At 37.6% G+C, this 72,089-nt stretch overlaps 1 protein-coding gene across 3 annotated transcripts; it reads left to right on the top strand.

Annotated features, from left to right (window-relative positions):
* Positions 1 to 36,828: 36,828 nt before the first annotated feature.
* Positions 36,829 to 58,450, top strand: PTGFR (prostaglandin F receptor). Of its 3 annotated transcripts, none has more exons than XM_033000619.2 (3): positions 36,829 to 36,880; positions 37,979 to 38,826; positions 56,197 to 58,450. In XM_033000619.2, exons 2-3 carry the CDS (start codon positions 38,038 to 38,040, stop codon positions 56,500 to 56,502), a joined length of 1,095 nt encoding a protein of 364 aa, XP_032856510.1. In that variant the 5' UTR covers positions 36,829 to 36,880; positions 37,979 to 38,037; the 3' UTR covers positions 56,503 to 58,450. The 3 variants fall into 3 exon arrangements, with proteins under 3 accessions (XP_032856510.1, XP_042663361.1, XP_032856511.1); XM_042807427.1 differs by lacking the exon at positions 36,829 to 36,880 and adding an exon at positions 37,269 to 37,369 and having other exon boundaries at positions 37,979 to 38,505; XM_033000620.2 differs by lacking the exon at positions 36,829 to 36,880 and adding an exon at positions 37,269 to 37,369.
* The last annotated feature ends 13,639 nt before the right edge of the window (positions 58,451 to 72,089 follow it).

Genomic DNA, 72,089 nt, shown 5'->3' with positions numbered 1-72,089 from the left:
AATTTTTCACAGTTATTCGGTGTGCAAACTATGTGATTTGAGTTAGTGTTTGCAGACAGTTGGTATTATATTTCTGTACACTATGTTCCTTGAAGACTTTTGTAATTCTGCAAGATAATGCACACTTCCTTAACTGACTGTTGGCAGTATTTATGGAAATCTGCATAGCAAGTCTCCTCGTCAAAATATATGTTCTGTGCTGGTTGGTTGATCCAATCTACTGATCTGTGTAAATAAAGGCAGCCTCTCCAAAAAAAGTTATGTTAATTTTTCAGTCAAGATTTATAGAAAGTGGCTACTACAGACATTAGATATCCATGCCTGTTGATTTTTTGGGAATATATGAGAACCTTCTTGGTTTGGTAATAGTTACTAGTGAGTGACTTTCTAATTTAAATTTATTTGGATTTTCTTTTCCATTGATTCTAATTGTTCAGTTATGAAGTTAGTTGGTATATCACATATCTACAGTTGGACTCCATTTGCACTTTGACAGACCACAACAGCATCACTAGTCCTTCTGGATTCTTGATGCATCATGGCATTGCATTTAAAGATTTGCGGAAACAGTGTATCTGGAAGAAAATGACATATCATCCGTGTCTTTTTTATTCTGCCTCCAGGGAAAGTGATGAAGAAACGGTTGTATCTCATGGAGAATGAGAGAAGTTTTGCAGAAAATGGCTGGAGAAAGGTCAAATTTGTGACTATTGTATGTTGTGAAATGTACATTGTGAAACTAATGAAAAACTTATGAAATTGGTTTCTACTGAGTAGAGGAAAGGCAGAATCTGGCCCATAGGGAGAAGCAATAAGTATGGAATAGGAACAGTACAATAGTTTTATTTACATAAAGACTTAGTAAAACAAGCTGTGTTATTTTAGCTGAGTCTGCCCGATTTACTATCCAAACACAATACTTAATGATACATAATTGGCATCTGATCAGTACCACGTAAGTGGAATGTTGTTGTGCAATGCTCTGTCTTTGGAGCAGTTTCCTTTCTCGGTGCATTACTGGTAAGATCTGCTACACAGTGCTGAGAGAGTGTGCATGAGGGAGCTGTAGCCCCAAATGTGCTTTTGGAAGATGTGGGATAATCCTTTGCTATAACAATAAAATCATGGTGTTTCTGACTGTCTGTATGCTGCTCCAGAGGCTGCTGCAGCCTTTGTTCTGAGTAGATGAAGGCTCACCCTGGGATTGCTCAGAGGCCTTGAATTCTTGTAGTGCAGGATGCTTGGTCAGCTCCTGTGATCCTCCCTTTGCCTTCTGCTGTGTCATGTTCCCATCCAAAATACCGAACAGCTCCAAGGAACCCAGCTGTAGCAGATGCATTGCAGTTCTGCAGGCACTGCTGGGAAAGAGAACAGAAGACCTTGCTTTTCTCAGAAGCAAGTGGAAATGAACATGATATACCAACACAAAATGCTTAATCCTCTGACAGTAATTTTCTTCCATGTTCCTTTATTGTTTGTTTTGCAGTTTTATTTCTTCATTTTCATTCTTTTCCTTTACTCTTGTAGTGTTGTATTAATGGCATCCTTTAGATACGGTGGCATTCTCTGTGATATTTTGAATTTGTCAGTATAGTTTGCTTACAGGATTACATTTAAAAAACCCTCTCTTTTGCTCAAGTTGATTCAAGAAACAACTCTGTCTGTGAAAGGGCTGCATGCTGTGCTCACCTAGCACTCTTAGGGCTTCCTTCCTATTTTTTCTGACATAACTGGTTTCCAGAGTTTGGCAAGCCCTCATCTTCTAAAGGATGGAGGATTGAAAAAGAGAGAATTGCTTGGTGGAGGTAGCTCTAATTCAGCTCACAGCTGCAATTCTGCTCTTTATAGCTAGTCAACAATATCGTAGAATTAGCAAGCTCAGAACTAATTAGGTCATGACTGAGATATCTTTATGAAGCAGCTATCTTCCTAGCTTTCCACCTAGGATGTGCTAGGAAAGCAATGATAGATAAGACACATCGCTCCAAATCACTGTGGACATGGTGCACAGGGTGAAGGTGTAGATGACTACTTATGGTCCATTTCCTGTAATTTTTCTATTAATTGAGACCAGACATATATTTCAGGAGGATGTAGAACTGAGGTTTTTTGATACTTTCAACAGTTAAAGATGTTTTGGTGTTCCTTCCACTCCTTATATTTGGAGGTGTTTACTTCAATGTCAGACAAAATTAACAGTTATTTCTTACACATTTCTGTAAGTACAGATGCATAACACTGCTGTCACCAGGAAGAAATGTGGTCTTTCACTTGTGGTCACAAAGAACTCTGAACTCTGTATAATAATTTTTGTTCCTAGACAATTCTTTGTTCCTAGACCGTTGGATATAACTGATTTCATAGCATGGCACAGATAACTTTGCTGATGCTTGTAGTTTACTCTCAGTAAATCAGCAGAAGAAAGTGTCTCATATAGGAAAAAGTTTCCACAAAAACTAAGTACTCTGAGGGACATACGTGTAGTAATTTCCATTTTCCTTTTTATTCTTGGCCACCAACCAACTTGAGCAGTTTTGCACTGCAGCTGTACGCTGTTGCAAGTTGGGTTTGGTTCTGAAGCTGCTTCTTATTTGTCTCAGGTCAAAGGGAAAGGGTAAAATGGAAAGAAACCATCTCCAGTATCCAAACTCAAAGAGTCAAACCCTACTCTTATTTTGAACTTCCTTTATCTAAGAAGAGAGTTTCTACCAAGAACGCAAACTTCAAATGCCCTTTCCAAGAGTTCCAAGAGTTCCCAAGGTTCAAATGCCCTTTCCAAGAGATCTTCTCATATAAAATACATATAATTGATGCACACTTGTATTTGCTCTGTTAGAAATGCAGGCAAATGAACCAAAATCTTCAAGGGCATCTGTGAATTCAAGATGCAGGGGGTGGAAAGTAGGTGGACAAGAAGATGAACTAGTGTTTATGTGCCAGTTAAGCAGATTATATTACATGAGTCACCAGCCAGAAACCCATGAGCAGTTTGTCTACCTTCAGCAGTGTATGTGTGTCTATATCTGTATCTTTGGTCAAGCTGATATCAGTATGGGAGATATTGAGAAGGATAATGTCATATATTTGTATGTTTTCCTTTGCTTTTGTTTGTTTTATAAAGTCCTGAGATGTGCTTGGAAGCCTCAGTTAGTTCTTTTGCACCACTGATGTCTGGAAAGTTGACAGGTCCTCTCAGCTAGGGTAATAGTTAGTTAACATAATAGTAACAAAAATAGTTTGCCCTAAACCATGTTTTTCCTCATCTCAGTCTGGGGCTGGTGGGTAAGGAAGATGAATGTGGCCACTACTTTAAATCAGGCTGTAGACCATATTAAAGATTTGAGAGCTGCAAATGGTTCTTTTGTTTTCCCCATTATATCCTAAGCTGTGTTCAGCATTTCCTGCAGCTGTGCATCTGGGAGGATTTTTTTTCTCAGCAGAATGCCAGTTCATCAATGTCAGCTGTGGTTACTTGAAACAAAGTGGTTAAGCCTGCCATGTTTGGGGATGTGCCACAAAGACATTTTGTTTTGTCGGCTCAGTGACTGGTTATAGATCTATGGAGAAGAGATGTTGTAGGCAACACTTGAACAGTCTGAAGTAGTGTAAATTCCATTATGAACTGCCTAGTTTCTACTACTCAACATACATCAAGCTCATTTCCACGCTGAAGGCAGAGTCCGTTGCATCAGTTGTGACCAGCGTGAGCCTTGCAGGCGTGCACTGTGAGGAAATCCACAATACAATCTAGTAAATTCACACACACTCTTATATTAAAGCAAATGTAATCTCTGCAGTGCTGGCTGGGTAATACTTTAAATTAAATAATATGTTCAGTTAAGGGCCACTTTGATATCAAAAGGCCTCTTCTGTTTTCTATGAAAATTCATAGAAGTCTTTCCCAGAACCTTGAAGTTAAAGAGGAAAATCATCATTAAAGCATTCATTCCTTATTAAGAGAAATTCAACTTGTCCTTCTTTAAGTTTGAAATTAATAGCAAGTCTGCTTTCTTCTCTTTGAATGTGGTGCTCTGTAATAACATATCACAGTGTGACAGCTAGTGCAGACTGATTATTCCTTTGTAGAATGACAAGCTGCTATATCAAAATTCCGTTCTTTCACTGGTAGAAGTCTTTTCAACTATATAAAGCAGAGTTATACCCTGAGATGTGACACTGAAAACTTCACTGCAAATATCTTTATTTCACGTCCTTCATTGTTATACAACATGTTTTACCCAGTTCAGAAGGGTAACAATGTCATTTTCTAACAGCTAGTGTCTCTACTGGGCATGAACATCTGGGTCTGAAGTTCTCTCCTGTTTGTGTGTCATCAACAACCACCTTGGTCTGCCAGGGACATGTTGCATGTATGCTTGGTGCAGACATCAAATGGGTCAGGCAGATTATGTATTTTAAATATATGAGTTTATATACACTGAAATAAGTAGATATAACATATTATAAGACTGTAATATATATTGCAAATATTTCCAATCTGTGTTTTCCTAAAGATATGCTGGCATTTTCTGTGCAACACCTATCTGAATGAGTTCTGTATCTCCACGCAGGTTGGGATAGGCAGTGCTTTGTATCTAGTGCCATATGTAAAAGCCTGCTTCCTACTGAATTTTTGGGATATTTAAAGATCTGTATTTAACTTTATAACTATGAAATTTATTACCTGAGAAACTAATTATCTAGAAAGAAACATATTTTCTGAGCCTTGAAATGAAATGTCAATTTTGGGAAAGCTTCCAGATAGATGGAAGAGAATTAATTGGTGATGGAGAAGACTCTGTATGTTCTCACAAAATACTCCCCTGCTTCTTATGCTAATTCTTCCCGGTCATTCTCTGTACCTTTGATTCTGTCCTGGTTTCAACTGGGGCTGAGTTAATTTTCTCCCTAGTATCTGGTACAGTGCCGTGTTTTGGATTTAGTTTGAGAATAATGTTGCTACCAGACTAATATTTCAGTTGTTGCTGAGTAGCATTTATTGTAAGTCAAGTATTTTTCAGTTTCCCATGCTCTGTAAGGGAGCAGGTGCACAAGAAGCTGGGAGAGAGTGTGGCCAAGACAGCTGACCTGAACTAGCCAAAGGGATATTCCATACCACAGAACGTCATGCCCAGTATATACACTGGGGGGGACGTGGTTGGGAGGGGCTGATTGCTGCTCAGGCTTCAGTCAGTTAGTGATGAGCAATTGCATTGTGCATCACTTGTCTTTTCTTGAGTCTTATTTCTCCCTCCATTATATTATTATTATTATTACTACTACTATTATTATTATCATCTTATTATTGTTTTTATTCTTATAATTTATTTTATTTATTAAACTGTTCTTATCTCAACCCACAAGTCTTTCTTTTTTTCCAATTCTCCTTCCCATCCGACTGGGAGAAGGGAGGAGTGAGCAAGGGGATGCGTTGTGCTTAGTTGCTGCCAGGGGTTAAACCATGACAGCTCCTTTTGGCATCTAGAGGCTCCTCCACAGCTATGGCTATTTTATTTGTGCTTGTGTACCATCGACTGTAGCACTGTTTGTCATTTCTGGCCTGTGTGTCACAGATTCCCCATCAGTGACATGAGGGGTTAGGTAATATACTGCATTTTATAGATTCATGAATGAAATAAAAATGTCCTGATAAAATGGACTGTAAGCCTGGCAGGATATAAGTAATGTGTGTTTATGCACTACCAAACACAAGCATCTCCACTACTGATTAATTAGTACCTTTGGGCACTAACTTAACATATATATTTAACAACACCAATAAAACAAATTCCATTATATTCCAGGTACACTAAAAAAGGTAGCTTTGAAATGCTTTTGGCATTGCACGGTTCTTTTGAACCGCCCAATAATGATAATAGATGGTTTTATGCACTGAATTATGTTAACATACTTGTCCTCCTGCTGATTTTGGGTACAAGAGATGTATCAGGTGACCAAATGTGCTTACATTTAACTAGGATCAATACTATCTTAGCTAGCTAACTAGGGTATAGGTACCCATACACATATCTTCTTAGGTGAATCAGAGCTACCTGCTGGGTGCATGGTGGACTATATATTGTTAAAAGCTAAGTAGAAAATATTCTGCACCTTGAACAAGAAAAGACATGTTCTATCTCTATATTGTGAGATTCCAGCTGCAGATAGTGTGGACTAGAGGAATTATCACGGAATCTCAAGAAAACACAGCTTTGTTGCAGTAATTTATCTTTTTTAATGTCTTTTGCTGTTTATCAAAGGACAGCCAGGAAGTAGGACGCTCTCATCTTGATTTCTCACTGAAATTAAGAGTAGTTTTGTGTATGTCTTACTGAACAGTTTCTGAAATACTCCAGCTGGCATGATAATCTGTGGGCTATGCTCATCCAGCTGCTAAACTGTTTGTAAACTGTATTCCTTGCATTGATTGTGTTCTGGACTCCTAAATGAAACAGCTGTGGATGTATTTACAATCTGAGAAATCTGGACCAGTGATAGAAGCTTGCAGTTTTAGTCATTGCTCATCGGCTGACGTAAGAGCAAAACCAATGGGGAGCATGTGCTTACTCTATAGTCTCTAATTCTGCCCACGTGGAGACATTTAGCTTGGATGCATCAGAGAAATCAGGATTCAAGGCTTCTGATAATTCAGGTCTGTGGGGACATATTAAGTCCCAAATGTCACAAGGACAGATGGATGAAGACTTCTGAAAATACAGCTATATATTCATGGAAGTGGAGAAATGTAAAATAGTTTTACAAAGTGAAGAATGAAATGTAAAAACAGGTTACCTAGTGATGAATCTGTAATTAAAAAAATCTGAAATCTACTGTTTGTTTTCAAGTGTCCTGAAATTCTGTTGCCTCAAACAAGCCTTCCTACAGATTCTTGTACAAATACACTAAAGTTCCGGCTGAAACTTTAGCGACTACAGAGAAAATGTTCCTGGATTTATATTTATTTAGAGAATCCCCTTTATTACAACAAACTCATAAATGTCTTGAGAATACTTTATTCCTGTGTTTGGTTTAGAAAACAACCTCTAATTGATGGTAATTATCATAGAGTGTAACCAAAAGATGGCAGCAGTCCAATATTTTTTTTCTACCAAGTAGACAAGAGACTGAGTTTATTTACTGTTTAAGAGCTCTACTGTGTTATTGGAAAGAAAAAAATGCTATGGATGCTATTTCCTATTAGAAAGGAAGTGATTAAAGCAATTTGAGAGGTAAAAAACGCTTCGCAGTTTTTGTATAAACATAACTGCAAACTTACTTTTATTAAATTGCTATTAATTGGACACTACCTCTAGGATGTGGCAAGCAGAGAATAAACCACATTGAGAGAAAGCACTTGTCAGACCAAGTAGAAGTGTGTTTGTTTAAACACACTAATGCTGGACAATTCTCAGATGGGACTTTGCCCTGTAGTGACAAAAAGACCCAACCCAACCCCCGAAAAAGAATTAGCTTCCCAAAACATGAGGATATGGAGAGGGGACCAGAAAGACTGACAGAGACATGTTTCCTTAACCCTTTAACAGTGAACTTGTAATTATTTCTAGTGTGTGATCTTAATATCTGTGTGCTTCAACTTTCCTGGTGATGTTGACAAGGGAAATTATTAGATTAATGAAATGATCTTCACAGGCCTTCCCAAAGCCCCGTAAAGTCAGTGAAAAGGTCCCCAGTGACTTAATTTGTTTATGAATCAGCTGCAGTCTGGTGGCATCCCAAAAGTGCCTGAGATCGTGCAATGTACAAATATGCACCTTATGCTGAGTTTTGGATTATCAGTGCAGTCCGGGAGGCCATAACAGAACAGAAGCTACCTCTCTTTGGGGAAAAAAAAAAAAAAAAAAAAAAAAGAAAAGGAAGGAAATAATTGTTTACTGGGCTTACAGTGCAGGAAAATTCCCAAACAACAAACCCAAAATAACCAAGCTCTCAAACAAAAAAGCCTTTACCCCCACCCCCAACCATTTTCAAGTTCAAACACCTCACAAATAAAAGCACATAACATCTTCCAAAACATAGAAAATCCCTTAGGAAAAGGTTTCTCATAATCACAAATTTCCTTACTGGAGATTGCTCAACAACTCTTAAGCAACATTTCCATGATGTACAAAGCAAAACCAAAAGTTTGTAGTGTTCCAGCATGCATTCACTTTCTGCTGTAACTGAGTCTGTTCTTCATCTACTGTACTCTCAGCTCCTTTGTAAGGTGAATATTAATTAGGAACATAATCCTGGTAACTGATCTTCACATTTGTGAAGTAGTGTTATCACTTTGTTAATGTTTTTCATATATTTCAGCAGGACTAATGCCCGATATTCAACAGATGTGATACATCACTGAAGAAACACTTTGGGTAGTTGAAGACTGTTCTGATCAGGAACCATTTATTAATTTATTTTAAATGACAAAAATCCCAGTAGCATTTTCTCTGACTTAGTATTTATTTTTGGTAGCTCAAGATTCCATGCTGAAGATAGTCATGGGGAATAAATAAAAGAAACAAGTACAATGTGCAATTCTCATACTTTTGGCTTCAGAGCAGAAACAGTTTGTCCAAAGGAAGCAGGCTGAGTAGGACTTGCTTTTTCCTACACAAGGTTTTAAGAGAAAAGCTACAGGAGAAAAGGGTCACAAAGACTCTGATAGGTGAAATGTGACAAAAAGTTTGCCAGCCTTTTTTACAACTGTCACTTTTTTTGTGCCCTTTGATTTACCTTGATATTGGACAATTCTAATTATACCACTCTGAATTGCTACTGAATTGTCCTTCAGAAAGAGAAAAATTAATTTATTCTTTGTACCAGCAAAAGAATGTTTAACCTCCTGCAGGTTATTCTAGTTCTTTCATTCATCTCCCTGCTGTTATTTTTTTGGCAACTGCTATCTGAGGATGTGAAGGCACACCTTATTTTATTCACAGGCCTGCAGCCTCACAGTCCTCCTCTCAATTAGTGCAGTGCAGTTAGTGTCAAGCCAAGTTTACAAGCCAGGAGAGCTTGACATCAGCGGGAGTAGTCTCAGAAAGGAGCATATGATGTGACTCCAGAAGAGGCACATGAACTCCTCAAGATCTTTGTTAAATAAACAAAATGTTGATATTTGTGGTGAGTTAAACATCTGCATTTCACTTTGAGTATTAAGCGAACTTTGAAAATGCAATTTCCCCTGTTTTTATTAAATTCAACTGTTTCACTAAACTTGGCTGTCAGAAGTACTTCTAAAAGGAAAGAACAATAAAAAATAGTGTATTTTATTGTATTGAAAAAACAGCTATACTAAGCTTTTTCTTTTTTTTTGGTGGCTCACACATGTACAATTCATGTGAATAGAGGTTCCATTACTGGTCTTACTGTGTTTACTTTTTGTCTATATGGTCATTGATTTATATGTTAAAATTCAAGGCTTTTCTTCTCACAAAAAGGTTGCATAGGAAGAGGAAAAAAGAGGATCAGTCTCACAGTTATACCTAAACTTAAGTATTGGTTTACTTTATTTTTTCAGGAGGAGTTTCAACATGATCATCCAAATTTTTTTCAAAAAAAACAAAAGCATGAAATTATTTAGAAGTTTAAATATCTTCTGAAAAACATTTGAGAAAACCTGGACTATCACATTAGTTTATATTAAACCCAGCAGAATTAAAGATGTGGGTGATTTTTTTTTTTAATAACTTTGACTAACTTTAGGGTTTTTTTTTTGTGAACAATTTACTTCTCAAAATGTGCTATTTCAGACAATAGAAGAGGAAGAAAAATATGCCCCAGGAAGCTATTGTAATATTTCCTAAAACCGTTTGATATCTGAATTAATGGAAAGATTTGGATGCCATTCATAAAACTGAAGTCTGCTGAACAGAGTTTGGTCTCAATATGTCCTGGTCTGCTGCTCTGGTCTACTCATGGGATGAAGACCTAGAGTGAAATTGCTTCTTGGTATGGACAGGTCAGTATTAATATTCAAGTAACCCATATGTTAGATGATTTTCCAACAGAAAAAGCTGAAACTTGTGAGCAATTTTCTTTATTTCATATAATCAAGGAGCAAAACACTGTAATTCAAAAGCTGAGGAGAGGAAACTCTGAAAGAAGTTCACAGGCAGGAGCTGATGACAGATCCCTGAGGCTGAATATGTCACGTATCACAGATCCAGGTGAACTGTGTTGGCCACAGCTGGTTCCTTTCTTCTCCTAGAAAAGGGTTCAGAGGACGTGGCCAGCACATTCCTGCAGAAGCTGGCCCTGCTCCCTCACGTACCCAGGCCTGGCGTGGGAGCGGTCCCTGGGCCTCCTGGGAGTCGTCTGCCATCCAAGAGCAACAGGATCACCACCTTTGGTATTGCAAGGTCAGAAACATTAAGTGTTTTTCTTTTTTTTTTTTTTCTTGATTGCTTTCTGATTCTGGTTTGCTGGCATTATTAAGTATGTCAGATTAATTTCTGCTTGAATGAAATGTTTTGTTTAATCTCATCTGATCTGTCTTAATTGGCTGAGAGTGTGGAAAAATTTCAGTTTGGGATGAATCCAAAAAAATAACCACTAACTTTTTTTTTTTTTTTCTGTTGGCTACCAAACCAAAAAAAATTCAATTATTTACATAGTTTCTGTTTTAACATCAGCTGCAGAGGAACTTGGTAGGATTATGCCTTTGCTTGTACCTGAAAATCAACGTGAAATGTAAAGCTATGGATCAAAATCAAAGCAAGCTCAGAGAAGAAACCAGGATAGAGAAGAGAGGGTAGTTTGCTGTTTTAGACATATTTCTTTCTTTCTGATACACTTGAATTCAATCTGAATTAATATTGGAGCCTCTTAAAAGTTGATACTATTTGGGATTTGGGGTTTACTTGTGTATAGAAATAGAACTAGAAGGTCAGTTTTGGATATCAAACTCAGTCTGTTTTATGTGAGGCATGTATTCTGATTCAGCATAATGCTCACTTGTCATTAAACAATGTGAGCAGCAGGTTTAGGTCAGAACATTATGACAGGTTTTAAACTTCTTAAAAGTCAGCAGTTTTTTGGACCATGGCGTTGTAATTTAAGTCAGCATCAGAGTTGCAACTTTCATCCAGTGTGAGCTTTGGTGTATTTAAGTGGGATTTCCAGCTCAGGTACATATCTAGTGAAAGTAAAATGTAACGTGAAGAAGGAGACAGGATGAAAGACAGACAAATAATTTTTCATCCTTGTCTTACAATAATGTAGTAGCAAATAGGAACTGAAACAGTGTTGTTAGAAACTATCCAACACAAATAAGATTTAGGGAGATGAATGAGAGCATTGGCTGTATCTTGTTGCAGAAAGGAGTCAGATGCATGACAGAAGACTCATGTTGCCACTCCCATAGAGCCAAGCAGAGGCTGTGGTTTCTTCTGCCCCTTATGGTGTATTTAATTTTGAAGTGGTTGATTCTCAGATGGAAAATAGGAATTTAAAAAATTAATTCTTCTTTGTCCAAGCACAAATTAAATAACTGCAATTTGCTTTATCTGCTGGGGCATTGGAAAGATGGAAATAGCTTGCTTAGGTGCTGGTTATGGATGGACTCACCCCTGCTTCTTTCTCCTCTTCTTTAAGCCCTCAATTATCTCAAGCTGTCACTTGATATGTTGGCAACTGAATTAAATGCATACAAATACTGTTATTTTGCACTGTAGTCGCAGGAACAATGTTAAAGTGGTTACCTGGTAAATTCAGCTTAGATTAAGTGGAACATATCTGCTAAGACTAGCTCGTATGAAGAATGCAGTAAAGAATATGAAGTAAAGTAAGAAGGTAATGTTTTGGGTACTCTAGATATGTCATTAGGGTCAGTCCAGGGGTCATTTTTGATAAATGATCAATTTTTTTTTTTTTTTTTAAGTATACAGGAATTACAGCCAAACGTCATAACTGGATGCTGCATATCTTTGAAAAGGCTACAATGAAAATTTTAACAGTCTGAATTACACTTCTGAAGCACTGCAAAATATAATATAGATTTCCCAACAGATCCACTTATGTCTGTCTCCAAGTTCAGAGTGTCAGAACACGTTCAGGTTTTCTTAACAGCAAGGAGGGTTTGGAATGTGATTGGAAGAAAACAAAACCTGATGCACAAGTTCTGTGGAAAACAGTGAGTGAGTCAGTAGCCACACTTTCTGGGAAACCTTTCATAAAAAAAAAAAAAAAAAAAAGAGGAGAAATTAGTAAATTAGTCAGCTAAGAGAATCTTATACTGTAGAGAAATTAAATTTCTCTAAACAAGTGGGTCTTTGTGTTGCTGATTTGATGACAATATTGAATTGTTTGAGGGTCCTGCTAGTGGCCAATATTCACTCCCAGTGCTGGACTATGTCCTAATGGCCTGCACTGGCTGTGCGGATGGATTTGCTGATCTGGCTACAGAGCTGAAACTCTTTAGCAAACACTGGTTTCGCAGCATTAACTCCAGCTTTGTATATACTTCTTAGTCTGTAAGATATGAGGTCCTGACACAGCATTATCCACTTCTCATCTGCCTTCCCATTCCCACAATTTTGCTACAAAGCGGTGCTGCAACAATTATACCAGACACACAGGGAGAAGAAACCGCAACTTTTTTCTCTTCTGAAACTTCCTGCAAACTAATCCCCGCTTAAGTTTTATACTGCAAGCTACTTACGACAGAGAAAAGGTTGTCTTAAGGGCTTGAGTTGATAATTTTTCTCTAAGTTTTTCTGTTAGCCTCTCCTGTGAAAATATTTTATTAGAAAAAAAAGAAAAAAAAGAAAGGTTAGCTCACCAAATGTCACATACCTCACTCTACATGTATTATACAGATTATTTTATCTAGTTCTTGGTAGACTAGATATCATTATGTAAGGAGAATCAACGAAAATAAATGGTTGGGAAAACATCGGGTCAATTATTTGTGAAATTGTGGAGTTTTTCCCTCCTGTTAATAGTTAAATTGATTATACAATGTTGATGCCAACAAAAGTTGGGATATGAGTGTAACATAATGGCCTTCATTTGATTATTGTACTCTGGTTTTCAGCTGCCAATAATCTTCACTAGTATTAGTTGTACCTAACATCTTTATTGTTATTTTTACACAAGACAGCAAGGATTAGACAGAGCTCCCTTTTCTACAGGTGATCAGATCAGGATTAGAATACATTGGCAGGGCAATGTGGTAATACCAACTCATCATCTTTTACTTGGTTATGATTTACTCAATCCTAATTCCCAAAGTTTCTACCCTCAAAGTGAATGACATGATTGGTTTATAATTTTTTTTTTTTCTACAGACATGCTACTGTAACTCAATGAGGACTATCAGTCTGCTTTATTTCCTATTTTCACTGTTAAACAAAAGTGAAATCATGACTAGGAGGCCAAACATGATGCAGTGGGAATAAATATATGGGACTTTTTATTCAGTATATTTGCAGTATCTTTTCTTTAATTGCTCCAGTATTATTTTTCACAAAAAGTAAAGAGAATAATTTGACTATTCTATCATAACTTTTCCATCTTGTGAGTGGATTTTATTCTTAGTTCATAGATCAGAAACCAAAGTAAACGTCTAGCTTCACAGTTTGTCTAATTACCTGTTGTCTAAAATATGTAATATCTTAAAGGACAAGCAACATAAATAATTGCCTAATACTTTTAATGGAATTCGGATAGTTTGATTTAAAAACTTTTCCTCCTGCAGCAAACTTTTAATCTTATACTAAAGTAGAAACTGAGTATAAATGTTGCTTTGAGTAGAATAATGTGGAATCAAATATAAGCCTCCTGCCTAGTACAGTGAGTTATGCAAAATATGCACAGCAGGATTTCAGTCAGGAAACTGAGAAATTAAGAATATTATTTATGTCTTTTTGCAGAGGGAATAATCAGAGACTTCTTTGTGTGACACTCCAGATAAGGCAGCTGAAGTTGTACTTTTCCATATTGATTCAGCAATACATCTTGATTTAGGATCTTAGTTTTTTTTGGATGGCATTGCATGCTGAATCACACCTACCAAAAAGGGGTAAGTGATGATGTCCAATAAATTAATACCTAAAACTTCAAAATGGAAATACAGAATTATTACATGATACTCTTATGGAATATGTAGGATGAAAACTCAATGTTACCTTACATACGTTGCAGGCAAATAAGAATACTATAACAGACTCTTGGTAAACTACTTTTATTTTTATTCACACCTCTAAATGTGTCTGTTGAAACTCTGGAAAACGTTGTCCTTACACTTTCCCTGGAATTTTCCCATTGAGAATATACTGTAAACATAATGTTATAATCTTGAGACAAAGAGTTGGAATATATTAATCCACTATGATAGGATTGTTAGAAATATTAACCATTGGTCTGAGTCATCACTTTCCACTATAATTCTGAACTCCATTGGCAGTAATTATATGTACAGTCTTTGTTACATACTTGGCTAACAGATGTAACAGATACAATGATTTTGAAGCTGGGATTAGGAATGTAAAAAACACCCCAAAACCTAGTCATATATGGACATGGATCAAGGTCTAGAATAGAATAAAATACGTATTTCTTGAGTCTGGATTTCCATTTGTTCGTTACAAAATAAGTTTTGGAGAATCTGTTTTATTTCCCTAGTAACCTCAGAATGAAAGTAGTCGGGTTTATAAAGAGTAACCTTACATTTGGTTACTATATATATATATATATATATATTTTAAATTGTCTGGTTTTCAGTAGTTAGAATTATCAAGGCTCCTTTGATTTCTCTCAAAGAATACTTTTGAAAGTGCTAATTATTCTGCATTCCTCTTTCATCTTCTCTCAGTGTTCACACTATAGATGTATTCTTTTTATGTTATATTATAAAAATAACCTATAATTATTAATAGCATATATATGGTTAATAGTGTTTAAAATAAATTGTTCTAAAGTGCAAAAGTTCTGTGGTTTACATTTTATCATGGCACATTGTGAGCTGCAGATTTCTAAGTACTCTCTCCAGGTCTGTCTCTGAAAGAACATCCTGGTCCAAGCATTCAGGATGAAATGTGTGTTAGGTTAGGTAGAATTTGTGAGAGTGTTTTAAAGGGTTTAATTTTGTCTTATATATGTTATAGTTTCCAGAATCTTATGAAGAAGAACAGAGTGAATAATTTGCCTTTATTAGAATATAAAATTATCTGGTTTTGTTCATGGAAACAGGTGTCAATGATGGGTGCTAGTTCAGGGATGAAAGAAGACACGTGCAACAGGCAGGGATAAGGCCGTCAAGGATGTATAGAGAATAGAGGAAAGACAGGAAAAGATTACTGAGGTGAAAAAAGGTCAGGAAAGGCTTTTGCTAAATGGTTAAAGGTCTGTTCATACAAGAAAACTGTAGACAGAAATAAGATGGCAGCATGAGTAAATCCACAATTTGAATAAGAACATATCAACAGGGCTGACAGATATTAAGCTCTTTTCTTTTCAGCTGTGTTTCGTTTTCCTTCATCTGTTAACCTGGAAACAGGTATTATTTAATTTTACACATGGGCATCAGATGCAGAGAGAGATTTATTTGAGGTCATTCAGGAAGTCTACAGCAGAACAGGGAACTAAACCAGGAATTTCTGAGTTCCAGACTAGTATACTAACTATGGGACAGCTCATTTCCTCTCAAGGAGAGTTTCTGCTGCCAAATTGCATTAGATGAGAACAAGTCCCTCTTGTTTATATTATGTTAAAACAAACCTTCATTAGGACTGGATTCAATACATCACAAATACATTACCAAACTTACTATGAAATGTTTAATAAATTTCCAAATCCTAATGATAAGATTGGCTGGTGATGTAAATGAAAATGAGATCACAAGATTCAGGAAAAAAGCAAGTAAATGTTATCTGAGGAGAAAAGCAAGGATATTTTCTGATGCAAGGAAAAATAATTGAAAAAACTCTGAGATGTTTTTATGAATTGGGAAAAAACTTGTTTGTATCATTGAATATGCCAGAATAATTTAAAAGCTAATTTATTATGAAGTAAAATCTGCTTGTTTGAATACTGTGTCTCAACAAATCCCCTGAGGCTGTTTATATAAAGGAAAACAATCTGCCAATCTTAAAAATTTACTCATTTCCCACTTCTTTCTTAAGGAAAAAAAAAAAAAAGAAGAAAAAAAGAAAAAGGAAAAAGAAGAAAACCTTCTGCGCAATGCTCTTAAACTTTCAGAGATCATACTGTTGCAAGAGCCAACTACCGCCTAGCTGGTGTCCTCCATAAAGGATGTTGCTCAAGTCATTAATGGAAAAAAACTGTCTTAAAAACAAAGAAGAGATAATTGTTTATGCTGAGCATTATCGACCCTTACTAGATTATAAGTATCTCTTAACACCTTGATTTCACTGTAGTGATGCTTTTCGTTTTTAGAGAGACAGTAGATTCTGCACCTCAGCTCCAGGACAAACAGCTCTGTGTTTATGTGTCTGTTACTGTTCCTGTGCATATGGTTTCAATATGGTAACTGTACAGACACACTCAATCTGTCTTCTATCTTCTTTTTTTTCCTAGGTACTTATTACTCCAGTTATCGTCATGTCCCTTTCAAAATGTTTTCTGCCTTTTTCCTTGTTTTTTAATGAAAGTTTTTCTGGCTACAGTAAATATAGGTCTACATATTGCCAGCATTATTCTGTCCATGGCTATTGCTCTAATGACAGACATGCAGTCTGGTCTATATTTTGACTGTGAGTGATCAGCCATTCATTTTTTTGGCTGAGTGCAGTCCTGGCCTTGCTGAAGTCTACTGGGTTCTGTCTTTGACTTCCATGAGGTTTGACTTTCAGCCTGTGCCTCAGATGAGTGTCAGAAAGTTCCCAGTGACAGCAGCTAAAGCCTAGGGATTTGACTAAATGTGTTTGCAAAGCTGGCATCACCAGTAATACAGTCAGCTCCGCTTATATGATGAGACATGTGAATATGTCTTGTGGATGTCCAATGATTGTCACATATACATGTGTCCAAATATGGGATTTGTTCAAAAATTGACTACAGTGGAAGGTAATACTCTTCATGTAAACATTTTACAAATTTTCTTGTTCAGTTTTTTGTATTATTTAGGTCTAATATTCAGCTGCCAAAATCTAGGTATAGAGAAATGGATGAAAGTATTTCACCTTGACCTTTTTTGCTATCTTGTAGTCATGTCTTCTGTAAATTAAATGTCTGAATTTCTCTTGCTTCCCTCGCAAAATTAGATGTTTATTTAATGTCTATCAGGAAAATAAAGATATAAAACTTCTTTTACACATGCACACATTCCTTTCTACCCAACACTGGAACTTATCTTTCCATCGTAAGTCTATATTAGGAAGGGGAGATATGGTGCTTGTAAGCATCTTTAGGGCTAGGGAGCTTGAGTAATGAAGAGTGAAGCTGTAGTAAAGAACCCACAATTGTTTGCTTTACCGCTTCCCCCTCCCCAAGCCAGGACCACCCTAATGGTGGTTTGCTGGTCTCTGTACTAACCAGACCGTTTTTGGCTTCCCAGCTGCTCTGTAGGCATATTGTTTTTCAGAGTTTATTTGAAGCTTTCTATCTGCTTCCAGTTGCTCAGTAACTCATACAAAGTTATTAGTGTAAATATATGTTAATTCTCTTGTCTTCTCATTAGCCCTGTTGTTTCTAATGGATTTTGTTTTGCAGCACCATGGTCTGATATCTGGATTTCCTGAAGAAGCAATTTGCTTTCCTTAGCTTTTCCCCTCATAGCATATGGTATATTAACTGTGCTGTTTGATTACTGTCTTTATGCTCCTCTCACCACAGTATTTCTGTATGCTTCTGAGTCTCTGTTACTCTTCAATTAAATACCACATGCTTGCCTCCTATCCTATTAGTACATCCACTTGTTCTTTTCTTAACTTTCTCTTCTGTTTTGTTTGGTAATGATTTGCTTTTCTTTTCCAGGCTTTTGTCTCCATTTTTTTTTTTTTTTTTTTTTTTTTTTTGGGTATTCCAACAGCACATATTGCAGGGGAACAGTATCTTAAAACTGTTCTCACAAATCCTTTGGGGGAAAGCAGGATGATGTATTGGGCCAAGTAATACACTTTTTTGTCTTCTGGCAGGTACGTGGTGATTATTCTAGTCTTGCTGTTTTCCCTGTTTCCAAGTTTGCTACTTACACAATTTCTCTCTCTCAGCCCTTCAACAAAGAATACGAATTCTGGACATGCGTCATCAATCTCCAGAACTAAAATAGGCTCCAATACCAGAACATTATTTCTCAATTTTATGCATCATCTTGTTTCATTTTGATCTTCCCATTAATTTATAATGCTGCTGCATCTGTCAAGATGAGTCTTCTGCTGTGTTTAAAGGTGATAATTCTGAGTGTGCCTTTGTCAGTGGAAAAAAAAAATCAAAACCCCAAACCAAGCCTAGACTCAATCCTTCTTCACATATCAGATCTTTCTTGGTATTGTTGTTAAGGGTAAAACTGGTGCTCATTACAAAGATTAATTATCAACCAAGACGCTGATGTTGTAATGCATAGTCTGTTTTCAGTTGTGGTAGGAAACCTCAGCTCATACAAGAGTTCTGCTATACAGCAGGAAAACCTGTAAATCAATGCTGGCTGCAAACAGGTTGGGCTGGAACTAGAAAGCTGCAATTTTTGTTGGATAGCAAAATATCTTTTCACCAGTAATCTCCCTTGTGTTCTTTAGCTCAGTGGGTTCCCATATGATGTATTGCAATTTGACTTCTCAGAATTGGAAATAGGGAGAATATGGGCACATATTGCAAACTATGTTTCAATAAATAGATATGATTGAACTTCCTAGAATGGGGCTGGTAAAATAGTAGCTATTTTTCAAATGATCATTTTTTAAATTATCTCACTTTTTTTTTTACTTTATTGCTATCAATTATTACGAAAGTCAGGTCTTTGGTTTACCTTACCACTTTTGAAAATGAGCCTGTTTCTGATTTTTTTGGTAAGACTGGTTTGGAGATTTTGTGTCTTTTCCTTGATCCTATGATGCTGATGGAGAAATGGATTGTCTGCTCAGGTATAATAAAAGTTATGTTGAGCTCATGGCTAATCTTTCAGAATCTTCTCATGTACAGGTTTCAGGTAGATAGTGAATGGTCAGTTTGGATTATTTCCTCCTGGAAGAACTATGTTAATACATCAGGAACCTACCAATGATTGCCAAAGAAACTCCACACCACAAGACAGGCAGTTTGAAGGTGATCTCTTAGTAGCTGTGTATATGTTTGGACTTTAAAGAACCTTAATGGGAAAAGAAGCTCCACTGGATCCGTTATTAAAGGTTTTATTCTCTTCTCCTCCTTTTTTTTTTTTAAAAAAAAGAACTTTTCCTGATCAGAAATAATTTCACAGAGGATAAACTTCTTATGAAATCTTAGCAGAATTAGGTTACCACTTACGGAGACAAAAGTTAATGGCAGAATTAACTAAATTCTAAGAAAGGCTACAGTAGATCTTATACTGTACAATTTCTCTGATCATCCAAGAAACTATATAGGTTTCATTAAAAAGAAGAACACTTTTAGATTTGGAGGAGCAATCAATTAGAGACATCCATTATTTTAAAGCAATAATTTAATTTCCGTAAGATTCAACCAGCCATTCTAGATCTAGTGGTGCCACTGATTATTTCAGTAAGCAGGTGATGATGAGAACCATTTAATATCCATTGAAATAATCATTGAGGTGAAATTGGAAGTCCTTTCATGCCTCAACATTTGATTGTTACTTCTATTCAGGAGAGAAAATTTTAAAGAAAAAAAATAAAATGGGTAGAGATGGATACAGTGCCTAGTACTAGGCTGTAACAAATAAATAATAAAAATAAAAGAATTTAGTAAATGGGAAGCACATATTTATTTAGAGGCTATCTCAATGAATGTCTGAAGTTATCACAAGGAGGCAATCTGGAGATTTATACACAGAAAAAATGGCTAACATGAGTCAGATGATCCGTGAAAACTGTTTGCATTCCATTAGTCTGCAGCCAAGACAAAGCATTTGAGATAAATTCTTTCCTTGCAGAAGGGACAGAACCAGACAGCAGTTTTTGATCCAGAGGACCTGCAGTTCCTTTGGTAGAAGGTTCAGAAACAGCACACGAGCGCCGTTGATACTTATTGATGAAAGGTGCTGACCCAGGTTTGAAGAAGCCCAAAGGCAAGTACTGAGCATCTTTAACTTCTCTACTTACAGGAACCAACTCTTTCACACTTCTGAGATAAATTTATGCTTGGACTATGCTTAGTTAAAACTTTGAGACTGAACACAACAGTGTCATTTTTGCATTTAGGTTTTTTGTGAAGGGGACCTAAATCTGTCACATACCTGAAAAAATCAAACATTTACAACACAGTGCTGCAGAAATGTCAGTTACTCACATGGCAGGCCTTTAGTTTTTTTTTTTTTAAAAAAATGTAATTCTGGCTGTGTTCATGTGTTACGATGAAGTAGTTGAGGCAATAAAGCTACAGCCATCTAAGTTGTGAACCCCCATAAAGGTTAACTTTATGATCAATACAGAACACCAAAGATTGTGCACTTTATGACAAAATTTAATCAAAATTTAGGGAAATAAGATAAGGTGTAGACAATTCCTGCTCAAACCTGTTGGAATTACTTTTTCCCAAATTCATTAATGACTCTCTGCTGAACACCTGATTCACAACATACTGAATATGATTCAAATGTTTAGGTTCTTTGCAGTCTATGGATGAGGTTTTGTGTGAAGTATGAGAAAACAAGGAACGTGAAATATGAATGTCAGCTGTAACAGTGGCTGGTTGCAACAATATTAAGACTGTTAGAATTTTAATTCCTTCCTTCCTGAGTGAATTACCCAGTAAAATTCAGGCCCACTGGAAAAAAATACAGAAATTCAATTTCTGTTGCAGATATGATCCCATCAACATTATACACATGGGACAAATATGTAGTAGCATGAATCTGAGCTTGAGTTAACTATATTTCAGCATAACTGCAAATATTATGAGCTGATTTAGGTATAATAATTCGTGAAGAATTGCTACTTACAGTTTACTAAAGCAGGTAATATATCTTCTCCCCTATTTTTTAGTTCAATTTCTAGTTCAGGGGAGGGTTTTTGGTGTATTGCTTGGTATAAGTGATTTTTAATTTTTTTTTCTTCTGATCTTCAAGCCAGTACTCTCTTACAAAATGGAAAACAAATTGATTCTTAGTATTTTAATTGTCCCCAGATTTGGCAGCTTGCTCTTCCACCTTGTCTAACGGGTCACCGGGAGAACGTCAACAATGGCATAAGTGGTATTTAAGAGTGCATGACTTTAAGAACTACAGGAACAGAGGTAGTTCTGGTTTATAGTTAAATGTAACCTAGACGATCTATACATTGATTCTGCACAGAAACCTCTTTCTCTGCAGGCAGTCAAATCAAGCAGCAAGGTATGGTTCCCATGCTTTTATCACTCCTGCACTTTCCTGCCTTAAAGAATATTTCTAAGTATTCTTATGCAGCAAAGCAGGTAAAGGAGTTTTGTTTTTTTGATCCTAAAAGCATGCATTTAACAAATGCTCTCATTAATAAATGAGAGTTAGAATGAGTCTTGGAACTGGTGGTGTTCAATTAGGACCGTCCAAAATAGTGAGTGGAACCTCCCTGATGCTGGGAGACACAGTGGCTGAGACGAGATGTAAGCCAAGAGAAGGTTCATCTGAACTGCACAGCTGGAGCATTATTCTTGGGGAAACCCTGGCCCTAAATCTAGCCAAAAAATTATATGCTGCGGTCCTGTAGTTTATCAGGGCACTGCAATATAGTCACCTCATTGTGGTTCTCCATGAAAGTGTGAAAAACTGTCACCAAGTATTTGTTCTGCTACAAAACTGTTTTCATTAGCCAAAATCCATTAGCTTGGAGTAGGGTTTTTCTAGAGGATAGCTGATTAAGTTCTTAAACCTTTCACAGAAATATGCCAAGCAATTGTTTTCTTCAAAAATAAAGTGGAATGGAATTTTTAAATGAGAAATTAGGAGCATGTAGATTAATTTTATATAAACCATAAGCTTTAATTTTTTTTTTTCTTCCCTGATTCACTGCTTAATCTAAATTATCTGGTGTTAGAAGGCTGTTGTTGATGTCCTGTATTGCTAAACCAAATTATTTCTGTAGGCCTCATTTTATTGTCTGTATCCACACCTGAAATGTAATAACATGGCTCACTTCTTTTTTAGTGTTTCAGTTAAGCAAGTTTTAACTATAGTTCCTCTCTTTTACTTTCTGCACCAGTAAGACTCTTGGGTACAGTTTGTCCCCAAACATTCTGGGGAAATGTACCATGGTTTTCCTCTATTTCAGTCAGGGTTGAATTGTGTAAGGATAAATAGAACAATTGCTCAGTTAGTAAAACCTAAATCAATGGTGATGCTATTGCATGGTTATATTCTTTGTTCTAAGCTGTTACTCATTTGTCCTCTGAATCAGAAAGCCACTAATTCTAAGGAAAATGATTCTTTAACGGATTTTATTATTTTTAATATTTCTGCTATTTTTTCCTATTAGCATATTTGAAACTGCTGTGGTTATCCTGAAAACCTGAGTCAGCAATGTGACAGTGCGACAGTTTGTGAACAAGAGGGTTGTGCCAAGCAGAAAACAAGTTTGTCGCTCCTTGGTCCTCCAAAGGCCTCAGCATGAATGCAGGGTCCAGTTGTGGGCACTGTTTATAGAAAGTGCAGACTAATTTGCTGTTTGCTCAAGATGATGAAACAATAGCATGGCCATTATGTTTTGGATCATCAATTTTTTCTTAAGTTTAACTTTTTCCTATCTGAATTTTTAAACAGAATATTGTCCCATAACCTGTTACTGTTAGTTTTTGTTGTTGTTTTGTTGTGGGGGTTTTTTGTTTTGGTTTGGTTTTTTGTTATTTTTTCTTGTGTTTCTTTTTGTTTTTTTTCTTTTTCTTTTTTTTTTTTTTTTTGACGTTGGATCAGTTAGGAAAAACTTTTCTCTCTTTTTGGATTCAGCTACAGTTTATATATTTTCCCAAAAGATGACATATATCTTATGGGTATATTAACAGCTCATGGATATTGATGCATTCCATCCACAGTAACTCTGAATATAGCTAAACTGCTACTTAGCTAATTAGGGCCTCAGCAATTTATCTCCAGTTTATTATTCTGTTGTCAATATACCTCCACAAATATAAGGACAGAGACCTTAAGAAAAACATTAAATATTACCTGCTGTACGCGGCTGATGAAAAATATCAGATCACACTGGATTTCGTTAAAGAGTAGATTCTGGCAAAGAAATTCTACTGTGCTCAGTACTCTTAAAAACCTCTGAGCCACCTTGACCTATTCTGTTTTAATACTGTATACTGCTTATGATATGTGCTCCTCTGCCTGTGACATTTACTGTGGTTACTGGGATTGCTGGGATATGCTGTTTTCACATTCACATTATGAAAAAAATATTGTCAAAATGAAATGTGGAAGCATGAGATATGAAAACAGTAACTCTTCCTGTCCTGACTCTGAAGTTGTCATGACAGAGATAGTGATTTCATGCAGCCACGAGTTCCTTATTTTTATTTTTTTCATTCAAGTATGGAATTTAAAAAAGTTATTATTGAACATTGGTTTGTATAAAGTATGATGTTATCATGGCATGTACAGTCCCAGATTAACTCTGGTCTTAATAGTGCAGTAAAAATAAAAAAACATAATTTAATTCTGATCAGTCAATAAATCTAAAGGATATAGCTGCTAAGAAAAAATATCAGATAGCCGATTTTAAACTGATACTCTCTTAGAAAAAAGTACAAGTTATGTAATCAGTCTAAAAGTGAAGTGTAGTATTATTAGAAAGTGGGAAACATTAAATAAAAATCTACTTTTTCAAGCACTGAAATTTCTTTTCTTGTCTTTCATAACTTGCTATTATTTTTCCAAAAATCACATTGTCCTGTGTTATCACCATGAACCACACTGTATTTTGATAAATATTACCTTTCCAGTCTCACTGGAAAAAAAATATACTCATGTAAATCTTGCCTGCAATGATTCACCATCTTTTTTATGGCCTTTAAGATGAAACTAATCGTATAATGGCAAAACAAAGCAGGATGAGTAAAAAAACAACCTCTTAAAAAAAAAAAATTAAAACATTGAATAAAATTTATGTGGTTGAACCATGCTGGGTTGGTTATCCTGCTCAGGGTTACACCAGCGTCCTTACCAGAACACTTCACAACCACCCACATCTCACATTTAGTACATTCTTCTGATAATTTTCATTGACCAATCTAGTCTGCTTAGCACTAGTTTTGTCTCCTTGGGCTTCACCCTAAACAGTTCCTTTTCCTCTTTTTTGTTTTTGATATTTATGCTTGTGTAGAAGGTAATATCCTGCTTAATTTCTGTTTAGCCAGCCTGTGTTGATTTGATTTACTTAAAGTATTTCCTCAAAACTCACATTTATCATTCTTATCTCTTAATCCTTCCACTTCTTTAATTCATTTCAAGATCTTGGTCATCTATGGTAGCAGGGTAGAGCAATCTAAATTTTTCTAGCTGTGAGGAACAGTAACGTATTTTCCTAGATAATTTCTCTGTCAGTCAGCTTTTATCAGACACCATGGAAGATCATAGGACCTCAGAAAGAGAGTGAATACTTTGCTATGAAAGCTAAGAAAAAGTAGTGGGAAAGACTGATCCTCTTGAAAAAGAAATCAAAGGGCTAGGGGCCATTCAAAATGAAAATATGGAAATTCACTGGTAGTTTTTAGTCCTTAAATACAGCTCAAGTGCTCTAGGACCTGAAATGATAAGAGCTCAATGGTTGCCCTTCATCCTAAGGGTAAGTAATTCCCAGAAGGAAATAAATCTGACCTCATACTGGCCAATTATTTAATGGTAAAAATGAAAGTAAAGGAATCGAAGCTGTTACTCAGGATGAGATGAAATGTCCTCTTATAGATGTCCTCTTATAAATGTCCTGATGTTTGATTAGTTAGTCAAATTTCAGCAGAAATGGTACTTCTTCAGCAGCCTTACAGACTCACCCCTGTTTAGCACTTTCTAACCCCAGTCTGGGTACTGAAAGGCCGTCTTGTTTTCACTGCAGTGCTACAGTGTGCTAGTATTACAGATTAATTTTGTACCTTTTTTTCCCATTTCCTTAATTTTTCACCTGTTTTACTTCTACTAAGTAAACAGCTCTGTGCCTACTCCAGTTTCCCAAGATAGAAAGTAGAAGTCTGATACATAATTTCTGGGTTTATTTTTAACTAGCTATGACCTCAGGCAATCAGAATGTTAAAAAGCTACTAATTGTTTTGTTACTAATTAAAGATTAAAAAAAAAAAAATCCTTACCATGTTTTTACAACCTGTAGCATTACTAATGGACTCACAAGTTGCTGAAGAAAGCCCAGAGTTTTTCATTCTTTAAACATCAGAAGTCAGACTCACTCTTTCTGTGCTTGCACTCACTTATATATGTGATCTAATATCTATATGCAAATGCATGTGGCTGGCTATTAAGAACCTTTATGACACTTCTGGATATACTTCTCTTTTGAATATGTAAAGCTCAACTTCCTCATCAAGCACCAGTACCTGGAGAGTGTGGTTGCAAAACTGTAATTCACAGATGCTTTGTCTCTGCCGCTGTCTCTCTGGATGCACATGGGTCCATCTGATTACTAAATCCTTGCATGTGATTGGTCAATCCAGTCATGCAGAGGTCCATTCCCAAACTTGAATACTTTATTTGTCCTAGAAATCCAGCCCTCTACCCTCCAGAAAACAAAGCCAAAGAAAATCAGTGCATGTACTAGATATACATAGATGTACAGACATGTAGTAGATGTGAATTTCTCTTTGCTCTCTTCCTTCATAATATGTTCTCAGGCTTTAATGGTTTAGTTCCTCTCCGAACAACTTGTTCTTCTCTCCAGTGAAACTCCACTAATGCTATTACTGGAAATATCATTGTATTTTATTAGCCTACTCTTTATCAAATCCTACTGCTTATCAAGAGCAACTCGTTTATTGAGATTTTGGAGGTAAATTGTCTGCTGGGTTAAGGCTATATCTACATAGATTGTATTAATTTAATAGGAGATGAATGGTTACATGGCTGCTTATCACACTGAAAATGAAATTTCTTCTAATGAAGCATATAAACTCATTTACCAACTTTCTTTAGTGCAGATATTACTTGAGGTAAGCCAACACTGTGAGAATTACTTATAAAAAAAATTAGATCATTCTTAATTAAATATCTCCACAGAGAGACTTATCCACATCATAAATGAGTGCTTTTTGTTTTACTTAAGATGATTTTATTTCTTCATCAAAAATTATCTTCTGCCAGGAAATCCAAACACTTTCACTTAGTTGGAAGCCTTGAGGCTGAGTTCCCACTTCTGGTTGTGGTTTGTTGTTGAGTCTAAAATTCAAAGACCACACTTTACTTTAAGATACTAACAATTCTAGGAAAAAAAACGTTGTGAAAATATTAAGAGCTTTTTCTAAGGTTAGATTTGCTTGCCTAAACTGTTGCCTTATTCTAATTTAATTTAGTTTATTTTGGTGTACTGTAAACAAAATTTATTTCTCCTAATTTTTGGATGATAAGATATAGAGATAACTTTTTATTATTTATCTGCAGCAATCATGTATTTCTGAATCTCTATTGATCTCTAGCTATGGTGGCATGGCTCAGGGGGAAAACTGTATCTCTGAAATGTAATAGTTGGCTATTCTAGGGCTGCTTTTTCTGCTAATCAGCTGGCATCTATATTGTTTGTAACTTCAGGCACCATGATGTTAATTGAAATCTTCCTATTGCTTTTTAATGGACTTCAGATTTGTATTTTATGATATACTTAAAAATAACACTGAATTATTTTTACTTCAAAATATGAAAAATTATAAGAGGAGAATCAGAGGAAAAAATCACTGAAAATAAAAATCAACCTACCTACTTGCTGGCATAGCATAGCACAGCACAGCATAGCATAGCACAGCATAGAATAGAATAGAATAGAATAGAATAGAATAGAATAGAATAGAATAGAATAGAATAGAATAGAATAGAATAGAATAGTATATTTCAGTTGGAAGGGACCTACAACGATCATCTAGTCCAACTGCCTCACCACTTCAGGGCTGACCAAGTTAAAGCATGCTGTTAAGGGCGTTGTCCAAATGCCTCTTGAACACTGATGGGCTTTGGGTTTCGACCACCTCTCTAGGAAGTCTGTTCCAGTGTTTGACCATCCTCTCAGTAAATAAATGCTTCCTATTCTTGTTTTGGGAAATTTCATTGATAATTAGATGCTCCTTTGAAAGATTTTGTTATTTCTAGCAAAATGAATTCTTCTCTGTTACAACAGAGCAATAGGGTTCTGAATATGCCACTACATGGCTAACATTAAATAACAGCATTCTGAATCTACTGAGTTTATTTTGTAAGTGAAGGGATTATGTTAACATGTTTGATAAAAATTCCACAGAAATACTACTGCGTAGTTCAATTAAAATTGTCTTAGTGAGAACTTACTAAGGAAAGTACAGTTGTCAAAGTCTCTTTGACTAGAGCTTGTAAAAACTGCAGTTTTGCCAAGAATGTGCTGCCAGAAATCTCAATGTTGTGCACTGTAAAATAGATGGGTAATAATTACTTTGATAGAACCTTTTTTTTTCATTATTAAAATATAAATATTTCCTCTACCATTCCAAATAATTGTTAAATTTGAATTTTGGAAGAAGGAGGATAAAATAACTTAGCTGGTGGTATAAAAAGAAAAAGATTACAATGCTGATTGATTCCAAATTAATCTCTTCCATCATTTTCATGGACTTTCATAGGAATTTTCCAATTATGACAACAATTTTATTTTCTCTATTTGGAAAGTGACTTTACAACTGGATGACCATTTTCAGAAATGCTTGTTTCATGCTGCTTTATTTTAACCCTTTATATAACCCCCCAAACAATTAATTATAAAAGAAAAGCATATTTAACTGGCAATGTTAGATTTGCAACTGTCAGCTTTCCGTTATGTCTCATACATAAGAGTCTATTAATTCACGTATTCAAGATTGCAAGTATTCTTTAATTCTCTTCCACATTTGATATACTAAATGGAATTACTGTCAAAAGTTTGACTTCTCATTGATGTGGAAGAAATGGTAACAAATTTCTAGAGCATAAATTCAAAGGTAAAACCTTTGAATACAGGATACAGGATTCCAGGATCACAGATGGCAGATGTAAAAGTTTGGAAAATCTTAATATACTATGACATGTATGATTAGAAACTCTTATGGTAAGTGATGAAATTGTTAACCCGCAGAACCATCAGTTTGCCACCCTTCACATTTGCAAATTGCAAAAGGGTTCTACATTAAAAAGATACTTTTTTTTTTTATTCTTAAATGCAGCTGTGTTCTGTTTCCTGATACTTTTGATAATCAGAAGCAACTAATATTAATCTGACTGTGATTTTGTAACCAAACTAGTATGGAAAAGTATGCACATTTTGCACACAGCAGTATTTATTACAGGTTATCAAACAGAAAGGGTTTCACTCAGTCACAGCTTTGATTGTCCTATCAGTATCTGCTCACAAGAAGCAACAGATCCCATTTTTCATTTCTTCAGTGAGTTATCAGTTGCAAATGTCTTGTTACTCTCGTATGAATTGGAATAGGTGCATCTGAAGATGAGAGCATTGTATTTCATCTTAATTGCCTGAAAGAAATGCTTCTCAGGGCCCAGCATGGCATATTGGAAGATGACACATGAGAAGGGTTGTTTTTGTGTTTCTGGGGAGAAGATAGCTTCAGCCTCTTCTATCTATTTATGTAGACTGTAAACCCTTCAGGACAGGGTTAGTCCTGTGACAGTTCATACCATCCTGACTGTGCCCTGGCTGTGAAAGGAGCTCACTGCAAGGCCGACCACCTTTCCCTTGTTACCTGCATCTCTTCCCTATCTGTTCCCCCAAACCCTTCAGCTTCTCTTCAGCAGGAATGAGTGATGAACTTCAGATGGAGTATTACATAGACTGTAATATGTAAACCTCTTCACATGCAAGTGGGTGTGGGGTATGATCATAACTCTCGAGGAGTTGTACAGGCCTTTTATGACCTTCAGCTGTGCCTCCTGTGGGGTTGAGGCTGGTAAAACCTCCATGAAAGAGCTGTAGACCACTGAACCCACCTAGCAATAAATCACTGGATTTTCCTTCCACCCTTCTGCCAAAGTTAATGGTTTAGAATTTCCCCTTTTAAAGAAAAATACATAAAGTCATAAAATAGTATTTTAAATGTGATTTGCCTCTCTTAATTAACTTCTTAATTAGAAGAATCCTGGATTGGTAAGTAATTTGATGAGTTCCCTTTCTCAAGAACATCATCCTTTACCACATTGCTTAAATGAAATGTTGTTCCATTTAGCAGCATTTCACCCTTCTTTTGAGCCATAACTGAAAGTAATACATAGACCATATCTCCCAAACAAAGGCATTGAAAATCACACAATTAAAAAGAGAAATGAAGAATGTATCTTTAAGACCTCTGATCATAACTAGTGCATTTGTTGTTTGGTGTATTAATTCTGTAACTATTTATTGATGTATTGAGAGAATATTTTTTTTGTTGTTTGTGATCTGATAAAGTCTGAAGAGATAGTTCTCTACCTGTCAGCTAGACCAGAAACTAGGTGGTGAGGTAATACGGCATGACTACTAGAACTTATAATGAACCCAGTGAATTATGGGTCATTGATTTGAAGCAAATTATTTCTTTGAAGTCACTGTGGAAATTCTGTTTGCAACCAGTAGAACAATATGAGCCTCTGGTTTCAAAATATCCTTTAGAAGTGTTTAATCTATCAAAACTTCACATATTAAATCTTTAAACATGTGTACGAGCAAAGAAAAGAAATAAATAACACCCCATATCTTGAAGGCATACAGCAGGCATACCCGTAACAAGATTTATTCATGTAATGGACTTATTTTGGTCATTATGTCACATGGCATAAATATAATAGGTTAGCACAATTTGAAGGAAATGATTTCTTTATTTAATTTGACTTGAGTAGAATGATTGAAAAGAATACTGGATGAAAGATTTCTTCTGATTTGGTTTTGCAGTGTCTCCATTCTGGAGAATGGAAGAAGAGAAAAGGAGTTAATATGGCTCAGCATTTAGTATCACTTTGTAGATTGTTTGTTCTCATGTGTCAGAATATTAAAGAGGTGAGTCATAAGAGAGAACATTTTGTCCCACATATTTCAAATGAACAAAAGAAAATTACACTGTTATTGTTATGGGTAGAACAGTACTTCCAGTCTTGATTAAGACCACTCATTACAAATTACCCCAGCCTGAACAGACAAGATTCATGTAAGTAGTGGCAATGTGTGTCTCCTCTGGCCATTTAAAGATTTGGGTCAATGGTAGCACAAAAGATGAGTACTTTATGCAACTGTAAAGGAGACAATCCTTGATTCTGAAAAATCACACTGAACTTTAAAAAATATGTTTCTGACTGTTAAATCTACTATTCATTAAAACCAGTAAATTGGTACAGAATTACTACATGAAACTTCCTAGAAATTCTTGAAGGGAATGCTTGCAAATTTGTGGATTTATAGGAAAAACATCCTCAGACTATTTTGTAGTCAATATTTAAAAAGTAGTTAACAGATGTTTCAGTGACACGCCTGTTATAATGCTGCTCCTCTTCCCTCATTTCTAAGGGGCATGCTTGTACAAGGTAATACATAAAACTGTATATAAGAAAGAATCAAACTACGCACACAAGGTTCCTAACTATCTCCCATGTATGTCTTGTAGTGACATAATAGAAGAAAAAGGTATCAAGAAAGTACCAGATACACAAGGTTTGCAAAAGAAGAAGAAAGAAGGGTAATTATTGTCCTCCAGTTCTTTCTTATAACCAAGTTAGGCACTGTTTGTAGTAATCAGATAATTATAGTGTGACAGTATCTGAAAGTGTATTTCTAAGTAGGAGCAAATGCAAATCAATAACCTGATGTAATGAAAGGTTTCACCAGCCACTTTAATATTTAGCACTGATTGGCATGATCTGTTAGTGAATCATTTCACCAATAAGCAACATCTTAATTTTTGTGTTTATGCAAACATTGATAGAACAAATGTGAATAAGACAGCGAAGAATAATTTTTGTTGTTGTTGTATTGCATATCCTGAAGTAATGCAAATATTCTTAGACTGGAAAATTCTGCGCTTAGTAATTTTTTTCCCCCTTGAAGTTTTGTTTGCATGTTTGATAGGTGGATAATGGATGCTTGAGCTCTCTCCTCCTCTGCTAACACAGTTTGGTCATGACAACTAGGTCAAATTCAGTTATTTCAGAAGTTTAGATGATGTTTTTGGTCTGCACATCAAGAAATTGCTTTGCAGGTCTGCTGATATCTCAGAAACAATCTAGTTAGTACCAATAGGCCCATCAGCCATTTGACAGCCAAATTCCTTGGCTAAAGGAATGCTTCTGAATGGACTTCTTGGACTCTTCTTCTGACAGGATCAAGACCTACATTAAAACAGAAAATCTGTCTTTGCTCTTCCTAGTGAAATGAACTACAGTGTGAATATGAATGTCACACATTATAGCAAACCTCCGTGTCCCTCCTCCCTCTTCAAACTTCATCAGGGAGTATTTCCTTTTGTGAATATTTCATTTTTGTTCTGTCTACTGCAACTCTTACCTCATTTGCCAGGAGGCATGTCTCATTATCAAGAAGAAAAGAATTGAACTTCCTTGCTGATAGGGATGTTTAGAAAATAAAGCACTATTATCCACAGCTGTACTTCCAGTAATAGCAAACAGTCCATTTTTAGATATCAGCAGGTGGAAATCTCAGCAGAAGGATGCATGTTTGTTATTATTATTCCTGATGACCTTTCTTGGGTTTATTCCACACTGATAGTGAATGCCTACTGGCATGTTGGTGTTTTTAACTTCCTGAACTGATTTGGGGCTTGTTACAAAACACCATTAATTTATATTTAACTACCTAGGAATTTCCTCTTTTAACTGCATTGGCCAGTGTCCCAATTGAGGCAGTACTTATGCCAGAATTTGTGACTGCTTTATGAACTATTTCATGGTGAGGCATGAAGGTCAGAGCGGCAGTTATCTGAATGACAAACCCATGGATGAGCTGTTTAGTGCATTCTGCTGAACCATACCTTTTTAATCAGAGAAGTGTTTTAATATATTTTAAAATGAGTTCTATGAATATGTGAGGATACTGGAAGTATGTATTTTATCCACCCTCCTCAAGAATCAAGCAAACCCAGGATCCTGAGACCAGATCTTTGAGGACACATATTGCAACTTGCTTCAGGTACCTACACTGTCTAACTGCACACCAATATTATGATAGTGCATATGTTCTTATAAAACATCTATTTCCTAACTGGGGCAGAAACTTGCAGTTTTGTCTTAATGCTATCAATCCAGGACCTAAATCAGAAACTACACCTGATTATGAAAGGGGACACAGTCACATAATGCTTTTAAGAAAACTTTATTTTTTAAATTTATATGAGCCTTCAAATGCTTAAGAATTAGTGACATTCTTTATTGTTCACTTATTGCCATTTTACTATGTACATCATCATCTTCCATATTTTTGACCCAATTTTCTGCCTATATTTTCCAGACATGAGGTGTAATTAATTTCTAAAGCAAAATCAGCCTTGATCAGTCTTAGCTGTTTCATGAAATGATACTGCAAATTGTCCTTCACTTATACGTGATTTAAAATCACAATCTCTTTGAAAATCTGCTGTAAAACCAATAAACTCCAAACAGACATGTAAATTATTCTTAATTTTCTAATAATGAGAATACTAAATAATATCACTGAAAATACAAGAAGAATTAGTAACGCTGGTGTTCTTAAGGAGTGACTCAGACTTCCAGGATTAATTTTTCATCTCCATGTTTCTGCTCTCTGCCTATTGCTAGCTTCGGAGCAGAGCAAGCCTAACTCACCTCTCTGTACTGTTTATTGGCCTTTTGAAACTCATAATTTGCATTAATTTGATTTTTTTTTTCTCAGCCATACAATATTTAGAATGGTGTGTATGCATCAAAAAGTGTTCAATATTGCCCAATGTAAATCCCATCTACTCTAAATCTCCTTTCTTACCTTCATATGAATACCTCACTTATCTTGTATAGTTGGATCTTTGATAGAAGTCTCTCCATGGGGATGGTAGGGCTAACACTAATTCCAGAGGAGAAGGAAGTCCTGAAAGACTGTTAATTTTGAAGAAGTGGAAGAGGGTAACTAACCCTTTGAGACAATGGGTGCTGTAGGACTTGCTGTCAATGCCTGTGACCTCAGAAATCTTTTTTGCCTTGAACAATTGCAGGCCAAACAATGTGGCATTTAACTGAAGGATTTTCACTGACAGTTTTATTTGACTGAGAAGCTCCAAAACTGATCCTATTTTATTAATTTCCATATATAGTTATTTTGATTTACTACTTTTGTCTCTTAAATATAGAGGCTTATATATCACTGATATTTCACTAAATTTGATTAGTTGGAAAGATGACATTTACTGTTGTTATGTACAAAGAAAAAAAGGTTTTCAATATTTTGCAACAGGAACTACGAATAATGTAGCAAAAGTATATAGTAACTTGAAGGCTGCACAAGAAATTTCACAGAAGATGACAAAAGAGGAAGAGAGATTTGTTTTATTTGCATTCTACCACCTCTGATGTTGCTACTGAAATGTCTACCTGTTTATTTATGGCAAGGTTTTCTGGAGCTGGTCTTTAGTGAAAAATTAGTGCAACACTTGAGTATGCTTCTGGATGTGTAGCAGGAGGCTTTGAGGGTTTGATTACTGTACACTTCATTTGCCAACCATCAACATGCTTCCCCCAAAGAGAATTTACATCTTCCTCCTACTATTTAAACTTTGGTAACCAATGGGTGGATTGCAATTATCACAGCACATGGAGATGCAGACTGTGTTTTTATCTCTGCATATGTATTATACCAATGCTTCTGCATTTAAACCCATTGAACGTGAACAGGGAATGATGATTCCTTCATTCAGGTTGAAACTTGGGGCAAAAAGAGTATTTGTCTTCTTGGTTCTTGGAGTCCAGGGTTTTATAAAAAATACGGGCTCCAAAACACATTCAGAAGTGCTGAAGCCAGTGAGCCAAACCAACAGCACAACTTCAGTTCTTCAGTCTTTTGCAGCCTTTGAACAGCCAGAGCAACACAGCAAACACTCCCGTGTGGCTCCTGCACCTATAGCTTTTGTTTTCAGTCATATAAGGGACTCTACCAAGTCCAGCTCCATATTAGCTGATTGGCAAAGTGTTGAGGAGAGGAAGAGCCACTGTCCTGATGAAGAAGATGTTAATCCTTCCTCTCTCTTCCTGAAGCTCTGGCTCAGGTGTATGGCACGTGAAGAGACTGCTCCCCCCTAAGAAAGCAGTGGCTCCCCAGCCAGGACCCACAGCAAAGGCTCTGATGGGACAATTTTGGTCACTCCCTCTGTTTTCATTAGTATTAGGAAATGAAAAGAGCTGACCATCAGTCAGTGAGAAAAACATAGTGCTGTTGGTGTCATTGCTAGTTTTCACTCCTCCAACACCTTCTGAAGTCACCATCCTACTTAGCCATAACACCACAAAAATCATTCCATATCCAAAGAAACCATTATTTCAGTTATTCTTGTGTCAGGAGCACACAAATATGTTCAGGGCCGAGCTTTAGACACAATTCTCCTGCTTATGTTGATGCTTAACATGCCTGCTGCTTTGCTAACAGTACAAAACTGCGATGTGGCACTTTGTGCTCTTCAAGCTGCTACAGGTGTAGGAGCATTCTTCTACTCCTGTTGTCTGAAAAGAGAGATGGAAGTTTATATATTTACTTTCCTAACCCCAGTTCTTGCTCTCCATTCCCCACCTCTTCAGGAACTGAAATGTCACTCACCCTCCTTTCAGTAAATCACTACTTTTCTCAGGATGCACTCTACAAGCCTGCATTTTCCTTCCTTACTCTAACCACATTTTACAAGCACACTGAAACATCTGTCTTGAGGTTTTTCTGTTCTGCTCTTTGGCTCGATCTACCTGATAATGATATTTTCTCTTCTACTTCCCAGACTTCAGGGTCTTGAAGTACCAGATTCATTACTTCTTTTCAAGCAGAATTGCCTTCCCCCCTGCCTCAGCCATTTCAGGAGGGATGGGTGAAGAGATCTGGCTAGGAAAGAAGGGCATGGTGCAAGCTATTTGTAGTTTGAGGTCTCCATCTCCATTTATTTCTGGGCAGGGAAACATAAAATAAACTCTTTTACTCTGAACTTTAATGAGCAATAATGTATTTTGAGAGGTTTTTATATTTTATTGTTATCTTAAATAAAGAATTTCTGGGCATTTATAGGTCTCAATCAGACCAAATTGACCGTTTTTGCTTGTGTAAGATGCCAAAATCTGACAAGCATTTTGAGGAAGAAGGCCATCGCATGGTGCTTTCAACTGTTTATGTATGTGACTTGAGATACTATTTGAAAGAATGGGTTTAGCTGGCTTGTATTACCTCACTGGTGGACTGGGGAGAGGCAGATTGTACCCATAGCATTCAAGATACGAAGGTAAGCAAAAACAGTAACATGTTTGAGGGTTTTAATTTTTAAACAATTGCCTTGCAGAGCTAGGAGTAGTACAACTCAAGACTGTGTCTCAATGGAAACAAATACAAGTTCTCCATCATTCTTGCCCATACAAATTCTGTAATATTTTACAGTTTGATTTCATATTTTGACCTTGATTTTATATTTTGGTGTACTTCTATAGTAAGAGTTTTTAATAAATATTCCCATTCAGGCCTGTCTGGTTGTCCTGGACATTGATGGATAAGAGAACTTAAAAGGTTATCTATAACTTCAAGTTTTAACAACCTGTGTACGTGATGGGAAATGAAGAACCTTTGGATCTTGGGCCTTATCCGTAGTATCATTAACTCCTTGCCTGGCCACGTTTTTGTTGTGTTGCTCCAGTGGAGAAGTGGGTCAAGGAGCGGGGGTTAGCTCTGCATGGTCCGGTGGGCGCAGGGTCGTGTGTCCAGTGATGCGCAGAGCTGCACCCCGTGGCACTATTCCTGCGGGCTGCCCCTTCCCAAGCGCCCCGTGTGCTGGGGCAGAGGGTGGATGGGCAGGAGCACACGGGAAGCGAAGGGATGAGGCTGTGGCTGAGGGCATAGCCGGTCTCCTGGTCACCGCAGGGGTTGTTACTGCTGCGGCTGCAGCCCCGGGGGGCAAGAACCCCTCCTGCCCGGCCGGCGCGGTCCCGGCGCTGTGATGTGAGAAGGCAGCCCCCCCGCGGCGGGGGAAGGCCGGAGCCCCGGGTCCCCAGAGTCTTGGGACAGAGCCCCGCGAGCCCCGGGGCTGCCCGAATTGCCCTCGGTCCCCTCCAGAAGGGCCGGGCAAAGGGCCGCTGGGCTCGGGGTGGGTGGTTGTGCGGGGGGGCAGGTGCCGCGTCCCCGGGCGCTCTCGGAGCCCCGCGGCGGTCCCGCGCAGCGCGGAGGGCAGCAGCGATCCCCCGCGGGGAGACGGGACCGGGCAGCGCAGCGGCCCTGGAGCCGGGGGGTGGCCGGGGCCCGGGCGGGGGGGCGGCGAGCGGGGAGGGCGGGCGGGGAGGCGGAGGGAGGGCGGGAGGCGGGCGGCGCCGGGCGGGCGGCGGGCCGGGCGGCGGCGGCCGGTGGGGCACCGCGCTGCGCCGCGCCCCTCCCCGGCGCCGCGGAGCGAAGCGGAGGTGAGCGGCGGCGGGCCGGGACCGGGACCGGGACCGGGACCGGGGCGCGGCGGGAGCCCCGCGGGTCGGGTGCCGGTACCGGCAGGGTACGCTTGTGCCCGGCGCGGCGGGCTCGCTCCGCCCCCGCCCCCGGCGGCGGGGGGCACGGCGGGGCGGTGCGGGGCGGCGTGCGGGAGCGCGGCTAGCCCGGTGCTGCCCCACGCGTGAGCGCGCCGCGGTGTGTGGGGTGGGGGGCGGCGCGGCGCGGCCGCCCCGCGTGAGGAGTCGCCGGCGCCGCTCCCCTCCGGCCGTCCCGAGGGTGGGAACCCCTGCGCTCCGGCGGGGCCGTGGCCCGTGGAGCTCCGTGACTGAGAGGGTCCCGCGGCTCTCTGCACTAGGCATTATTAAAGCCTGCTCGCCCTTCCGCGTGGGAAGTTTTTGCCGGCAGGAATGCCCTGAGAGTAGAGATGGGAGATAAAGTGTGAAGGAACTTGCAGCGTTGGCTTCTGAGTAAGGGAGCGCCTAAAATACAAGTTTGTGCTTCAGTGAGGGAACTGGGGAGTTGGAGCCTTCAGCGCTGGTTAGCTTAAAGCTTTAAAACATTGAATTGTGAGAGGAGAATTACTTGGAAGAGGTCGGGACATTGTTTTGAAAATAAGTGCTTAACAGTGAGAAGAAAAATGGAGTGTGATTATCATCTCAAAAAATTCCAGTCTGAGTATTTCACTCTTGACTGTGGTTGGGCTGGTAAATACTTTAATTCTAGGAGGATGTTGCAAAAACATTAGTTAATGTACATCGTTTAGCCACCAGAATGTTTTTCATGGTTTCTCTGATTATATGTACATGAGCATTATATATTTTATACATAATTTTGTAATCTTATAGCTGCAGAGACTGTAAAGATATTTTACACTATATCTGCTTTGTATATGCATGCAGGCAATTGTTTTATCCTGTGACTGTTGCGCTTAAAATATGATGCCATATCATATCACTCAGAAAAATGGAAAATTAGATTTGTACCACAGACTAATATTGTGGAATTTCTGCTTCAAATGTCATTTGAACAGTGGTATGCCTTTTACAGTGTGTGTATATTTGTTTTTAATATTGCAGATGCCTTTTGATTGCAAGACTGCTGAGATGTTTTGAGGGCTGCCTCTCCTTTCCTAACCATGAACAGTTCAAAATCACCAGGGCTGGCTGGATTTGGAATCTTGAAAAACACAACCTGCCACACGGAGAAGAAGATTTCAGTTTTCTTTTCAATAATCTTCATGACGGTGGGAATTTTGTCCAACAGTCTTGCAGTAGCAATTCTCATGAAGGCGTATCAGAGATTTAGGCAGAAATCGAAAGCCTCCTTTTTGCTTCTTGCTAGTGGTTTGGTTGTCACAGATCTCTTCGGCCACCTCATCAACGGAGCCATTGCAGTCTTTGTGTACGCATCAGATAAAGACTGGATTCGATTTAACCAGTCCAACATTCTTTGCAGTGTTTTTGGCATCTGCATGGTTTTCTTTGGTTTGTGCCCACTCTTCCTGGGCAGTGTGATGGCTGTTGAACGGTGCATTGGAGTCACTAAGCCAATATTTCACTCTACAAAAATGACTTCTAAACATGTGAAAATGATGTTGACTATGGTATGTCTGTTTGCTGTTCTTATAGCTTTGCTGCCTGTTCTTAGGTTTAGAGCCTATCAAATTCAAGCATCGAGGACCTGGTGCTTCTATAAAACAGAACATGTTGAGGACTGGGAAGACAGATTTTATCTCTTACTTTTTTCTTGCCTTGGGTTACTGGCCCTTGCTATTTCATTCTTGTGCAATGCTGTCACAGGAATTACCCTCTTAAGGGTCAAACTTAAAAGTCAACAAAGACAAGGCAGATCTCATCATTTTGAAATGATCATTCAGCTCTTGGCTATAATGTGTGTTTCTTGCATTTGCTGGAGTCCATTCCTGGTAAGAGTCTAATGTGTTTGCCAATTTTTAATGCACAGCACTGTATAAAAGTTATACTTTTTTAACTCCAGGTTTTAAGGTGCTTTAGCTGCAATAACGGCTCCATTCACTCCTCAATGTATTAATTTTACATCATATTACCTATAATGTGTGTACCTATGCATCCATAACAAAAATGGTAATTATTCTCCACTTCTGATCATAAGCAACATACACTGAGTAAGCTAAATGTATAGGGACTGAGGACTCTGTTTCCTGTGCTGTGGAGCACTCAGTGGTAGCAGAATGGTGGCTAGAATAAATCAGAGCAAATATTGAGCTTGTCCAAAAATTCAGTGAAATCTTGGAGTGGCAGTCTTCTGTTTAGTCTGTACTGTGGTTCATATAATTTTTTTATTTATGGCATTCTGTTCGTTATTATTACGGTTTACTGCTACTTGTGAACTGTGTTATGGAAGGTAACAGTTAAGAACGTAAAAATCCTCCACTCCATTAGCAGGGTATTAACGGTATTAAGACTTTAGAGTCATGTTAAAAAACAGTGGTTGACACTGGGTTAAAATAAAGTTTAGATTTAGACCTAACCAAGCTGAGTTTGTAATCTGGACAGCTGACTGGCGAAGCGGCTCTGTGCAGTTGTTGCGCTTTCTCAGCTGTCCCGGCTGTAACTTAGGACTGTTTGCTGGTAAATGCTCTGACTCTTCCAAAGCAGAAGTGTTGCTCATGGTAGCATGTGCTCTATCAGTGAGCAGGGTCAAAGGAAGCAAGGATTATGATAGGGAAAAGGTTTTGATGGCCCTGTTGTATGATGCCATTATAAACCTGATATCGACTGTGAATCTTTTCACTTCAGTAAACCTGACTGAAGAAAATTTATTTTTTTTATTAGGGTGAGAGAGGTTAAATCTCAAGTAATGTGAGAACTTAATTTCTTTCTTAGAAATAAGGTCCCATAGTTTTCCACTGATATGAATGAGGAGCACTTTTGGTTTGAGTTTATAAATACAGAAATTTAAATCTGAGATCTGAATCAGACCCAGCTGTATCTCATCTACTCACTGCCTATGGTATAGTATGGAGTTATCTGAACTAGTTCTAAATTAGATACTGATATTACCTTCACTGCAGCAGTTGGGTATATCTGGCAGGTAGCATTTAATTAATTAAATCACAGACTTCCAGGAGAGAGTCTGGATATAAATCTCTGCATCACTGAAATGCACAAAAACTCTTTACATTTTGTCCAATGCACACACAATTTCTTGAGGCTTGCTAGAGAGGCAGCATAGTTTAAATTCATGTTGGCTTTTGTCTGTGTTGTGGCTGTAGTGTATAAAGCATAAACAAAGTCATCAGAACAGCATAGCAAGTTTTTGTAGTGAACTTCCTTTCAGTTACTTCCAGACACCTTCTGAAATCTGTCTGGGCAAGCCACAGAAGGGTTTTTGAGAAAAGCAACTCTGGCTTTACTTTTCATGAAAAAATAGTATATCGTCATCTGGTGACATTTATTTTCAGATATAATAACTGTTCTTAAAGGTTGAAATTAATGTGATTTTTAAAAAGCCCTTGGGTGTCAAAAGAGCTATAGACTTTTTTAATTTAAAAAAGATACTTTATTTATTCAGCATATGAGGGAACACGAAATTGCAACTATTGTGGTTGTTTTTTCAGTGTTGGCAATTTTGTTACACCTTTCAATTCTTATTAATTATAAAAAATATAATTTTAAAAATCTTGACAATCATTAACAAAATCACAGCAATACTTTTGTTAAAGTATTTATCTAAGCTGTAGTTGACAATGGATTATTTTCAGCAGCAATTTTTTTTCAGAGTTTGGTGTTTTCATCAGCTAGGGATGCAGACCAGTGAATGACTTTTTGCTTAATTTTGTACTTGGTAGTTTTTGGGACTGTGTTGCAGAGGGAGGTGATACACAAGCAATTTTGGCTCATTGGATGGCAGATCTGCTGGTGCTCTCTGGGTTCCTGGGTCATGACACTTTGTTTCTTGATCTATTTTGAAATGAGAAATCAACAAAATTAGCCTGGCAGTATGGAAGATAGTTCTGCAATATGGCCAAATTTATGTTAGAAAGGAGAAAGTAAAAAGAAAGTAAGTGTAAAGTAGGATTTAGTTTTTGGAACAATGTTTCAAGGAAGTGAACAATTAGTGTTTTAGCCAAAGAGTTGGGTAGTGTGGGAGATACAATAGGACAGGGTCCTTGGTAGGTATTACCTTTCTTAGCTATTAGATTTGTAAAGTTTACATCAAAGTTAATTCTCTGAATTACCCAATCTTTGTTTTGATAGCATTCTGTTAACTGAATACAAACAGAATTATAAGTGCAGTGTTAATTTAGCAAGCTTTATTGGACTGCGGTGGAGCATACAGATGCAGTGGAATAAATCTTTGCCTGGAACATACTGCTAAAGTGCTACAATAAAGAGATATCCCGGATTTATCAAGGCATATGATTTACGATGAATTGCTGATCCAAATCTACTTGTCTGATTTACCTGAAACCTCTCAGGGCTTTCAATTTGTGAAATAAGTGGTTTACATTGTGTAATATAATCAGCATATATCAAAATAAGTATTTTTTGAAATAAATAGAAGCAGGTGTTCGTAAGTTAAATTATTTGGTAAAGTAGGTAAATACGTGCTTATTTTGCAGTCATTTGCTTGTTGAATTTTTTCTCAAAGTTAAATCTAGAAGTCAGTGTCAGTCTTTGAATTGTGAATTTTGCCCATGTTTTTTATCCCAAAGAGTATACAGAACAAAATGTTACTTGAGAGTGAATTGCTCTGATATAAACCAAAGCGATAAGAAACCAAACAAACCTTTGGAAGTGAAAGCTGAGGAATGCAGTGCAGTTTATGCCACATATGGTTTGCAGATACAAGTCTGGATTTATTTGGTGTGATTCTTCATCTGATAGGGGGTTTGCTTTGTTGATTTTTCTTCTGGTTTTAATCTGGTCTGGTGTTATATCAATTGTCATATGTACATGGCTACCAAAATCAAGTCTATCCAATACTGTAATGCAACTGCAGATTGACTTCACTATTAGATTTCCTCCCCCCCCCCCCAATAGAGTTATATATTCAGTCACTGTCCTGTGACTGGTGTAAAATCACCTTTAGAAGATATTAGAGGCCCAAGACCCTGCATCATCCTTTATGGTGTCTGGTGTGGAACTGAACTCGACTTCTGCACCTGCTCAGTGGTAGTGAACTTGTTTTGGTGCCTTTGTATATGTCTGGGAATTTATATATATCTAACATTTAATATGATATTTAATAATATACAATATTATAATCAATCACCACCTCTGTTTTTAGACTCCTGGAGATCTGGAGCATTTTTCAGAGCCAGAGCCCTTGGCAAGGCTCATGTGAAGCTCTGCCTGGGGCTGTTGGATAGAGACTTCCTTCTGATTTATTTTCTTCCTTCTGATTTATTTCCTGAAGCTCCATCTCATCTGTTCCTTAAAAATTAGCAGCTTTTTCAAGTTTTCTGACACTATGTGTGAATCTTTCCTTAATGAAGTACCAGAATGAGGGGTACTGCCAGCTACTTCCTTTTTGAGGAGTTGAGAGTGGGAGGGAATTCACAAAAAAGTAACAAGTGAAATTCATGAGTTTTCCAATAATGCAAGTAGTCAATGATTTGCAGAGGCACATTTGTTATGACAGTCCAAATGATTTTGCTTTGTAATGGGTAACTCCAGGAAAATATGTTGTGAAGATAGTAACATCAACTTCTCTGTGCAGTAAGTCACCTTTTTCATCCTTGCTGGAGTCTTAGCCCTTTGCTAAGGATATGTGAATTTTGTTGGATAAATTTGGTCCCTAGGTATTGGATTCCCAAGGAGAATTGTTGGACTGGAGCGTTTTGTGATGAGTATCTCCGATGAAATAGATTGTTATATAAAACTGGTTTTTGGCTGTGACTTGAAGTCTGGCCTCTCATGAAGCATCTTGTTTTTTGGGGCTGTCTTCATATGAGCAAATTCTGATCAGTATGTCAAATTCTGTGGGGCTCAAGGGATAAACGTATTTTAAATTTTGTTCTTGGAGTAGCAAAGTGATCTCCCTGTAATTACGGATAGGAGGAGTTTATTTCAGAGTGAATTTATCTACAGGAACAAATTATGGTATGGAGAAATGTCTAATTCTTTTCATGTGTGGAACACAGTCTTAGCCTGAGAAAAATACTTTTACATTCAAATTATTCTTGTTAAGATCTTTTTCCATGCAGTTATCTGATTACTTTTGTTCCAATTTTACCTCCCTTCTACTGTAGAAAATAGCAACTCTGGGGTTTTTTTGAAAGATCTCAGCTGTTTATTTTATATGATTAAATCAGCTCTTACTCAGTTGATTTTTTTACTGCCTAGATTAATTTCTAGCAGTCTTTTCTCATGTAATCTCTTCCCTTTCCAATTTGTTATGCTAATTGCATCTCCCTGAACTCACTCTGCCTTCTTCTTGTCCTCAGATTGTCTCATGCAGAGAGACTTCAGGGTTGGTTTTCATGCACGTAGGGCTACATTTAGCTTACAGATTGGTGAATCACTCCAACCTAGAAGCTGCTGGAGCTGGTGTGAGTGGTCCTTTCAGTGAATATGCTGCCAGAGGAGGTGAGAAGGACAGTGGTGCACTAACAGGGAGGTTCTTGGTGGAATGTCCTTACCCCAGCCCACCCCACCCTGGTTGCTCCACCAAGTATTTCAGGTGCTGAGACAGGCTCACAGTTGGTATGTGCTGAAGGAGGTCAGTGGGTTGCAGGTTTTACACTAACTAAATTCCAGGCCACGTAGTTGCATACAGTATAAGTTACTTCGTTGTACAAGGCAATTCTCTATGCATCTCATTTTAGTGTTTTTGTATGTGTAGTCATGTATATACACGCACATTGATGCTTTACCAGGAGTTCATACCTGTGTTACCCTTGAAGTGTTTCCCTCTATTCTTGTTTTCTGTATTCTTTAATAATCTGGCAGTTTAAATTTCCCTTATACTACCTTATGCTTACATGTGCAATGGACATCATGTATATGAGCTCATTGCTTTATTAATACAGTTTCTATGCCTTCAAATATTGCTGGTTGTATCATCCCTACAAGAAAATAGTTACTTGAAAATTTGTCCCTTCTCTTGTGCTTTTGTGACTGGTGATTTTCATAATCAGAAAATGCATCTGAAGAGAAGCAGATACAAGATGTCCCAAGATGCACAATGTCCTGGGTTGAGTGAGTGGTGGAGTTTTTTGGTGGCAGGGGAGGGGGCTATAGGGGTGGCCCCCTTCAAGAAGCTTCTCACAGGGGGCCGCCCCTATAGCCCCCTCCCCTACCACCAAAAAGCTCCACCACTCACCCCAGGACAAGGTTCATGCTTTGGCAGCGAGGCTCTTGTCTCCATGTACAGTACAGACACCCCAGATCTCATGGTGGCTGCTCTGCAGAAGTATATTCTCTTACACTAGCAAAACATGCTGTTAGTCAAAGCTCCAGCCTCCGTGAGCTCCTTGTGCCTGCATAAGCACTGTCAACAAGCAGAGTGATCTTTTCTTTTGAAAAAGAATGACTTAGGCTTTCATTTTCCAGTCATCTGTTTCTGAAGACTGAGGGAGATACTCTTAAACATGTTTAGTGAACCTTGCAGCCTTGAATGCTGTTGTAAAAGTTACTTTCACTGGGTAAAACCACATTTGTCTGTATTTTTCAAGATTCATACTTTAAAGAAGGTAACCAATGATAATGACTGTGCTGGCTTTTGTAATTGAATTCTTGTCACGTTTTGCTAGAATGGTTGTCTGTTGACACCATACAAACACAGGATTTGTCAGAGTGCAGAAGATGTGGTTCGAGTTGGGTCTGGACTCTGCTTCACACCCTGCCTGTGGCAGGTGGCCGGGCACAGGAGCAGTGACGTGCTGCAGGACCTCCACAGGAATACCCGTGGGACCTTGTCATTGCATCTCTTGGGCCGGGTGCAAGCCCATCTCTGGAGCCCACTTCTGCCACGATGGCTTTAATAGATGAACCCATTTCACAGAGAAAAGAAAAAAGCTTTTTGCTAGCAGAAGGCCTGCTAGATATGCCTCTTTCTAGTCTGAAGCATCAATACAGTAATGGTTACTGTCGACTGCAAGTTGTTATTTCTCTTCCAGGCCTTGCTGTGTCAGAAAAGGTCAGATCAGGAGCGGCTGTTTGAATAAAATGCTCCCTGAGTTCCTCTGGAAAGAATAAAAAATCCATATGAATTTGCTTGTCTCTAAGGCTACACTAGAAAGAGGGCTCTCACTCTCCCTCACATCATGGCCTTTTAATTGCTTGCCAAGTTTCTCAATACAACTGTTAATGCTGTGCAAATTCAATTACTATTCTTGCTTGAGTTCCTCTGAATGAGCTTTTGATGCTCAAGGTTAAATTGCTTAAATGTTAGTGTCATTCTTATTGCCCAAAATGTTATGACCCAAAAGATACTTTGGAATAAATAGTTAATTTTAGGGGTTAAGAGGAACGAAAACACTCATTTCGATTGAAGCTTTTCAGTCTCAAGGCAGAAGTGTCTTTTTAGCTTAGTTTCCCATGGAATGAGTTTTAAGCAGCAGCTCAGACAATTTGAGTGTGCTTTTGTATGTCACCATGAAAATACTCCATGGCAAGAAATTGCAGGTGTTTTCAGAGAGAGGATAACAAAGTTTAACGTAATGCATTTAAAAATTAAATCCACCTATTCAGATGTGTTTCTGTGATAGTAGAAACCCTTGGATAAGATGTTCATACCTTTTTTAGTACTGGTTGTAGAGATCTTCCTTTTAATTTCGACTCTTAAGAGGGACAGCTCACAAATTTCCACTAGGATAGATGAGAAATGGAATGAGCATCATTTTAAAGTATACCCACCTAAAATGATACTGGATTTCAAAAGTATTGTTTCAATGTTCAGAACTGGTCTGTTACTATTTTCATCTCTTACAGTTTGTAGAGATCTTACGGGCGTTAGCCTTTCTGAGAAATATGAATCACTTAAAAAAAATGTTTTTAAGTGTAGGCCAGGCTGTAGTTTATCATAGAGTGCTTAGAAACTCTTTATTAATTGTAGCTATATTTGTAATTCAAATGTTTACTTCCCTCTCACAGAAGTCAGGGAGTTGAGCTGCTGAGATAGATACTCTCTCAACAGGGAAGAAGTCAGCGTATTGTCCTGCAGGAATGATATGAACCAGGGAAGGAAGAAGAGCTGAGAGTGACAGATTGTCCTTTACCAAAGGTTTTTGAGGAAGCACAATTACAGTTTTTGTTATTTATGTTTACTTGTGCTGCTTGCAAAAACTTATGTAAAGCCTGTTTCTGAAAATGCAGTGTGATCAGAATGCAATGAGATTGGTTTGTTTTGGAGAGAAAAGGTAGGGAAGGCAGGTTTCCAGTCATGTAGGAATATTGCATTTTCAAAAAACATGGTCTTGTTTTTCTTTCAAAATTCCATGCCACTTGATTTTTAAGTGTATATTATATGTGTGGAGTTAAACGATAAAGATCTATAAATTGAAACACAATATTTCATTCCAAATAGATGTCAGTGACTTTCACAGAAATTTTTTTTGTTGTTGTTTTTTTTTTTTTTTTTTTTTCAATTTTGAAGTTGCCTTCTCAAAAATTCAAATTCTGAAAACTTCAGCCAAATTAATTTGCCATTCATAATCTCCTCTTATTTATTCAATTGGTAGTTTTTGGATTCTGTGCTTGATATTAAAAAGTAAATTTGACATAAATTCCAATTTTGTTTGATATAAGAGCCCCCTTCCTATTTCCTAGATATTACACTTATTCATGTCTTTTTTGCTTGAAAATATCATACACTGCATAACCATTTTTGGAAAATGTCATACATGGCATAACCATTTTTGGATGGTTATTTTAGGAAAGCTCTCTTTTCTGACTATCTAAAGCCTTTAAATGGTAAACTTGTTGCTGAAAAGTCTCTAGGACAAATACACTCACATGGAACAATTCCAGGAAGTCCTTCATCCTCACCAGGTTTACATGGCAGACATCAGCGTGTGATATACATTCATATATTCTGTGAGATATTTATTATGGTGTTAATTCACGATTGTATGTTTTACATGGTGATTATAAATGCTTTCTAGCAGAAGTTACTTGTCTCAATAGCAGTGTAGAATCAATTCATGTCTGAGTGAGCGCATTGTTTGGAACCTTTTCTGGGAAATGTTTAGATTTAAAACAGAACAATAATTCTTATTTCATGTGCTTTTAAGACTTAAATTTTACATTAAAGCATTCAGAAATTGCTGAATTGCAATTTGGGTTACAAGCTCCCTGAGGAAGGAAGATGCCCACTTCCTGTGTGCATGCACAGGGTCCAGCAGAGCAGGAGCATGATCCCATCGTGGGTTCTGTGCATGTGCTTTTAGAAATAGTAATGGTCAGGTAGCAGAACATTGCAGAAAGGATTTACACCAGGAGTAACAGTAAAGTTTTAGTAATTGTGACTCATTCTTTTGGATTCATTCTCATATTGGATGAGGCAAAATAGCTGAGTGGCTGAATTAGCTCTAGCAGTGTTGTAGGTAATATACTGTCTCTTGCTGAAGGATTGCTCTTATTTAGCCCAGACAGAGCAGGGAGTAGAGAGCAGCTCATAAGCTTTCTCTTAGCTCCTATTTTTAATGAGCTGTGTGAAGACCTCATTCAGAGACACGTGCTGAAGAGTGGGTTTGAATGGCATTGGAGTTGTCTTTCTGCATGATTTCCCTAAGAAGGCTGAAGATGAGCCTTTGTGTAAGGAATGTCCTGAAGCGAGGTTTTTAAGGCAATTAGGCCTCAGTTGTAAACTCCCAGAAACCAAAGATTACTTTGTCACTAAAGAACCGGAAATAAAATGACTGATCTCCAGCTGGTCCCCTACTTGCTGTCCTGGACCTGCCAGCTGCCTCAGGTGGCTTGAGCCCTACGTAAGCTGGCTGTGCATGGGCGGGAAGTTACGGGAGGGAGGGAGGGAGGATGTAAAGGATGCAGCGAGTCTGCCCGTGAACAACCTTGTCACTCATGACCAACATCAGCACATGAGGACGGATGTGGGGAGGAAGACTCTTGTGCTGGAGGGGATGTAGCCAGCTGTGTTCCTTTCTGCCTCACTGCATGGAAAGGTGTTAAAGCAGGAGGTGAAGCAGGAAGGAGGTGAGGAACTATGTAAGTGGTAGTAATTTGCTTTAGGATTTACAGTTCATTAGTGAGTTGGAAATGAAATTAAATCCGCTTTTTACCAGGAGCGTGCATTTGCAGTAGTGAGAAATAAATCACTCTTAAATGGAGATTTGATTTTTCTCTTCCCTCTGCCATGTAAAGGTGATTCAGCTGCACAGCAGTCCCATTTAATTTATTTGCCAACATTAAAGAAAAAAATAATTATATAATCCAACCTGGTAAATATATTGATAATTCATTAGCCCTGATATTTGTGTTCATAGCTTCTTAGTGTACTTCTCCAGAATGATATACAGAATGTCACTTTAATAAAGGTTAATTTTAAAAAAATAATGAGGAACACATCACATAATCCGTTGCCCCCAGCCAGATTGGCAAATACTGCAAATCAGATATCACCAAGTCATTAGGTGACTGACTCCAATCCATCTTTAAAAAGATTTAGTTTTCCTTCACTATGTCTGTTGTATGTTGCATACATGGTAAGCTAATATATTTTTTTTTTTTTTTTTTTTTTTTCTTATTATTTTCCCCCTATACCCATGTAATAAACATGATAATTTCTCAGGTAGATAAACTGAAGGTCTGACTCCATTGATAGACAACAGAGTAAGTTCTTTACTTTTTTAGACCTGTTATTACTTGAGGTCTTGCAGGCTTGTCACACATTAAAGCCATCTGCATTCCTGAATTCTAGAAGAGGTGAAAAGACCACTATATATCATGACTGACTCACTGTGAAATTCTTCTCCCTTCTTTTAACACTGTTGATATGTATGGATATCTCTGGATTCAGTGGTATTTGCCCTGAAAGTCTGCACATATGTGCTGTTCCTCTGGAATCAGGGAGTGACCTGTCCAAGGAACTCTCAGAGAATTCAACCTAATTCTTGGGGTTTTTTTAGACAGAAGTAACAAATCTGAGAGAATTTAAAAAATGGCCATCTAAGAATTGGCAGATCCTGCATTCCCTGTAGAAGAACATTTTCTTGCTCTCAGAGCCATAAGTAGATTTGCCTCCAGTAGCTGAAGCTATATAATATCTCTCCTCAGACATGTAAATATAGTAGAGGATGACTTTAGTAATGAAGCAGTATGAATGTGGTGATGTATGAAAAGACAGTTCACTTCTAAGCTATTGATTTTATCCTGTGAACAACAGTAATTAAATGCTAAATTTGTTCTATAATTATGGACCTTTGCAGCTCCCTTTTCCACCAGGTTGTCTGTGTATTGTCTTTTTTTTTTTTCTGTATTCAGACAGTTCTCTTCCTCTCCAGTGTTATATGTTATTTGTCTCACTTTCCTTGGGTATTTGTAGGGTATTGATGAGAGAAGTTCTATTGCTAAATAATGAGAATATTTATTCAACCAATAAAAAATGTGATTTTTTTTCCAAACGAGTGTGAAAACCTGAAAAAGCAAAGCAATAAGAGAAGTAATAGGCCATTTCCAAGGTTTGAAGCTTTACCCAACTGACCCTAAACGAAGAATAAATTGATCCTGACTATGTATTCTTACATCCCTAAATGCTTAATTATTTGATTTGTCTGTGCTTCTCAGGATGGTCCTTATTATGGAGTATTAGAAATACTCTATTGTTTTCTGGCCTAGCAGTTGTCCTGTAAAGTTTCTCTCAGCATTGCTGGATAAAAAATATTTTAATTTTATATGTAAAATTATTTTTTTTGTACAAGAGATTTTTGATATAGGTCTTGTTGTTAGGCAGCAATATATTCCTTGCTCTACGGAAGCAGGCTTTCTTGTAACTTCAAAACATGTAGCTCAGGAAACAGGTTGTTTATTTGACTTTGGTAGGGACTTTGGCAGGGACATCTTCCATTAGACCAGGTTGCTCCAAGCCCCGTCCAACCTGGCCTTGAACACTTCCAGGGAGGGGACAACCACAGCCTCCCTGGAAAGTTGACAGAAAATAAAAGCTTCACTTTCAGTTAATGTTTGTGAGTTTATGCACACAAAAAAATCCTTCTGTTTATGAGGCTTACTTCATAATTGCATTCCTGCCTTATACAGAGCATGATAATGCCAAAGGCAGTTAATAAAATATAAATAGGGAGTATAACATTGTGGCACTTTACATTTTGTTCAGTAATTTTGACAAATTCTTGCATACATAAAAGTCTCATTTCAAATGATGTTTCCAAATGTTTGTTCAGAAAGTGTATTGCTATCCATAAATATTTTGCATAAAGCTGTAAAAACACAGATGGTGAAAATGTCACACTTGACTCTAATGGCACAGTAATGGAGTGCAATAGACTGTGAGTCCTCTGCAGACCCGCGCCTGTGTGACGAGAGCAGAAAGCTCAGAGGAACTGAACAGCCTCAGTGGAGAGGGATCTTACAACGAGGTCAGGCAGAGCTGAGCTACTGGGTGGCAAACACCCACAAGGACCTTAATTTAATGTCATGGCTGCAGTGTCATGTATGTGCTGCTATGCTGCAGTCCTTCCTTTGGCGTGCAGTTGATGTGAGATCTGCCCTACCAATTCAGAAGGGTGCTTGGACACTCCGTTTCAAGGCTTTTTATCTTGCCAACATGAGGCAAGGCACATGTGTCCTGAATGGTACCACATTCATCAAGCAGTATCATTGGCTGGTGAGAAATCGCCTGGTCACAGAATCTACTGTATCTGAGAAAGGAATATTAGAAACTGTTTTCATTTGCTCTGTGGAAAATGTAATGTTTTCCTGTTTTCTCTATACTTTTTTGACTTTTATCACAGCAGTACTGCTTTGGGAACACATCTGAGCACCTTTAGCTTTAAAATACCTCCAAAAGGTTTACAGAACTCCATTTTAAGGGTGGTAAATATGGAGCACATGAAGGCTAAATAAACTTCTAAAAAATGTTTTTGCAATCTCAGCTACCTCTGGTCATCTGAAACTTTTCTGTCTGTTTCTCATTTGGGTTCTGTGTTTCCCAAGAGAGAATGTGACCCTGACAGAGGAAAGGTCTTTCTCAGATGGGCTGTCTTTAACAAGATAATAAGTAAACTTGCATGTTTAGGGATGCATATCATGGCAGGTAGTAGTAACCATCCTTGATTTACCTGTCTTGGAGTAGAACTTGATTTCGGGAGGTAGACACAGCTTTTTCCCAACTGAATAGTGAGCCAGTGGATCCACTCTTCAGTTTTAGTGGCATTATTATTTTTTTCACAGAACTAAGAAAAGGGGACTCCCTTATTTTGCTGCTACTTCTCAAGAGCTGATCCCGCAAAACTTTACATACACATGGAAGTATTATGTATCCCCTTAAAAGTACCCTCTGGACTTTAATGTAGAGGAAAACTTGCTAAAGCATTTTGTCTTCTCAAATTCCTTTTAAATACACATTTTTATAAAATTACTATGCTCAGTTAAAATTTACTTGCTAGGCCAAATGTTCATCTGATATATAAAAGCTGAAGGTATGGTTTGTGATTTTTTTTTTAAAAAGGGAAAGGAAAATATTAGGGGAAAAACATGTTGTAGATCTATAACATAAAAAGCATTATGGGGCATAAGAAGTAAAATGTGTGTACTAACATTTTGATAGCAGAAGTGGTGTGCTACATATTTTTCTTGGAAGCCGTTGTTTTTAAACTGACTTCTATAGAATCACATAAAAAATAATATCAAGTATACTCAGCTTTGTTGAAACAAATGCTTGGTTTATACACTGCAATATCTATAAAGCAATGATATAGGTGATTTGCTGTCAGTGTTTCTTTTCTAATGGCTGTTCTTAGGAGATACAAAATTATACACAAAATGTGAAGATAGATACATTTTGATTTCTCCCTCCCTCTCTTCTGCAAATTTTTTTTCTTAAAGTTTATATTTATAACATACTACAAACTATCATCTTCTATCAGCTCATGCCTATAGCAAACTGCAGCTTCATCGTAGCATACATGAATAATGGAAGTTCCAAAAACTTCTGGAAAATCAAAAGTATGTAGTGCCGCCTTGACTTGTGTGAGAAGGGGATATGTACCTCTATATAAGTTCTCTGCAAATACTGAAAAAAAACATGGACTTTCTTCCACTAATGGAAATTCTCAGGACTGCTTGTAATGAAATCCAAAGGAAGAGGAAGAGGTTTGGGACAGTCTGCAAGGTTCCCACAGGGAAGTGGAGCCTGAAGGCTGAGCTACAGAGGAAGAGAATTTCTGATATTTGTCTGCTCTGCTTTCCATGTCAATCTCTTTGTGACTGGTTTTTATTTAGTTTCCTGAAGTCAAGGATAGAACCTGGATTTAGAGCCTATGTACTGAAACGCATCAAAGTAGCATTACAGTTTGTTTTATTTCCTAACTAGCTGTAAAGTCTGCTTCTTGTTTTGGCTGGCTGTCCTTGAGTACTAACAGGAATGTGACTAAGCAGCACTGCCATTTAGCTTATTAGTTGTTCTCATATAATTGAGATCAAATTGGAAGGGAAATTAAAGTCATGCTGTTTAAATTTGGAGAGTGGTGTGAAGCTTTGAGCAAATTTTTTGCAGTTTGTTGCACTGAGCTTTGTCCCTGAGGGAAATGGCAATTCTCTGATGCTATCTACTAGATGCAAAATTGTAGAAGTCATCAATTTCAAAGTGTTTTTAAAACTTTTCCATCAAACTTTCTGGATCTTGCAAAGTGAGCTTTGGTTTTAGTGAAGCCTAAAACTGGACAAAAAGGATGGAGAAGTTTAATGTATTTGTATCAAGTCCTTGATTGACACAAATTTGATTTCTCTGTGTTTATTTTTAGGGACAGGGAATTCTTAGGTCTTTCCTTAAACCATCAAAGATTAATATGAGCCAGAGTAACTTTAAATCTTAAAAGTAGGTAGCCTTGGTTTAAAAAGTCACTTTTACATTTATGCTTTTATAGTTACTTTCCTAAAGAAAGTTTGAATTTTATTGGTTACATCATGTGATACTTTAATTTTTTTTTTTTGCAAACCAAGGAGACATACTACAGCTGTGTTCATATAAACATTGTATAATTCAGAAAAATGCTGCTTGGATTTTTACATTTCTAAATATGTTAGAAAATGTCATGAGTTAAATTTATTATGTAGCAGCTGGGGATTAATTTTTTGAGTCATACTGCTGAATCTGCATGAATATTAAATTCAGTTGTGGAGATCAAAGACAACTAGATATGATGCAATCACATTGCCTCTTTCCACTTCCCCACTTGTGTACTGTTGGCTACAGAGGACAGAATTCCTTCATCACACTAACCTGATGGACCTACAGATCCAGTCCATCCTACCTCTCTTCAGCTGGAGTTTAGAGTTTTGTTCTAGAAATCATCAGGTGACTTTAGAAAGGCTCTGGTAGCCAGGACATGGTCTCCCCTTTGCCCTGCCTTTGCATGAAGTTGGCTTCAGTTGCTTGCCATTTTCTTATGTGTTTTCTCAGAAGACATGGAAGAGCTCCCAGCACAGTGCAGGCTCTTTGGAGGAGTGAGAAGCTGTCTCACTTCATACTTGGAGACAATGTGATGGTAACATGTCTGTCACTACCATTGCTTGCCACAAGTGTTTAGGAAGAAATTCCTCATGCTTGGGGTTGGAGTGAGATTCTCTCTCTTAGTCCAGGCCTATACGGAAATCTCAGCCTCTCAGAACTTCAGAAAGTTGGGATATCATTTTATGTTGGTTTTAGTGATACAAGAAAGGAAAAATTTTTTTAATTTCTGCATAACACTCCAAAACAAGTAATATGTCTAGAAAATTCTTATTTTATGAAACAAAATTCGTAGATAATGTAGATTTTATATTATTATTTCCAATACAGGAATTCACAGCTGAGTTGCTTAAGCATTTATCTATGTACATAAAGTCTACTTGCTACTTGTGAGTTCAGATCTATTATTTTTTGTAAATCCAGTATTCAGAAGAGGTAACTTAAATGTTCTGGATGAAGCTTTTCCAAGTATCAGAATCCATAAACTTACATACCAAATTTCCTTGTTCTTCTGATGTACTTCATGTAAATCCATAATCAAAACAGCAGTTCTTTGTGTTGAGACAGCAGATTGAACAGCAAACAAATGGATTCACTTAGAGTTGACTACTACAAAAGAGAAAGGAATCTCATGAGTTTGCTAGGTAATGTATGAGAAGATAATACAATTTTACAAAATCTGGATGAAGCTACTTTTCCTAGATGGCAATATCTACTGTTTCTTCCCAGACATGAAATTGCATTGGATTTGGCATTTATTAACTTTGCAGAATGTGAGAGAAGAACAAGAAATGGAATTTTGAAGTACATCAAGAAGCAGATTAGAAAGCTATATATGTGTATTAAGTCAAGTATGTGGTATATTGGATAAGAATGTTGGTCTATGAGCTCTGTTGTGCTGTCATTTGCTGCCCAGTTCTACTTGCATGAGTAAGGAGTAGTCCATCTTAGTTTGGCTTGTGGTGTTGGACCTCTAATAAAGAAAATGTAGGACTGTCCTGAGAAAACATTCTGTACAGAAGCCAAAGGAGTTGTCCAAGTTTGGGTGGGCTGCTGATGTCAGAGAGGAATGAATGCGCCCAATGGTTGTGGGGTGAATAGCAGGTTCAGGGAACTGACTTGTAAGTGTTTGCATTGGCTTGGTGCTCAGACATTCCTCCTCTTCCTCACACCAGTTCCCAGCTGTGTTTCTGCCAGTCTTACCAGCTTCCTCAGGAATGTTCCTAGGGGCTCTTTTTTCTACTCCCATAGAAGTCCAGACAGAAATGCTTCATCAGATGCTTAATCAAGCAAGTACAGTCTCCTTTTATGCATTTACTCTGTTCCACTCAAGTTTATACTCAGATATGGTGACCTGTAAACTATAGGTAGGACCTAGAAATAGAGAGAAGCATTTAAAAAGGAGTAAAATAGGTTCTGGAATCTTGAATGGTAGTTTTCTCTCAATTAATTATTATTTTTTAGTGGTTGGTTGGTTTGTTTGTTTGTTTTTCAGTGTATCTTTCTGAAAATATGACCCTCTGCACTTGGATAGATTTGCCCTACCTCTCATTGCCCAATAAATCAGTGTACTCATACCATCAGTTGTAAAATATCCTGTTTCTTAGTTAAATAACTGTATCACTTTAAAGGCTTTGGAACTGAAAGTCTTGCAGTGTTTCATCTTTCTACCAAAAAAGTCTTCATGTGCTTTTAACATTAATAATAGAGAGAGATAATTTACAGCCCTCTGGCAGATTCCTGGCTTTGCAGAGTCAGGCTTTCTTCACACAGGAACTCAGGTTACAAAACCTCAGTATCAGAAAGCCTGTGGAGGAGGGCTCTGCAGGGCGGGAGCCCCAGGGTGTGTGTTTCACTAGGGCTGGTGTTTCAAAGCCTAGGTTGCAGCTCTGCAAAGCCAGGAGGCCAGCCGCAACTTCCTGGGCTGGTGTAGCTCTTGGGTATCCTCTGCCAGAAGCAGTCCTGCTGAGCTATACTGGAAGACTAATGACTCCCCCCATGTGAAACTTGGCTCGGGCAGTGTTGTTGCTGGTGGAGGTCTGTCCACGTGTAGCACCTCCATAGGTGAACGAAACCCTCTGTGTCTCCATTGGCAAGAAGAGGGGTTTTGGTGGCCTTTGTCACCATGGCTTAACTTTTCCTAGAAACCTCTAAACCCTCAGGTGTCAATAAATTGTGTTCTGCTGCAGCTTAAAAAGTGTGAACCTTCTTGATGAAATCAAGGGGCTGTATTCCTTATGCAGACTTTAATTTGGAAAATATGGAAAAATAACTATCTTTTGTAAAAATGTTCTCGTCTCTATCCTTGAAAAAACCCATCCCTGGAACAGTCTTGTCATGCTTTGTTAGCTCAAATTCTGGATAACTTTTTATTCCTTGCTCAAATTAATCCCTGGTTTTGGAAGATACTCTCTGGCTGGTTGCCATCCTCTGCTCAAGATTCAGCAGTAGTTCAGCAAAGACACACGTATGTCCCATGTGAAACATTAGAGGATTTCTAGGATTATAAATGTTACGTACCTGAAAGTATTTATTTTACAATTGAGATGCATTGATGCTGTGAACTTGTGAAGATTAGAGATAATCTTGAAATGATTTCATTCATTTACATCTCTCTTGGTGTATCTTTTTGATGTATAACTTTAAAATGTTCCATTTTCAGGTGACAATGGCCAGAATTGGGATAAATGAGAGTCGTTCAAAGGAGACCTGTGAAACAATACTTTTTGCTCTCCGAATGGCAACATGGAATCAGATTTTAGATCCTTGGGTGTACATTCTTCTTCGGAAAGCTGTGCTTAAAAACCTGTACAAGATCACAAGGGGATGTTGTGGTGTGCACATCATAAACTTACACGTGTGGGAACTCAGTTCCATCAAGAATTCTTTGAAGGTTGCAGCAATATCTGAGTCACCAGTAAGTTCCAAACAAATAAACCTACAGCCGCTCAGCTCTGTGGGGCAATAAAGTTAAACACAGTATACGAAGAGATGAGTTAAATACAGTATATGAAGAGATAAGGGAGGCAACGCTCATACATGGGCAATGCCTTAAAATGAATTCCCAGGCTCAGTGGTTTGGTATTTGTTTTAAAATGTGAGTGGTTTTCTTTTGTTGCTTACTGGTTTGATATTGCTACTCCAAAAGATGCACTTGAATGTTTTCATTCCCTTTAGAATACATCCCTTACAAAACTGGTAGTAGCATGATAAAACATCATGTATTTCTTCCTTCCAGGTACTAAAGTGAACAGGGTTCCTTATACTCCCCACCAAATCCTTTACCTTAGCAGGCTTCTTAAGAACACATGCAAGTGCGAAAGTGATCTCCAAAGTGATTTTTAAAAGGGGGTAGATTTTATCTACCAAATCCTTTGCAGAGTCACTGCTTCCTAGGGTAAAGTCCACCATCCTTTCCATAAGAGTAGTCTTTGCTTCTAGGCATTGAATTTTCCAGTTGGATATATAAAAGAAGTTTTGCTTGTGCCCATCATATTAAATGATCCAGTTTGCTTGGTTCATTGACTTGACCTCTTAATTATTTACTGTTCCATGAGTTCTTGGGAGAGCTGCAAACTTCATCAGTGCAAGCATTCCTTTCAAATCACTGACAAAACATGAGGTTCCCTGTGGGAACACAGAAGCAGATGAGCTCAGCTTGCTTACAGTTACATTTTCAGGTCTATTGGTGAGTTTTTAGTCTTTTTAACAAATTTCGTTGAAATTATCAGGCAGAAAGCTGTCGTTAGTCTGTAAAAAGAGTAGTTTGTTTTTTTGTTTTTTTTTTTTTTTTTCCCTAAACTGAAGGAAGTTTCTTGAAATGTTCCCCTAATGCATATACTGAAATGCTCATGAGGTACATCTGCTTCATTTGTAAAAGGTCACATGTGTCTCATGAAGAATGTGTGTGACCAAATGAGCAACTCTGCAGGGAACTGCACTGGGAATGTGGGGATTTTTGTGAAAGCAAACTGCACACTCAGTTTTTGCAGGGTCTGTGTCTGAAGAGCTGAGGTCATTCAGTATGTTTGAAGGTACCAGAAGGTTTCTAGGACTTTACACAGGAGGTCCTTCACCTTTAATGCTGCTAAAAGAAGCTTTGGTTTTTGTGACTATTCTATTCAGAAGCAAAAATAAGATATCAGAGACTTTGTAGCAGAGAGATTGTTTTAAGACAGAAATATCTATGTTATTTTTACCTACTTAACTTCAAATAACTACATTAGTGAATTGTTGATATATTTGGACAAATTGGCTAAAAACTGATTCACCAAGAAGGCAGTCTGAGGGACCAAAACTATTCACAATCTACAAATTCATGTTGTATGTGAGAATAGTTTAAGTCAGAAAATAAAAAACCACAAGGTTTAAATATTTCAACTTTTTGTTTTAAAAGCTATATCCTTTTTGTTTTAAAAAGGTTGAAAAATAAGTGGGTTAAATAACCCTGTAATGAAATAAAATGGCTTCACTTACTGTAAAGAATTTCTGTATGTGATTTATTTTCTCAGTCACAGAGCTGATAAACTGTGGACAGATTGGATGCTGGTAGAAGCTCTGCATTGTTGCTTCGTGTGGGTTCTGCTGAAATCTGTAAGTGTTCAGTCAGTGCTCAGTTTGGCTTTTCCATTTCACAGAATGTGATGCCAGTGTATTTGTTGACATAAATTATTTGTTCTTTATGGAAGATTGTTGTTTTAGCAGCTGCAAAAAATGTTCGTCTGTAAATTGTTGATATTTGGTCGGTGAATGAAGCTCGTCAATGATCCATTTTGTTATGTGAATAAATGTAGCTTGTGTAGTTCATACTGGTTGACTTGTAAAACAAAAGTTTATATGTATATGTGATTTCTTATATTTTGTGTACTAATACATATTGAATGTAAATTGCAAAGCTTCATTAAAGTTATCAAACTGTATCTTGAGAGTCATGATATTTGTAACAGAAGAGAACTGCAGTTGTTAAAAATAATATTTATGACAAAAAACCTCACACAGGATTCAAGCCAGCCACTGCCATTCACATCAGTTGTGAAGGGAGAGAGGAGGGCGAGGAGAATTCAGACCGGAGGTACGAGTTTGTACACTTCACTGTCACATGAGCAGCCCAGTGCAGTTGGTGATCTAAGGCAGACAAGGTCAAGTTCTGATGATCCATGCTTAGAAAATGCAAATAAAAGTGGAGCTGAGGGAGTTTGGTGTTTGGAACGAAAGTGTTTTTGTTCAAATATCTGCCAACATGTTACACAGACTGATGAGTTTCACATACACTATGAATATTGAAAAAAAAAAAGTGAGTTTTGCTGTTAATATTTTTTCTTCTCCATTCATATGGTAGCATGCAGAGACAGCTCAGGATATAGTCACCCAAGTATCTGTTACCACTGAAAGTGATTTGATTATCATTGTGTTTCATCTCACACGAGAGCCAGCAATGCACTGTATTGTATGAGTAGCAAATTATATGTTTTATGGAATATGAGATTACAAAAGAAGACAATAGGACAGCTTTACACTAGGATCTGAGTATTGCCCAGGCAGGGAGAAAAGGGCAGTCTGCTTAGCAATGTGCTGATGATCTCTTTAGAGGTTGGCTAACGATGTGAGCAGTCACAAGCTGCCTATTTACTGCTAGGCAGTAATTAGTGTCTCCAGAGCAGGCAGGGGCAGTAAGCATTCTGGTGGGAAGAAAGTGAATCTCATTTCTGACTAATGACAGAGGAAATCCTCAGGGTGGGAGAATATTTTAACCTAATTGGGATCTTAAGCAACGGCAGGTTATATAAGGAAGCACTGAGGCCCCAGCCTGGGCTGAATCAACCTGCTGAAGCAAAGAAAACACCAGTAAAGTGTTGTTCATCACAGGGATTAAGCAAATATCTGTAGTTTGTTACCTAGATATAAAAATGGAGAGCAAGGTTCAAGGTCTTTTTGATCTGATTCTTTAGGAAAAGTGTCTATCTTGTGTGTTTATTTTCAGATATTTGTATATAAGTGGTTTTATTACATTAGTCTGATGTGTTAGGAATGACTTCAGGAACAGCAATACATAGAAGTTCTGTAGCCATGGTGACCCTTTAGGACAAGGAGTTGGGACCTTTCAGATGCACCTTGCCTGCTGATACACTGCTCCAGGACATTACTGGTGGCACAGCATACTGCTGATTAATTGCATAGTTTGGCATAAGATTTAATTCTTAGCACTTAGGTTCTGGGAAAAGCACTCAAATCCCAAGGGAATTTATAACACCTATTGCGACTTTTGTTGCTTCCTAAAAAAACTCAGCTGCTTTTCAATTTAAATTTCTGTGATCTGGCTCCATGAAAAATGCAAAACTGGTCTTTGATTTCAGTAAACAATGACTTTCAATTCAGACCTGCTGCATTATATTGAGGAAAGTATTTACTCCTTGAACAGACAATGTTTTCTTGCTAAATGTGAGCTAATTTTAATACTTAGTAGGAAGTCTTAAATGCTAACAGTGTAATGCTGTTCCAAAGATGAGATAAAAGAGGGGCTATTTAATATGAGTAGTTGCATTTTGTGTTCTTAGGAGAACCCTGAGTTTACTACTTTGTGATGAGGAATAACTTCAAGGAAAAAAAACAGTTATGAGTTCCAGTACCCATTGGCTGTCAGATAGTATTGAGTGTGTAGCTCAGGTGGAAAATATTGCACAGCAGTGCTATGTTGACTGATTCAGTAACAACATGCTTTTTATTCTCACATACATGACTTTTCAAAGGTGGGTTGCTCCTTACCAGTGGATGCAGCAATGTGGAAAGTGGTGATGACGGGTATTGTGTGTCTTGTCTCAGACACTGGAGCTGGGTAAACAATGGGAAAAATAACTTATTTGATTCTCTACATGGAACAACCACTATCACAGCTCACTTGCCTGTGACCATTAGAACACCCAGTTGGATGCTTTGGAAGGAGACTGTTTTCTGTTGTAAATACAACTCAGACTGTCAAGTAAATGATCCCTTCTACACCAAAACTTTCACCAGGCTGTTGTTACCTCAGCTTTTTGGGTGCTGGGGTGCTTTTGGAGCGAGCTGGCTTATCCATGGCTAGGAGGACAAGGTGTCTGGACACGTTCTCTTCCTGCTGCCTTTGCACTGTTTTTGGTGTTTGAATGCGCAGTGAGTTGATTGAAATTGCAAAAATGGAAAAAAAAAACCCCAAAACATGAGTTCAGGAAAAGAGAGAGTAGCTGTTTACGGGCATAATGAGTTGAATTGCTCTATGTTGCAGTGCCAGAAATTTTGCAAGAGCAAAGCAAAGGGAGCATGAGGGGAAGTGCATCAGCAAAGGAAAGGGCAATGAGGCCTCCCTTGCCAAGGAGCTGCTTTGTGAACCCATGCCCTTGGTGGGAGGAGATCAGACTGGTGAGCAGGATTTACACTTCCTTGTTATAGGAGTCTTAAATGTATCTCACAGATTCACTAACTCATATTTTCTTCAGGCTCTTCCAAGCTTTCTTGGTTGTTTAAACTAATTAGGTCACAATTTTTTTTGGTGAAGGTTGAAAAAGGCAATGACTGTTGCAGGTTTTTCTCTTATAATCTGTTACTTGTTATTCTCTGGTAAGTAGTAATCTCTACTTTTTTCTCATTTTGCTGCACTTTAATAGTGTCTGGCAAATTAAAACAGATTTGCAGTCTGACCTTTATGTAGCTGATGCTCTGATTTTATGCAGATAGATACAGTAGATACCAGTGACCCACAGTTTCTGGCTCAAGTATCTTAAGCCCTATGGCTGAGTACAAATTCTTATTAGCAGGCTTCCCTTTCTGAGATCTGAGTTAGCGAGTGTGCAGAAAGGATCCAACCCTAGCAGGACAGCAGAATGTAGGTATGAGTGTTTTTAGCTCCGTTTTCCATGCTTCTTCCAGTACTAAAAGAAAGGTCTAACTTTTTCCATTTATCTTTTTTTTTTTTTTTTTTTTTTTTTTTTTTTTTAAGGGCAGAAAGACCATAAGAAAAAGTCTCATCTAGCTCTGGAGAAATGTAGTAGTCTGATGACTTTTTACAGGTCATTTATGTTTAGAAGGAATGGGCAGTGCAACTGAAGAATGTACCTATTGGCAGAAACCTAGCAATTTGATCAGAGAGCCTGAAAATTATGCAAAACCCAAAACATTATATCTTAGTACAATTTATTCATAAGGAACAAGAAAACAAATAAACATAATTTTTGCAGCAAGTTACAGGAAGAATTAATAACACAAAAATACCAAATGTCTAGTCAATCACAACTATTTACCGTAACAGATCTGACTCTCCTCGTGTGGGGATAAAGATTTCCTGTGAACATTTCAGCAGCTCTCAATGACGATACTTTAAGAACAAATCTCTTTATCTCACTTGTCCCTTTTTTCTACTGCCTCCTGTAAACAAGATGATGTCTAAAATGATTGGACTATGGTTAAATATTAAAAATATAATTTTAAATACAATTAAAAAAATGTTTATAATTAGGATAAGTTAAAGAGTGACATAGATATACTAAGGACTTTGTTTCTTAGCAATACATTCATGGAGTCTTAAAAAAAATGTCCTGCGGTTACAGGAATATAAACATGTATCTATCTAGCTGCTTAATTTCAGCACCATGGTTGCAAAATAAATACATACTACAGAAGTTTGCAAAGATAAATCCATTTCACTTTTTTTTTTTTTTTTTTTTTAATCTACTACCAGTAAGAGGCTGACAAGTTAAAGTACTTGAGGCAAAAAAATGTTATCAGTGAAATGTTGCTACCAAGTAGCTACCATTCCCAGCAAAATTTGTGTGTATGGGTATTTACTTTCCTCTGAAGCCAGCAGAAGAAAAATACTTTAAATTCCATTATCAGTTATAAATTCAGATATTTCTAATCTGAAACAATTTCTTCATTGGATTATGTGTTTCAGTCCTATTTTGCTTCAGACATACTGAAGGCAGAGCTGTGTGGAAATGAGGACTCCAGCAGAAGAACTTACAATAGCACATGCCAAAGCAGACTGGCAGCCTAGAGAGACATTTTTTGCAATGACATGGACAAGTGATAAAGTCTAAATTCCATTGCAGGATTAAAATTTTTTATTTTTATAAATCCTGAGGAGCAGTAACTTCTAGTAATTTTTAGTGTGTGTTAATTTTCACCCATTAAGTTCCTCAGGTGCCTGAAACACTACATGCTATCTGCTGCTCCTTCTGGTCTACATAATAAAGTAATGAGAGGAAGATGAAGAAAGCAGAAATTTAATCCATGATTCAACCCCACTTCCTAAAACAATAACTTGACATCTGTCATCTGTGTTGAAGATACTCTGGTTTGCCAAAACCGGTGTGACTGACCCCCTCCCAGCAGGGAAGGAGCATGACTCTGCAACGCATGTTTGGAGTTCTCACCCCTCAACAGTCAACTGTGCTGAGCCCTGGGGTCCAATTATTGCTTAACTCATGACAAACAAGTCCTTTTGTGAGTATGAGACCTTGAACTTGATGCATTCATCTGGTATGTGGGTGATGTGACCTCCTCTGTTTTCTTTCTCTGGTATTTTTCTACTGTAGTGGTGACAATATCTAAGGCCCTTGGCTGTTCCATCTCGGCTCTTCCCAGTCCCTCTGTAGTTGGCAAGATTTTTCTTTCCATGGTGACAAGCTACGGGAAGCTATACCATCAAGTTTCAAAAGCACAATATGATATCCATCTCTAAAGCTTGCCTTGCACTGGACAGGAGATTGGACATGATGACCTCTAGGATCACTTCCAACTTAAATTATTTCATGTTTATTGCATAAATTCTCAGTCCCAAGTCAGGCTTGTCATTAGTACAGTTTATTCTCTCATCAGTATTTCTGGCTGATGAAACAGGATTTCTGGTTGCTGGGCTTACTCTGTCAACAGACTTGGGCCTTCTAACAAAATCTTTGGTGCAGTCTATACTTCTGGTGTCTGAAGTTCTTTGTAGTTACACTTCTTCCAGCCCATGTTGCCTGCTATTGTGGGAGATCAGCAGTGATCCCCTTTAATTTCAGCTTTAAGCAATCCAAACAAAATACTCTCTTTGATTGCAACAGCCTGGCTCTTAAAATTCAAGAGCACATTAAAATAGCTCATTTGTGGTTTTACATAATCTCCCAGAAGAGAAAGGGTGATTTTTAAGAGAATGTGATGGCCGTATAAAATATCTCCTTCAGATTTTTCTCCTCCAAATGCACTATTATATGATTTTCTGCAAACACAATTAACTGGGAGATAGTTTTTACTGCTGTACTACAGTCCATAGAATCAGAAACTTGCACAGGGAAGGGTAATGGGAAAAAGCTGGAATAAAAAAAAATATACACTTTCTTCTTACTATGAACTTTAGAAAGTAACCATAAAAAATTTCTCTGCCAATTTGGTTAAGAATTTTAAGATGTCTGAATCTGATAAGATATAAATAACACCTTATGTTAGTGATCCTCTGTCTCTTGCTTTTATACAACCATCATGGAAGGCCTCACATTGTGCAAATGGCAAGGATTCTTGGGAATGTAGAAAAATCCCCAAGAAATCCAGTCACTTTTAAAGTAAAATTATTTAATTAAAAAAATAATTCTAAAATAAACTGCATAAGAGAAATCGCAGCTCATCATTCTCTACTGCTGTCTGTTTGAAAACTGCCAAATCAAAGCATCATAGCTGCAGCCCAGGGGTATGCTTGGAGTATCCTATCAACACCTCAGCTGCACCTACTGCTTGGAGTGTCCTACCCACGCCTCCTCTGCATCTACTCTATGGGTGAGCCATCTATTATTGCGTGTGAGTAGGAGCTAACAGCCAGAATGAAAGATAGCGGTTTGGTTGATTTAGCCTTCAAAGTTGAATAAACTATTCTCATGAAGTGTTTCTATTTTTATACAGAAATGTCAATCTTTGTACATATGTTTTCAGTAATCTTCTCTTCCAAGAAATCATTAATCCACTTTAGTGAGAAACCATAATTCTTGCTGTGGTGTTTTATTGGTTCAGTACAACAGAACCAGTAAAATGATTTTTAAAATGTTTGCACTGTTTAATACTACATTTTATTTGATATGCTTACTGCAAGCCTGCTCGTCTTGAATTCACTGTCAGAGTTCCCACTGACATTGATGGAACAGTTTTTTTCAGTTCTAGAAGATTTGACAGAGCTATACTAAGTCACTCAGTGCTTGAAGAAATACTGATACATTTCTAAATTACTTCCTTCTACCAAATAACTCACAACTTGGCACAGGTTAATCCCACAACATATCACTCACCACTTCATTTCACTCCCAAATAAATGTTCACATTTCACTGTGTTTGGCTGGTGTATTTCTGCTCACATGAGTGTCTTCTTGGGAAATAGTTTATATGCTTTCAGTGATCTGAAAGGAATGCACTAGATGATTTGCAAATATGTATAGGAGAACCAGGTTTCTCCCCTGAGTTTTTTTTTTTAAGCTATTTCAAATATTTCTGTTTTCAAAAAAAAAAAAGAAAAGCAATTGTCAAGTGAAGGTTAGCATCATTCATATATAAAAATTTACTTTCCTTTTTAAAACACTTCAGGTCATCAAGCAGGAACTATGATTTTTGCTGTAATTAAGCAGAGATGATTCATCCAACTTGCGTATCTCTTTATTAAGTATTATCCAACTCACTGTAACTAATTTAAGAGGATGATACTTTGATAGAGGCGAAAAAAAAAAGCTCAAATGCGTTACTGTAATACTGATATCCCAATATTGGAATATAACCTACTGTGTCAATAAACTATACACTTATTTTTGGCCAGCAATTTGTGCTGCATGTAGTCCTGTTAGTGCCAAAATGTCAGTAGTTCATGAAAATAGACTAAATTTAGGGTGGTAACATGTAGAAAAATAACATCCTGAGTCAAACCTTCTTAAGGTTACATGTGAGTGCTGGTGGCTCCTGACAGTGTAGCAATTAGTGTTATACTGTCATACATACTGTCATGTTTTGCCTAGTCCATTTTGTTTTCTCAGCTATGAAAATTAAAAATGCCACTTTAATTTCAGAGTTGTGGAGTGAACAATAGGGGACTCAGCCTAGGATGTATGTGTCTGTGAACTACATTTTCTATAGAAATGCAGAATTATAATACTTTTGCAGTATAAATGTTCAGCATTGAAATATAATAAAGCAGTATTTTTAAATAGATTATTAGGAGTTGCTGATGATATTCAAAGTTGTGATTTGCATGTATTTTTTATTTTGTTCAATAGAAAAGGATTGGGAAATGTAAATAAAATAAAATAAAAGCAGCAATGATGTTAGACCGTTGAAAGTATGTGTCTGAGTGATCTCAGTGCCAGTGTGAGGCTTGGATCTTGGATATGTTAATTATAAATGAGATCACAAAACATCTGGAAAAATCCTGGATGACAAAACTGAGCCAGTATAACTTTATAAAATGTTCAAATCTCAAGTGTGATGTTGTCTGATATACTTCTTTTCAGGGAAATTATGTAAAGAACAGATGGGGAAAGTTACAGATGTAGCCTTCTTGGATTTCAGAATAGCTTCTGGCAGAGTCCAATACCATGGCCTGAATGGATGAGTGTAGTCCATATCTCTTAACCCGTATCTCCAAAGAAGGAAAAATCTTGGCTGAAGACAAGGAAATGTGTATAAAGTGGGTTAAATGATAGTGTCATACATACACCAACAGAATCCCAGCCAGAAGAGTCACTCTTTGTGATCGTGCTCTCGCCTGGAGACAAGACGATGCGGCAACGTTTCCTCCTCTGGTTCACACTGCAGGTTGCTCCGGACGGACCCCAGATAAATTCCACTTGTCAGAGCTCCCCACCTTCTGGGTGACACTCCTGTGGACAGGCTGTGATGCTTCAGCAGTGTCATCAAGTGGCCTGTGGCAGCTCTTCGGCAGCGGGATGTTCAGGGGGGGTGGCCAAAAGCTCTGCCAGCCTCCGGCATCGGCGCATCCACTACGCAGCTGCTGAGGCAGGTGAAATCTCTTTTTTAAACTGTGGCTGATAAAAGAAAGGTTGTTTTGAAGCCAGGATGGTGAGGTGAATATGGATGCTTTTCATTGTGAAAAAGGAGAAAGAACCCAATCATGTAATAGAGTATTTTTAAAATCTTTTTTATTTAAAACCATTTCACTTGAAATACAGTTCTGTGAGAGCATGCTACCCAGTGGGCAGCTCTAATAAGGCATGCTTTTCAGGACCTTATTCCTCAGGGATTTTGAAGTCATCTGAGAGCAGTAACTAGTTATAAATTTTCCCACTTACCTCAGGCCTTGCTGATTACATGCAGTCAGAGTGAGGAAATCTCTCAAACAAGCCTGTGTGGAAGGTAGGTACAGCTCTCAGAAGCAGAACAGAAGTTCTTCATTTGCTTGAGACACTTGGATTTCCTGCCCTGGGTGACTTAATAAACTCAGCCTGCAATGTGGTCATTGCATGTGGTAATTCCATGTCAAGGGGTTCACCTACTTTGTAGCAGTCTCAGAGAGAGGTGAGGACACAGGAGTAAAAAAGTCTAAATACATTAAGCATTTTCTGTGGAAAGCAATATTGCTACTTTTGTGAATTAGAAGACAAATCAAAGCAGGGCTGGGTGATTTTTTTTGCAGGTATTTCTGATGCTATGTTCTGCTACCCAATATGGGAGAAACTTTGATTTTCATTTCATTTAGTACGAAAGTGTGATTTATTTCTGAGGAGACCCCAGGTTTGGGTTCTATAAATCCCAATATAGTAAAAGTGCCCCTTCAAATTCAGATTTATTAAATTCATGTGGTGCCCACATTGAGACTGAATCAATTATTTTTACTCACATGGAAAAATAGCTTAATCTGTAATCCTAGTCTACTACAGAAGAAACTATTATGAAAACAAACCAATAGAGAGACGTAAAGCTACCTCTAGCACTTTAGTCATCACTCTTATTGCCAAATGCTCTTGTAATTTCTGTTCTTCATCTTTCCTCTAGTTTTTCTGACTCTTTCTTCCTCTTTCTAATTGCTTTGTATTTTCTGCATTGGTGATGGGATTTTATGGTAGAAGTAATGAGGCCTTACACAGTTATAATGCTCGTATGCTTTTAAATCACAGTTCCTTCCCCCAGCTGTCCATCTCTGCTGCTTATCTTTGGGACTAAGTAAAGCTCATCTCCTCCACTGTTTTGTTCATAAGTGGTTAGCAGCATAATCAATGTATAATATCTTTCAGAATAGGAAGTGATGCAAATATACTGAGTTCTAACAGAATAAACAAACTGAGAACCACTGTCAGCCAAATGCATGTGGCAGAGGACTGAGTATAATGCAATACACTCTGTTCTTAGTACTGCAAATTCGCAGTTGCCATTCTATCAGCCTTTCCGCTGTGCAGACCAATGAATATAGAGACAGGTATTGTAACTGCCACCTTTTTATAAAATTTCTGATAGGAGGGTTCATGCTGAACAGAAATAACCTTCTGGAGGGGACACAAACAACACCTGCAGCCCCCATCCTTTCACCAGGAGGGTATGCTTAGTCAAGGGAATCAGACCAGCTGTGCTGCATCTTACCTGCTTTCTCCACAAGGAAGAACAGGAGGACATAAGGGGAACCTAGAACTTTACTGCTGATTTCATGACTTCTATGTGCTGTGGTTGCTAATTCCTTTTTTTTTTTTTTTTTTTTTCATTCCCCCCCAGCATTAACAAACATTTTGTACTGCTTGCAAAGAAAATGAGAAATGATAGAGGTCACTCTCTAAAAGTTAATTCCCCAATGTCTTTTCAAATTGCCATAAACTTGGCTACCCATTTAGAGTGGCTTGCTCTGATTTAAGGATGAGTTATACATACTGTGAACCGCAGTGAATGATTCTACTGCTACTAAGCAGTGATGATTCATGTTGCAGTTTTTCATGAGTGCAGTGTGTCTGCTGGTCCTACTTTAATGCCTAAAGTAAATAGGACAGTTCGCAAGCACATGGCCTGCCTAAGATAAAAATAGATGTGTGAGTAGGGTTAAAATAATGATGCTCAGTAATGTCACTTGTGATGAAGATAGTATGTTCAAGTTGTACCATCAGGAGGAAAGGGGAGGGTCTGGATGACTTCTTCAACTTGCATGAAAGGGACTCATCCTTACTAGTTGGGACTCCATTCCATCTCCGGTTGTAAGGAAAGTTTCTACTTATCTGGGGAAGATAAATAAGTATATCTCTCCCCCATGATATATTAATGCAAAACTTGCTGACTGTTAGCTAATAACTCTGTATGTGTGAGGCAACATGACATTCTTAAACTATTTACCAAACAATGCAGGGGGTGCAGGAAAAAATGTCCCAGTGCAAAGGCTCTACACTTTTCTGGCTGTTTCTTTATGTGCCATTGGAAACATATATTTGCAGTGTGAAATTCTGCCCCTTTGACTCTGCCCAGTTTGATTGACTGGATAGAACTCAATTTATTTATATTTAACAAAATTTTTATATTTTATAATTCCCTATAGCCACAGAGACCTGACAAATATTTTAAAAAAATCTTTACAGTTACTCGAAATTTATTAATATGTAAACAAAATCCCTGATACATTAAAGGGCTAACCTGACAAATGACTTCTTGAGACATCATGACAAAGCATAAAAGTAGCTGCTTGGTTCTTTAAAAATATCCCAAGACTATAAATTAGCCCATCAGAAAGCTTTATTTTCTTTTACCCAACGAAACACAGATGCTGCCTTCATTGTCAAAACTAGATGTTGTTATGCCAACATCCAAAGCTTCCAGCCAGCTTCATTTCTCCAGACTTCATATCTTTCCAATTTATTCAGAACTCTTTGAGTGATAAATGTAACTAATCATTCTAGTTAAAACAGGGGGAAAAGCTGGGATTGTGGAGTAGATAGAAAAAGCAGGACAGAATGAAGATTTTTTTTTTTGTTAAGCAGCCTTAAGAGAATTTGAAAAATAATGAAAATGAACATTTTTATTGAAAACCAAACTCTGGTTATTTCTGAAATATTAGTAATGGGCATAAATTGTTATTCAGTCACAGTAGAGTAGTACATAATAAGTCTGTGTTCACTAGCAGCTGAAAAAGTTTCCTTTATTACTGTTTTTAATGGTTATATACCCTGTTCATTGCATCACTGTAGTGCTCAGGGTAAAATTTCAAGTGCAGGACATTCCCTAACTATCTACGTTGTTTTTTCCTTGTGGGATCTTGGGATTCATAATAGATGTAGAATGAGCCACAGAGTTCAGAAGGTGCTAGTGAGAATTCCTTTGAACTATTTCATTTTACTATCACCTAGTTCTCTTTTATTTATATTACATTTTAATAGAAATCTTTTCTGAAATAACCTGAAAGGTGTGATAAAGATTTATGTGAAGTCCAATATCCTGTTACACTTCAGAAGTCTAAGATGGCTGAAATACAGTTTATTTTATTTTTCCATTTATTATTTGGTGTGGAAATTCAAGTGTTGTCCTCTGTGTTTATACCATGCTTCCCCCCTTTTCCCCCCCTCTTCCCCCCCCCCCCCCCCCTTTTTTTTTTTTTTTTTAAATATGCAGAGAAACAGGACTTTTGATTCTCTTGAATGTTCAGGAATATATTTGGTCACTGAAACTACGGAGATCTTTTTTAGTGATGATCACCTCAGCTTAATGTCATTATTCCTGGTGAGAAGATAAAGGGATTTGCTTTCGGTTATATGTCAGTAAACCCACTTATGACAATCTACAGATGTTTAATGGCACAACAGTAAATATAGACAAAGAGGCTCACATGCTTTTCATTTTTAAAATATGATTCAAACTCAACCACAAAAAGCCCTATGAGATTTTATAACTGAAATGCAAAAGCCCTTAGAGAATGGAGGGCTGTACTTTCAAGGCTCCAAAGGCCAGATAACTCCTTTGACATCCAACTTCCATCAAAGTAAGCTACCCTCCTTGTTACCATCACAAACTGTGGCAGTTGTGTGCTACACAATAAGTATGTTTGGTGAATAGAGCAGTATTTATTTCTCATGACTTGAAGGTAAAACTGTTGAATATATTTCATAGCTATATCTCCATTGCTTAAGTTGGGGTTTCTTGGGAGGGAGAGCCCAGTTTGTGTAACAGCAGTTTATAAAATTTCAGAGTCCAGATTGTGAAAACCATAAGGAACTAGAAGAGAATCCCTATCTGTATGTCATTAGCAAAATGCTAATTGCTGCCAGCAGCGTACATACACTCCAGCCACAGCTGTGCTTTCTAAAGCATTGACATTAAAAATTTTCATTCAAATATTTTGTTGAAGACAAGAAATTACTTAATTTGAGCTGGAACAATAAAGATAGGTATGTAGACAGGTACTAACATGCTTCTAAATTGCAATTAAAACAATGGAAACATGATTAAATCTGCAGAAAGATTTAGTCTTGGATTTGATTCTGTTCTCACAGTGTTGAAAATAAAAAGCATTTAATGGAAAAAGAAAACCACCCCAAACAATTTGAGGATATGCCAACACTTCATGCTCCAGTGTGCAGTGGAGTGATACCTTATCTAACTTCAAATAATGGAGCAGGAGTATCAGAAACAGTGTTAGTGCAGCGTGAAGCTTTGTAAGCCATGTATGCATGTTGTAATGGAATTAAAGAGATGGCCTTGTGTTCATTCAGGGAATTGGCTCATAATAAATGCATATGGTTGAAATGAAGATGAAAGAAATAAGCATACAATCAAATTGGCCAATTTGGTTCTATATTCTAGTGGAATTAAAATGCTGGAGTTATATGTAAACATACATCAAAGTTGTAACATACAAATGATACACAATCATATCACTTAGTAGTAGATTTAATAATTGCAAGAGAGAGAATATTTGCTTTCCAGAGTCCTTTTCATGTAATCTAATACAGACCTCTTGTTAGGCTGTGTTACATGGGGCAGGAATTTAGATCATGTTCCTAGCTCAAATCCCTGTGAAGAAACCTGTCTGTCTTTGGTTATTAGTTTGCTACGTATATGAAACAGTAGTGTAATGTTGAATGCTCAACCTGGAAAGAAAGAGCCAGGCTGGCTGAGCAGACACATGTATTCTGTTTTGAGATCAGGCAAGAAAGGGACACTGCGGAACAGGCCAGCAGAACTGAATGGGGATTCATGGCACCCAAGGCAGATCTCCAAATGGGCAGGTAGGATTATAGTCATTCAAGGTGGTGCCATGAGCAGCTGCGTGGATCATCTTCATGCAATGTGATCTCAGTCCTGGAATAACTTGGCCCAAGTTCATAATGACCTATCCCACTCCTTTCCTGCTCCTTGTATGCCAGGGGTGGGTAGGTGAGTTGGGCAACAGATAGACCCTTTTCTTTTGTAGTGAATTCTGTGTCCTTGAATCCTCACGAAGGAAGTTCCTTGTCATGTTGCAAAGAGGTGGCATCTTTGTCTATGGGACCATCTAGGAGACTCCATGAGAACTCAAAGTATAACTGGTTATATTTGCTGAAGTTTGAAATATTAACCTTTTGCTTGAAAAAGTCATGTTGGATGGCTTCCTGAAGA

Source organism: Tyto alba, unplaced genomic scaffold, assembly GCF_018691265.1.
Source record: "Tyto alba isolate M040663 unplaced genomic scaffold, T.alba_DEE_v4.0 Super-Scaffold_1000006, whole genome shotgun sequence".
Taxonomy (NCBI): domain Eukaryota; kingdom Metazoa; phylum Chordata; class Aves; order Strigiformes; family Tytonidae; genus Tyto; species Tyto alba.
Note: the sequence above shows the minus strand (reverse complement) of the source record. Positions and strands in the feature narration are given on the sequence as shown.

Excerpts from the sequence above, each read along its gene's own strand:
- PTGFR (XM_033000619.2), top strand. The coding sequence starts at position 38,038 with ATGAACAGTTCAAAATCACCAGGGCTGGCTGGATTTGGAATCTTGAAA. Across the intron at positions 38,827-56,196 it reads TTTGCTGGAGTCCATTCCTG|GTGACAATGGCCAGAATTGG; the intron begins GTAAGAGTCTAA and ends TTCCATTTTCAG.